The sequence below is a fragment of the Zootoca vivipara genome, chromosome 7 (genome assembly GCF_965207765.1).
Source record: "Zootoca vivipara chromosome 7, rZooViv2.hap1.1, whole genome shotgun sequence".
Taxonomy (NCBI): Eukaryota; Metazoa; Chordata; class Lepidosauria; order Squamata; family Lacertidae; genus Zootoca; species Zootoca vivipara.
Genome location: NC_142590.1, coordinates 93,445,069 through 93,515,908, shown reverse-complemented (window position 1 = coordinate 93,515,908; position 70,840 = coordinate 93,445,069). Strand labels below are relative to the sequence as shown.

Sequence of the window (70,840 nt, the reverse complement as noted above, 5' to 3'; positions counted from 1 at the left end):
CTGCTTCCAGAGACTAAAGATTTGTGGGCAAGGGAGCGCCAGGAGAGGGGGGGGATTGGGGAGCTGAAGAAGCAGGGGGGGTTCAAGGCCAGGTGGCCAGAATGATATTAAAGACAAGGTTGCTCATAATGTAGGGTGGTGTCTGGTGGTGTCACAGATTTCATAGAATTGTAGAACTGGAAGGGACACCAAGAGGAAGGGGGCAGCTGAGATTCTCAGGCTGTCAGATGGAAGCATAGAGCTGGCTGGGAACTGATCCGCTGCTCTCGAGAAACACTTACAGTTTTCCTTGGAGCAAGGGGCTGGGCGAGAGGCTGCCCTCTTCTTGCTGAGGATTTCCCCAAAATGAGTGTTTTGATGGGCACCTCATTCCAGAGCTGAGCAAAGTTAGGAATTCCTTCCTGAGGTTTAATGGTCATAAGTGGGTTGTTGTTTTTATTTTGGTTATATGTTTTTTGGGTTTTATATTTTGATTTTGTTCGACGAACCACCCTGAGACCTCCAGGTATAGGGCGGTACAGTGGTACATTGGTTTAAGAACAGTCCTGTTTACGAACGATTTGGTTTACGAACTCCACAAAACTGGAAGTAGTGTCCCGGTTTGTGGAATTTACCTTGGTCTAAGAACAGAACCCGAACGGTGGAAGGGCACCGGCAGTGGGAGGCCTCATTAGGGAAAGCGCGCCTCAGTTTAAGAACGGTTTCGGTTTAAGAACGGACTTCCAGAATGGATTAAGTTCGTAAACTGAGGCACCACTGTATATAAATTCAATAAATAATAAGTGTGTGCTGAGACAGAAAGAACCTCATTGTTCTTCGCTGGTTTCCACCTGCTGCACCATCCCATTCTCTCTGGATTCCTGCTGTGTGTCTCACTTTGTCCCCTTCATGTAGCAGGTGTGACTCTCAGCAGCGACATCATTGCTGGCTTCTGCGGGGAGACGGAAGACGACCACAGGCAGACACTGTCCCTCCTTCGTGAGGTCCGCTACAACACGGCCTTCATCTTTGCTTACAGCATGAGGGAGGTGAGAACGGTAGCCCCTTACTGAACTGACAAAGCAAGCACATTCTGCCTCCATGTCTCAGGGAGGGGGGGATCCTGGAAGGGACCCCCAAGGGCCATTTAGTCCAACCCCCTGCAGTGCAGGAAGCTCTGGAAGTTGGCCAGCCAACCTCTGCTTAACAACCTCCAAGGGAATCCCTTCCACTGTCGAATGGCTCTTGCCGTCAGAAAGTTCTTCCTGATGTTGAGTTGGAATCTCCTTTCATGTCATTTGAAGCCATTGGTTCCAATGACATGAAAGGGTTCCGCACTCCACAGCAGGAGAAAGCAACTTGTTCCCTCTTCCATGTGACAGTCCTTCAGATGGCTGTCATATCACCTCTCAGTCCTCTTTCCTCCAGGCTAAAGATAACCAGCTCCTTCAGCCGTTGCTCATAAGGCGTGGTTTCCAGACCCTTGATCATTTCGTTCCCCCTCCTCTGCACACCTTCCAGCTTGTCCATGTCCTCCTTGAATTGTGGCGCCCAGAACTGGACATGGGACTCCAGGTGGGGTCTGACCAAGGCTGAAGCCCATGACTTCCCTTGATCTGGACACAACTTCTATTGGCCCCTTCCAACTCTACAATTCTAGTGATTCCCATTGCAGAGTTTGAAGAGCCACAGAATTTTGAACGCGGGGTGTGCACGGCTGCAGAATGCGGGTGACCCCCTTTTAACAAGGCACAGGGCTTCTGCCTCCGAGTCACTGGCACTTTGTTTCTCCAGAAAACCCGGGCGTTTCACCGTCTGCAGGACGACGTGCCCCCTGAAGTGAAGCAGAGGCGGCTGAAGGAGCTCATGACCGTCTTTCGCGAGGAGGCGTCCAGGGCAAACGCAGCCGCCGTGGGACGAGTGCAAGTGGTCTTGGTAGAGAGTGTGAGTGCCACTTCGATAAATGCCACAGGAGTCAAGAGGGCGGAGGCAGAGAGCGGTCTTAGGCCTCCCATGTCTGCCTCTTCTGCACGTGTGTGTGTGTCAGGGGGTCTGCTTTGAGCATCAAAAGAGGGGAGCAGAGAGGAGAGGAGCTGACCTTGCTGGGCATTCTGTACTAGCTACAGTACATAGCTGCCAAGTTTTCACTTTTCTCGCGAGGAAGCCTATTCAGCATAAGGGGAAATCCCTTTAAAAAAGGGATAACTTGGCAGCTATGTACTACAGTATCCGGGACTGTCTTCAAGGGCAGCCCTTTGCAGAATGCATTACAGTAATCAAGCTGGGAACATGAGAACCTGGGAAGACCCCGCTGGATCAGGCCAGTGGCCCATCTAGTCAAGCATGCTCTTCTCACAGCGGCTGATCAGATGCCCCCATGGGAAATCCGCAGGCAGGATTCAAGCACTCTCCCCTCCAGTTGCGGAGACAGAGGCGGAGCCAACCCCTCTTGGTTAGTGGGCTTTGATAGTTTTCCCTATGAATTTGTCCTTTCTTCTTTTAAGGTGGCCCACTGCCTCCTGCGATAGGGAGTTCCATGGTTTAACTCTGTGCTGCGTGAAGGACTTTATTTTATCTGCCCTGAATCTCCCAACGTTCAGCTTAATTGGATGTCCAAGAGTTCCAGTGTTAGGAGAGAGGAAGAAAAACTTCCCCCACTTTCTCCATTCCGTGCATGATTTTATAAACTTCTGCATGTCACCTCTTCCTTGAGTCTCTTTTCTAAACGAAAAAGCCCCCAAAGCTGCATCATTCCTTCATTTGGGGGGGGGGGGTCGTTCATCTCCCTGATCATTTTAGTGGCCTTGTCCGGAACTTTGAAATTTGTAAGGCTGTTGCCCAAGCTTTTTTCCTCCAGGCTTAGGAGTGCCTGTCAAATCCTGAATAATTTGGATTGCTCGTATTCAGCAGTTTGGCAAACTGCCCTTCTTGGAAAGATATCTCATAAACTAAAAGTATCTGAATGGCAGAACTCAAATGCTCTTTTTGATTGATATATGGCACAATTTTATTCCATATACAAACATTGAGGCCAAAGGTCACTCATTGACGGCTCGTTTAAGACTCTATAGAAGCTTTATTCTCAATCATGATGGAATTCACAGGTGGAGAACACTTATTTTTACAAAGCTTTATTATTTGTCAAGGGAATCTTTATAAACAAGATTTAAGGGGCTGGTATTTTGTGAGCATTCACTCATCCCTGCAGGGCCTACACCAGGCATCCCCAAACTGCGGCCCTCCAGATGTTTTGGCCTACAACTCCCATGATCCCTAGCTAACAGGAACAGTGGTCGGGGAAGATGGGAATTGTAGTCCAAAACATCTGGAGGGCTGAAGTTTGGGGATGCCTGATTTATCCAATTGGAACTGTGCTGTATCTTTGTACTTTTTTACTCCTAGGCTGTGATGCTTCATGCTTTACATTTTCAATCTTTTGCCCCTCTTTGTTATGTTTGCATTATTTTGTTGTTGCTGCTGTTGTTAATTAACCAACAAAATAAATAAATCTAACAGCCACCCTCCTTGCTTCCCCAGACGAGTAAACGCTCAGCCTTGGACCTGTGTGGCAGGAACGATGGCAACATCAAAGTGATCTTCCCAGACGTGGAGGTGGACGATGGCACCGGCTTGGGATCCCAAGTCCGAGTCCAGCCGGGCGATTATGTCCTGGTGAAGGTGATTGACCCGTCCCTTGCTTTTTCCTAGGGTGGAAACAAATGGCCTAAGGAGAGAGTAGCAGCTGAAGGCGCACCAAGGCCAAATGAGTGCCGCATCCTGTCCTCTGCAAGTGACCAGCCAGATGCCCTAATGGGGGGAGGGCAGCAGCCCCTCTCCTCACTTGGGGTCCCAGAAACTGGTATTTCAGGGCATGCTGTGTCCGACAGTACAAGGAGAACATAGCCATCAGGGCGAGTGGCCACCTATAGCCATTTCCCCCTCCATGAATTGTCTAATCCTCTTTAAGAGTGGCTGGGGAAAAACAGCCAGATGGGCGGGGTATAATAATAATAATAATAATAATAATAATAATTATTATTATTAAAGCTATTCAGGTAGGTGGCTGTGGGGTTCCATAGCTTAACTATACATTAGAAAAATCCTACTGTCTGAGGTCCAGCACTGAGGGCCTTCTGGTGGTTCCCTCGTTGCGAGAAGCCAAGTTGCAGGGAACCAGGTAGAGGGCCTTCTCGGTAGTGGCGCCCGCCCTGTGGAACGTCCTCCCATCAGATGTCAAAGAGAAAAACAGCTACCAGATTTTTAGAAGGCATCTGAAGGCATTTTAGAAGGCAGCCCTGTTTAGGGAGGCTTTTAATGTTTAATAGATTACTGTATTTTATTTTTCTGTTGAAAGCTGCCCAGAGTAGCTGGGGAAACCCAGCCAGATGGGCGGGGTATAAATATTATTATTATTATTATTATTATTATTATTATTATTATTATTATTATTTCACAAAATGTCTACACCGCATGATTGGATTATTATTATTTTTTTAAAAAAAGTCCTTCAAGCAGTATACAAAAAAGACAATTCTGAATGATAATTTTATTGTTTTAACAGCAATAATTTAAGACTTTTCGCAAAGGGGAAATAATGAGAGGCTAAAAAGGAATGAAATCTCGCACCCACTTTCTAAACGTCTGCATCGGCATGTCTAAACAAAGATGACTTATAGTGGGGGCCAGAGAGAGTAGAATGAAAGCGCCTTGTCTGGTATCAATAGGCAGGGAGTTCCAAAGTTCCACAGATCGAAGTGGCTGAGGGGTTGCATCTGGAGGTCAGGCGATCTTGCAGGTGAACTCACCGGTTCCTTGTTATGGGGGCATCTCCTAACATGCATTCACACCTTCCTTCCTTTCCAGATCTCCTCTTCCAGCTCCCAGACGCTGCGGGGCATCCCTCTCTGCCGAACCACACTGAAAGGATCCACAGGGTTTGGAGGAGCAGACTGAAGGGGTGGGTGGAAGGGAGGAGGCGTTTTTGGGACGGGTGCTGAGAGGGTTGCTCAGTTAAATTACCTGTCAGTCAGCCTTCCTCACCCATCTAAGGCCTTTGTCTTCCAAAGAGACTTGTCTGGCCGGGGGGGGGGGGATCAGCATCTTTGGGTGGACACGAGGAATATTGGCAGAAAATTATGTCACTAATGACTTGGACATGTCTGGTTTGGTCCAGCCATACAGTTTGGCCTGTAATTTTAAAAACCTATGTAAATGTATGTCTTCTTAGAATAAAAGCTGTTCACCTGAGTATTGAATGTTGGTTGCTTATTGCAGAACGAGGAATGTTTTATAATGTTAACTCAATAAAAAAATTCCTTCAGTAGCACCTTAAAGACCAACTAAGTTTTTATTTTGGTATGAGCTTTCGTGTGCATGCACACTTCATCAGATACACACGAAAGCTCATACCAAAATAAAAACTTAGTTGGTCTTTAAGGTGCTACTGAAGGAATTTTTTTATTTTGTTTCGACTCAGACCAACACTGCAATGTTAACTCACATTTTGATATATTTTCTATTGGGCTAATACAGGGGCTAATTTTGGGCTAATATTGGCCTCGTTCCAGTATACCTGAAGGAGCATCTCTACCCCCATCGTTCTGCCCCGACACTGAGGCCCAGTGCCGAGGGCCTTCTGGCGGTTCCCTCGTTGCCAGAAGCCAAGTTGCAGGGAACCAGGCAGAGGGCCTTCTCGGTAGTGGCGCCCGCCCGCCCTGTGGAACGCCCTCCCATCAGATGTCAAAGAGAAAAACAGCTACCAGATTTCTAGAAGGCAGCCCTGTTTAGGGAGGCTTTTAATGTTTAATAGATTACTGTATTTTATTTTTCTGTTGGAAGCTGCCCAGAGTAGCTGGGGAAACCCAGCCAGATGGGCGGGGTATAAATAATAAATTATTATTATTATTACAGGGGACACACACAGCCTGTCAGGTTAGAACTTGGGACGTGTGTCCTGTGCCACATTTTGACATTTGTGGTTGCAGCACCTAAGGGTAGATCTTACCCTCTTAAGCGAGCTCCACTGTTTTTTGATCAGAATAGAAATTTCTTTTATATATGCAATTATATATGCAGAGGGCCTTCTTGGTGGTGGCGCCCGCCCTATGGAACGCCCTCCCATCAGATGTCAAAGAAGAAAACAGCTACCAGATTTTTAGAAGACATCTGAAGGCAGCCCTGTTTAGGGAGGCTTTTAATGTTTAAAAGATTATTTTATTTCATTTTTCTGTTGGAAGCCGCCCAGCCAGATGGGCGGGGTATAAATAATATATTATTATTATTATTATTATTATTATTATTATTATTATTATTATTATATACACATTTTAATTGCATTGGGAAAGGAGATGTGGCATCTCTTTCCTCTGCCCATAGATAGATAGTACCGGTACCTCCAGGTGAGAAGGAGCCCTTGGCCAAGGGGGTCCCTCTGGCACAGGCAGCCCCACTGGGATTTGTAGGGAGTTCCTGAGAGGTGCCCCCCATTTCGGTGTCCCCATGTTGCAAGCCAAAAATGGTTTATCTTCTGAGTTTACGCCAATAAAACTCAGAGACAAGAGGAGTTAGGAGTCCATTGTTGTTTATTGCAAAGCAATGGGGTACAGTCGAATCTTTTCGCAAAACTGCAACCCCAACCAAGGGTCAGGGCGGTGGTATTTATAACATTTCAAACAAAGGATTTCAATTTTCACCAATGATGTACATCACCACCTCACTTCATGTTTAATACACATGTGCAATAAACATTGCTAACTAAGCTTTGATTTTCACCATTGTGTTAGTGTGCAAGTTGGGAACCTGTGTTACGCGTAGCCATTTGCACCATGCATTAACTTATGTTCTAGTTTATGAGCTGTATCTTTGTGATTTGCATATTATTAGCTGTCCTTCTGTTGCAGTGAGGGACAGCATCTTGCCAAATCAGCCGTTTCTCAAAGCAGCAGGTTACCATAACTTCTGTATTAGAAGCATATTCAAGGATTTATAGGGGTTCACATCATCACATTCATTAAGGCCCTTTGAGCCACTACCACACCCACAGCCAGCAGGTGGAAGGGCCCAGGTGGCCGTGAGATATTGGGCCATACTAACTGATGGGTGGCTTTTAAAGGAACAGGAAGCAAGCAACTTTCCTCAAAAAAACAGCATTTGTAGATGCATTCGGCAAAGGAAGGAGCAACCTAGCCAACAAAAGCGGCCAGCCTTTCCCTTCCTGCTGCTGCCAATGTCTGGGTGGCCCCTTCTGGGCTGCAGTGCCTGATGCCTTGAAGAAAGGGGCTCTCACTCACCTCTGAAGCTGGAAAGGCTTCTGCAAATCCTGCCTGTCCAGGAAGCCTTGCTTTCCTCCTCCCGCTGGCTGTGCAAGCCGGCTCTGCCCAGAAACCCCCAGAGAAGGCCCTCCCGGGTTCAAATGGCCTTGCCCCAGATGCTGAGCTCTAGGCAAAGGGAGGCCAGGCAGCCGCTCACTCCTGTTGCTGACTCTCCAGGGGCTTGGTGCCATCGCACAGCAACTGGGCACCTCCCTCTGGGCACCTTGGAGAAAAACTCTGCGGGGAATTTAAGAGAGCAGTGGCATCGGGTGAGTTGCCAAGGCCCGGGGCAAGGCAAGCATTGCAGCCCAGTATTGAACCCCTTATGCCTCAGGCACATGCGTTGTATTTTAAGAAAAGGCTGGTGTTGGATCAGGCCCATCTAGTCCAGCATCCTGTTCTTATAGTGGGGGGTGGGGCACATACATAAGGACTCTACCTGTTGCATGCCTTCCTGTTGCGAAGCTTTTAAAGGCACAGAGAGCCCTTTGACGGAAGAAAAAGCCCAAGAAGTCATTGAAGGGCCGAGCCAGAGGGACACCACCATAGGCAGGGCTGCTCTGCTTAATAGGCCTGAGGGGCAGGGAGGGAAATGGATGGAGTACGCATACCCTCCAACATTTGTCAGATCACAATAAGGACCTTCTAATTTACATCAGTGCCACCCCCACCCCCCACGCACCCCCTATATATGCTCTCCAATGATGGAATAAAGGGGAAAGAGACAGGCTGGCTGAACTGCTCTAGTGGGACTTACTTTAAAGCAAGCAAATATGGTTCCAACTCTGAGCTCCACCAATCTCAAATAAAAGGGTGTTCAAGTCTGAAATCTCATACACATGGTGTCCCACTCAAGTCAGTGAGGGATTTGCCACCAAGGGATCTGCCACCATCATAAATGGTTAAATGTGGGAATTTAAAGGCTGGTTCTTACCTGCTGAATTTTTGCCTGCGTTAAAGGGAAACTATCTGCAGGGGGGGGGGGAGGTGCCAGTCTATATATGATATATGCAAAGGTAAACTTTATATCATATACACAACACACACATGATGATGACACATGTAAACACATGCAGTGCCCTCACGCTCAAAGCCTTGCAGTGTTTTAAAAGTCTAACAGAAATATTTATTTGCAACATCAAAAGGGGTAAATGAAAAGCTTAACACACTTATTCACAAGACCAGCCCAATGGAATTCATGTAACTTTTAAAGACCCCCAAAACTCCAGCCTAGTAGAGGCAGCAGCATGCACCTTTACTTCCAAGTAGACATGTTTGGGATTTTTCTGGGGAGGGAGGGAAGGAGGGGTGTAAAATGAACCATGGAAAGAAAAGGAAAGTCTCTGACTTTGATTGATATCTTAAGGATGCAAAATAAGTATTTTAAATTATAAAGCAGAATATTTAATATATACATGTGCAAAGCCTAGCAGAAGCTGCATGCACCTTTTCCTGGGAGTAAATCCAACTGACCTCAATGGACTAGTTACAGGTAGGTAGCCGTGTTGGTCTGAGTCGAAGCAAAATAAAAAAAATCCTTCAGTAGCACCTTAAAGACCAACTAAGTTTATATTTTGGTATGAGCTTTCGTGTGCATGCACACTTCTTCAGATACCTCAATGGAGTTTACGTCCAAGTAGACATGCTTGAGATTGGGCACAAATGGTGCGGGGTGGAAAAGAAAGGCTTGCAAAATGAACTTTTACTGCTGGAAGCCACAGAGGATTGCACTCTAGGAAGCAGCTCCCTACTAAAAAAAAGCGCGCGGGGTGTGTGTGTGGAGCTCTTAAGCATGCATTTTGCACGTGCATGTATTGAACTTAAGTTAGAAAGTACTGCGAGGTGCCCTGGACTCTGCAACTGAGCAGACCACAAATAATTTTGCGAGTCGCTCTGTTGCCCTAGCTGCAAGCATTTCTGCTTCGAACTGTTTTACGGCCCATCCAGGACCTTGAAGAGAAGGGAGCGCCCTTGGATCATTTCAAATCAATCCCCGTTCCTCCACCTTCTTCCTGCTTTTGCTAGCCTGCTTTGAATTCTGGCCAATCCAGCCACGCCAAGGGGGCGGGGCTTGGGAGCGGACCTGGAGGGAGCGGGCTTCCCTCTGGTCCGCCCCTTTGCCAGAAAAGGCCACGTGCCGCGCTTCTCGGGACTGCAGAGCGGCTTGAAGAGCGGCAGGAAAGGTTCTATGCGGTGCTTCGCTCCACGGCGTCCAAGGTAATTTTTGCCTTCAGTCTTGGGTTATGCGGGGCCTGTGTGAGCGGGAGAGAGAGAGTGAGTGAGTTCAGGTGGAATTCAGTTCCTTCTATTTTAAGGGGAAACTCCTGAAAAGCTACACTTTATTTACAAGATGCATTTTATGGGCCAGTTTTATTAGCAACGACAACAAATGCCATTCTAATGCATAATGAAATATGAAAATTGTCATACAATTATTTATGAATGTACCTCCTGGCTGCTCGTCTTAATAAATTTACTGAGCAAGCAATGGAAATAGGATTTATACGTCGTTGTGTAGGGTGAGGAGGGATATTTAATGTTAGGAAGTGGAATGGGCTTGAGTGCAAAATAGCTGCCTTTCCTTTAAGTATATCTTCTTGAAGGGAATTCTGGACTGTATGATTAAAGAAAAAGAGTAAATTAGTTGTTAAAAGGTGGAATTTCCATGTGCAGGCATTGCCTATCTGAGGTTGAGTTCTGACTTAGATTTATTTCTCCTAAATGGTCGTTAAAAGGCTACTGTACTGATCTCTGTTTCCACCAGATCAGCCCAGACTCACCTGGTGACCTGCTTTGGAGCAGAGGGAACAAGTTTTAAACGTCTTTGGTAGCTTTGATTTTAAGTAAGTTCAGTCTAGCCCTCTCAAGGTCTGGGGCGCTCAAGTGTCCGTTTTGAGGCTTTGTTTTTCTCTAAAAGGTTTAAACCTTTGAGGCATCTGTCCACCCACCCTAAGTTCTCAATGGGTGAATTTACTCCTCAGTAAGCTTTCTTTTAAAAGGTTATTTTTCTTCTCGTTTGACCAATCCATCATTTCAAGGTGGTGCAGTTTGTGAACTGATGAGTTGCACTTTTGCAAGGCTTCATTTAGTTGAGGACCAAGTTTAAAGTAGTTGTGACTCCAAAGTCCAGTTTGCATTAAATGCTTTCCTTTCTCTTCTCCATTTTTAACCCTTAAGTTACTCTTGCCATGAATTTGGTAACTCAGCCTTGGAGGTATTTGTGTTTCAGTATATGTTTATGAAAACCTCTTAAGTTGCCTCCGTATAGAATTAATTTAGGGTCAAGTATGTGTTCTAGGCACTTCTTGGAGTAAGTATGTAGTCTGAACAATGAGCAAAGTTGTGAAAGGGGTGAGATGCTGTTCTATCCAGCTTCTGTGAAGCCTGTAGCAAAGCTAATCCTTTTGGGGTGTGCATGCTTGTTTGTTGGGTGCGTGTGGGTCCATGTATGTATGTCTGTGATGGCCCAGACTTTGGTTGATTTGTTGAAATGCAAAGCAAGAATAAGCAGTGAGACCATTTATCCATAAAGGCAATAATCAATGTACTGCACTATAAAAGAAATGACAGTATTGTAGATGATAAAAATTAACATTAAAATTAAGTCATTGTTTGGATGGGGGCTTTTAATCCATTTCTGCAGTCACACAATCGACCAGTAGCTGAACTGGGTTCCAACCCCCCTCCAAAAAAAAAAAGGCAGAAGGCAGAGTTCCCCAAAACAAAGGAGTAAGGCATAAGGCAGAATCCCAAAATTTTGTACTCATCCACTCCCAGAGGGTGGGTGGGTGGGTGGGTTTACCTGGCTACAAGCTGGTGGGGGGGAGGGTCAGAAAAGAGCTGATTCACTTCGGCCAGGATCACTTTTTTTCCTTGCCAGGCCAGGTTCTTCTCTGGACTTCCTCAGGTTAGTTCCTCGGTGGGGTTTGGGGCTGTGGTGTGCCCTGCTGTGCCTCTTGCAGGTGGCTACTCTTCCGCGGCTTCGGGGGTAGGATGGGGGCCCTCTCCCCATTTAAAATATCTTCAGCAAACATAAGGTATATTTCTTGAATGGTTCCCCCTTAGCTTTGAAGTTTATTATAGTTGGCATTACAGATGGATGATGGCTGGATACCCATGTCATAGCTAACTCCTCTTCCTCAGCACTTAAGTTTTGACCTGGTACTGGATATTGACAATATTTGCCAAAAAAGTGAGCTGGAGACAGTTCTTGTCCCATTCGTTTTTTTTAATGCTTGTAATTTAATTCTGTCCATGTGTAGTTCTGATTGATTGATTGATTGTTACGGTTCTTGACCAGCACAGTGTAGTTCTGTTTTTAAGTGTTCACTCATTTCCTTCCAAAGTTCAACAGCATCAGCAATAAAACAGTTATTTTTCTGTATTTTGTTTAAAGCTTCAGAGATGGGTTTCAGGATGCTCAGCATATGTTCAACGTTTCTCTTAAGCCCAATGTTGAGGATTTTGGCCGTGACAGAGCCATCTATTTTATCTCGATTTTGTTCACAAACTGCCATCAGAATAGGCCAGTTCTTGATATACTGCTCAAAACAGTCAACCACAGAGTTCCATTTAACATCTTGTGGGCAGGCCGGTGCTAGGGTTTTTTGCGCCCTAGGCGAGATCACCTTCTGGCGCCCCCCCTCCAATCATATTTCAAACACAGATGTATTATAGGAAGAATGAAAAGCACAGAATTTGAAATCGTTAATTTATTTTTAAAAAATTGTGAAAATAAGTCATAAAACAATTTCTGATTTATTTTCTCAAACAGAACACAGTTTTAGCACAGAAATCACTTTGAAAAATGTTAAATGTGATGCTGAAATTTAAGTCTCTTTAATGTTTCAATTTCAGGCAAATCAAAATCTTATTTTACACGTGCCTTTTCCTTTGCAAATTTTGTTAACAGTTCCTTCAGGTCAAGTGCTGATGCTTCAGCATGTTCGATTGATATATAGTTGCCAAACCAACTAGTCTCTTTTGGAGCATAGTTGCGCGTATGTGCGTTTTTATAAGTTTGAGTTTTGAAATACTGCGTTCACCACTTCCCACTGCCACTGGAAGTGTGAGAAAGATCCTAAGAGAAACAAAAACATTAGGCACACTATTCTGGATTTTGTGTTGTAGTATGAAGAGAAGTACTTTTTGTGGTGGCATAGGCTCTGGAAGCCTTTGAGCAACTGCTAGAAGTTCACAGCACAGATCTTCAGCATCAATATCTTTGTTTTCATTGTGTGTCAATGACTGCTCCAAAGTCTTGCAGGCCTTTTGTACATCTTTTTGTTGATGCTGTATATATCATACAGGAAGCCAAATACGGAATTGTAGATGTTGGAATCTCTCTTCAACAGATTGAATGGCCACATCTAAAATAGCATAATAGAAATCCACTTTGAATTTTTGCTTAGGATCTTGTGGTGCCTCATCTGGGGCCTCATACCCAAACTGTTTTTTTCTTTCTCCTTTGTCTAAATTGTTCTGTCTCGAAGTTTGGTGATATTTCTAACTCCTTTGCAATCACACTAGCATCTTTCAAAACTTGTTCAAAATCATCATCACACCTACAGTCCACAAGATAATTCTTGGTTACTTGTAATTGTCTTGTAGCTGAACTTAAATCAGTTTCCTTATTTTGTAGTAGTTTGCTCGTCACATTTATTTCAAAAAGCATCTTGTGCCATACAACAAGGGATACCACAAACTTGAACTTACTAATGCCTTCAGCAAGACCCTTCACTTTAGCAAGAGATTCACTTGTTTTCTTATGTGGGTGTGGTTCATTATAGATCTCCATTAAAGCATCATATATACTACCAAGATGATATCTCAGTGGTTTGAAAGCATCAATCCAACTCTCCCATCTTGTTGACTCAAAGGCTTAACAGTAATGGTAGGTACATGGCGAGTTAGTATTTGCCAATGCTGAGTTGACGCAGAGAAATAATTATAGATCTGTTGAACCAACATGAAGAAGCCTGTTGCTTCCCGGCAACTCTTGGCAGCAGCATTGACAACCAAATTGAGAGCGTGCACACTGCAAGGCACAAAAAAGGCACGTGGATTTCTATCAAGAACTCTCTTTTGTACTCCGTTTTCTTTACCTCTCATGTTACTCCCATTATCATAACCTTGACCACACAGATTCTCATGTGGTAATCCCATTTGCTCAAGCAGCCAAAGAAGAGTTTCTGCCATAAAGGCACCCGTAGTCTTCTTTAGAGGAACAAATCACAAGAAATGTTCTTTTATTGTAACCTGAGGCTCAGGTGTTTAAGTATTATTATTATTAATCACTGCAGAATAATAAGATCCGCCTTGATGCTTGGAAGCATAATCTAGCGCTAGAGCCTCATTGACCGTGATACGAATGAGGTTAGAGACTTTCTGAGTAGGATCATAACTAAGAGGTAAGTAATATTTTCTATCGGCCGATTGCCTGATTATTTCCCGTTCATAAGTGACTGTGTCCATTAAGACAATAGCCCCTCCTCCTTTGTCCGCAGGTTTAATTGTGATCGAACGGTCATTCGCCAAGTTATGAATTAGCTCTTGTTGTTCTCTAGTTATATTATGTCTAGTGGGGATATGACGTTTTTCCAATCCAAGTCTTTTATAATTTCATGATGAAAAGCTTCTATCCTAAAATCCTGATTATGGGGGATGAAGGTTGATTTGGTTTTAAAAGGAGTACTAGTGTCCAAGGTATCAGTATTGGACTGAAATAATAATTTTAGTTGCTTGGAAGCGGCTAATTTTAACCAGGCACCCTTGCCACACTGATCTGTTTTTGAACTCCGAATATGCACTAACAGTCCGGAGCTAGATAGTTGAATGTCGTTTAAAAGAAGGCCACGGTAACCATTGTCATAAGTTATTTTTCCACTACTATCTCCCCGACCCTGAGGGCACCGAAGAAGGGAGATGGCGTAGGCTGCGGAGAACAATCGCGCTTCATATTTAGACCAACAAATAGACCTCAATTTTTTGCGAACTAAGCAGAGGATGTCATAAGTCATCAGCCTTCGCTCTTCGACTTTTGTGGACTGGAGCCTGCCCCAACCCTCAATTGCCCTGTGGACGATGAAATCCGCACAAGGGTCCAGAGAGAATATAGAATTACTGAAAAATGTGATTGCAGCTGAATGAATTTGTAAAGTTTTAGCTGCCCGCCCCAAATTATATTGATGTTCCAAATATTGTAATATGTGGTCGGTAGTAGGCGGGATGTTGTGGGTGAGGGCTAGAATTTTGCACCGATAATCCATAAGATTACACCAGACTTTATTGTAAGACCGGAGGGTAGAGGGGGCCATGGAGGCCAATACTCCCTTAATCACGTTGCGTTTCCTCTTTTGGGGGGGGGATAAAAAAATCTTTATTGAACTTCATTCTTTAGAATATTACAAAATATATAATACATATTAACAGAAAAAAGATACACATACACGAAAATGGGAACATACAAAAAAAGAGAACATTGTAAAAGAAAGAAAAACGAAAACAATTTTCAAGCAAAGCATACCAAAAGAAAAAGAAAAAAATACAAAAAGAAAAATGAAATAGTTAAAAAAGAAAAATTATATAAAAAGCTTCCGACTATTACCATATCGATTTCTATATAAATATTTTCTTTTTGCCCACATTCTTATTTTCTTTTAATCAATCAACCCCACTCGGGTATACTTCTTTCATCATCTATCACCAGATCAGATTTTATACCTTCTTTCCTCAGGTAATCCTCTACTAATTTCCACTTTTTGTTTAGGGGTGTTCCTAATAGCGGCTGTCATTTTATCTAAATTCATAAATTCTATTAATTTAATTAACCAATCATACACTGTTGGAACCTCCTCCTCCTTCCATTTTTTTCCTATGAGTAATCGTGCTGCAGCTCCTGCATATAGTAGAATATTTCTTCTGTCCTTGGGTACATTTTCAGGAATCATGCTTAATAAGAACAATTCCGGCTTTTTCTCAAACGTACATTTCAGTATACCTTTCAATTTCTCATAAATATTGCTCCAAAATTATTGGATTTTTTTTACATTGCCACCAACAGTGTAAGTAAGTTCCAATCTTATCACGGCATTTCCAGCATTTGTTTGACCCAGTTTTATAAATTTTACTTATCTTTTCTGGCATTAAATGCCATCTATAGGCCATCTTCATATTTTCTTTAATTATTGTTCATGCAGTAAATCTCATACTTTCGACCCATAGCCTGTCCCATTGTATACTATAAATTGTCCTCCCAATATCCTGTGCCCATTTTATCATAACTGATTTTACTGATTCATCTTTTAACTGCCATTCTAATAAATACTTCTATAATTTCGCTAGTATTTTTTCATTTTCAATTAATATTTTTTGTAATTTTGATTTTCCCACCGGAAATCCCAATTCTTTATGTTTTTGCGAATATACTTTGAATTTGGTTGTATTGGAACCAACTTGCACAGTGGTTTTTGATCTTGTTATATGGTTTTAAAATGTAATGTTCTTTTTCTTTTATTACCACTTCCTGATATGTTACCCATTTTCCTTTTATAGATCCACCACACACTGTCATCATTTCAAATGGCGATGCCCACGAAGGTGTTAAGTGTTCTAAGATGTTTCTGAACAGATTCCCATGTCTTAAATAATGATTTTTTTTACAATATGGTCTGAAAATTTCTTATATCTCTTTCTATCTTGTAAAAGATATGAATGCCAACCATTTATATTCCGGAAGCCTTCCATGTCCCAACAATTCTTTATCCTCTAGCGTAATCCATTCTCTGATCCAACAGAGGTTCGTAGCTGCATAATATAATTTGAGGTCGGGTACCCTCCAGCCTCCCCTTTTGTTACTATCCGTCAATAATTTATACTGAATTCTGGCTTTTTTCTTAACCCATATGAATTTACTTAATTCTTTCCTCCACATTTCAAATGTATCATTTTCCCCTATAATTGGCAGCATTTGAAACATAAAAACTTTGGCAAGATTAGCATTTTAATCGCTGCTATCCTCCCCATCATTGACAAATTTAATGATTCCCATCTTTCTAAATCCTTTTTAATTTGGTTCCACAATTTCGCATAATTATTTTCAAATAGCTTTACATTATCCGCTGATACAACTACTCCTAGATATTTTATATTCTTAACTATTTCCCATCCTGCTTCCTTTTCCAGATCTTCTGACTCCTTTTTCTTTAATTTTTTTAACAATCATTTTAGTTTCTTCATTAATTTTAAAGCCTGCAACCTCCCCATATCTTTTTAATTTAGTTTTCAAATTGATTATAGAAGCCGCATCAGCAGTTTGGTCACCCTCAAAGGGCCGGTTGTATCTGTAGGACTATGTGTTCACTCTTTATTATCATAAATTATTGTCACTGCATTCAATTATTACTGTTTTTTTGTAATAATGTAAGTAATAACTAGCTCTGAAAGCAGAAACATAGTCAGAATAATGGCAAGTAGATATTCAAATGTACAATTATTGTACAATTTATTGAAAAATGATTTTTGGTAACAGACAGTGATATTTTTTTTAACATACAAATATTGCCAAACACTGTTTATTACACATATGGCAAACACAAGGCATTAACTTTTTTTAACTTTTCTGACTAGATGGCTGACATTGTTTTCCTGAGGTCAGACCATCGATGTCTGGCGTTAGGTCTTGTGCTGTAGCAATCCTCAAGGTTATACACAACCGTAACTGGCTATAATAAAATGTATGAACTAATACAGAATGAATTAAGAAATTTTGTTATTATGTACGTAGGAACAACCTCTGTCAAAGGCGAGGGCACAACCCCAAACTTAAAGTGTTAATAAAGGTCACAGTCCAAACGAATAAGATAATCAAGGAGTACCCAAAGAGAAGAGGTGCAGCAGGTGTAGACCAGGTACTCGTAGATCCAGTTGGGAAAAGGGCGTGGTGAGCCCAGGTCCATGAGATGGCAGCAGATGTATTCAATGGTGCCAGGCTCAGCAAAAAAGCACTGTCCTTAGGAAAAACAAGGTTCCCGGGTATATATCCCCTGTTTCGCCCAAGATGGGCTTCTTCAGTTGGTGGCTTGCACAAGTAGATTAATACAAATGAAATGCCAAATGATAAATGCCGTTAGGTCTTGTGCTGTAGCAATCCGCAAAACAGCATGGAGGTTATCATCAGTGATGCGTGATCTGAGCTTGGTCTTGTTCAAATTCATGACTGAAAAACATCTGTTCACATAGATAGGTGCTCCCAAACATGGACAGAACATGTGCAGCTTGAAGTCGAAGCTGCGGCATCAAAGCAGGGGGGAGGAGACGGTAAAAGTCGTCGACTGTCGCATCTTGGACCTTCGCTTTCAGGCTGCTGTTGCACTGAAGTTCTATTAATTCCATTTGAAGGTGATGTGGTGCACTGTCAACATTCAACGTTGAAGGGATTGGCAAAGCTGGTAAAGGTTAAGTTCTAGTATAGTTGATTTTGAGGCTAGTGGATTGTTTAATACCGCAAATCAAACCAGTTTTCGGACGTCCCTTTGTTAAGGTTTTGGTGGCAGGTAGATTGTAAATGGTGAAATTCGGGATTTCTAATGGTTTAAGAGACCAAGTTTCCTGCAGGAGGATTATATCATAAGAATCAAGAAAATGTATAAAATCAGGGTCAGCTAACTTACACAAAAGTCCAGCTATATTCCAGGACATAATTGAACAAGTTTGATAAGATCTTTGAATTGGGGATACTGATGAGCAGTCCGGTGTTATGGGGTCTGTTTTATTAGTTGGTGATTTGGCTTTATTGATTTCTGCCTCCAGGCGCCCATTTTCTCTGTTCGTCATTCATTCTTCCTCTTGTATGCTCTCCAGAGATCCGGATTTGTCCATTGTTGTTGAGTCGTTTAGTCGTGTCCGACTCTTTGTGACCCCATGGACCATAGCACGCCAGGCACTCCTGTCTTCCACTGCCTCCCGCACTTTGGTCAAACTCATGTTCGTAGCTTAGAGAACACTGTAGAACCATCTCGTCCTCTTGTCGTCCCCTTCTCCTAGTGCCCTCCATCTTTCCCAACATCAAGGTCTTTTCCAAGGATTCTTCTCTTCTCATGAGGTGGCCAAAGTCTTGGAGCCTCAGCTTCAGGATCTGTCCTTCCAGTGAGCACTCAGGGCTGATTTCCTTAAGAATGGATAAGTTTGATCTTCTTGCAGTCCATGGGACTCTCAAGAGTATCCTCCAGCACCATAATTCAAAAGCATCAATTCTTCGGCGATCAGCCTTCTTGATGGTCCAGCTCTCACTTCCATACATCACTACTGGGAAAACCATAGCTTTAACTATACGGACCTTTGTAGGCAAGGTGATGTCTCTGCTTTTTAAGATGCTGTCTAGGTTTGTCATTGCTTTTCTCCCAAGAAGCAGGCGTCTTTTAATTTTGTGGCTGCTTTCAGCATCTGCAGTCATCATGGAGCCCAAGAAAGTAAAATCTACCACTGCCTCCATTTCTTCCCCTTCTATTTGCCAGGAGTTGATGGGACCAGTGGCCATGATCTTGGTTTTTTTGATGTTGAGCTTCAGACCATATTTTGCGCTCTCCTCTTTCACCCTCATTAAAAGGTTCTTTAATTCCTCCTCACTTTCTGCCATCAAGGTTGTGTCATCTGCATATCTGAGGTTGTTGATATTTCTTCCGGCAATCTTAATTCCGGCTTGGGATTCATCTAGTCCAGCCTTTCGCATGATGAATTCTGCATATAAGTTAAATAAGCAGGGAGACAATATACAACCTTGTCGTGCTCCTTTCCCAATTTTGAACCAATCAGTTGTTCCATATCCAGTTCTAACTGTAGCTTCTTGTCCCACATAGAGGGACAAGATAATTTGATAATTTGGTAGGCGTCAAATACCATCTGTATTGCATTTTAAGGAAATTTTCCTTCAGGTTATAATTTGTCACTAATCTTAGATTAGTCCATAGATTTTCCAATTTTTCAATTGTTATTACCTTTCCGAAATCTTGCGCCCATCTAATCATTGTTTCTTTCGTTAATTCGTCTTTTGTTTCCCACTCCCAAATCAATTGATATAGATTTTTTATATATTTTCCTTTCCTAATATGATTTTCCCAAATTTCGACATTTCATTTTCAAACCCCAATTTACTATCTAATTGGAATCTTTGCCTTATCTGGTAATATTGCAGCCATACTGTACAATGGTTTTTTATTTTCTCATAATCTTTTATCATTTCCCCCCTATAATCGGCAGCATTTGAAACATAAACAAAAACTTTTGTAAGATTGGCATTTTAATCGCTGCTATCCTCCCCATCATTGACAAATTTAATGATTCCCATCTTTCTAAATCCTTTTTAATTTGGTTCCACAATTTCGTATAATTATTTTCAAATAGCTTTACATTATCCGCTGATACAACTACTCCTAGGTATTTTATATCCTTAACTATTTCCCATCCTGTTTCCTTTTCCAGATCTTCTGACTCCTTTTTCTTTAAATTTTTAACAATCATTTTAGTTTTTTCTTCATTTTAAAGCCTGCAACCTCCCCATATCTTTTTAATTTAGTTTTCAAATTGATTATAGAATTTTTTGGATCCTCTAGAATAATTATTATATCATCTGCAAAAGCTCTGATCTTCAATACACTATTCTTAACCATCAATCCTTTAATTCCTTTCTCTTTTATATCTTTTATTAAACATTCAATTAATAGGATAAACAAAAGGGGTGATAGCGGGCATCCCTGACATGTACGTTTCTTAGTTTGGAATTCTTCCGATATCTCTCCATTTATAATTTGGCTGATTGCTCCCTGTAGATCATATCTATCCCCCTTAAGAAATTCCCTTCCATGCCAATTTCCCCTAATACTCTCTTCATACATTTCCAAGCCAAATTATCGAACACTTTTTCAACATCCAGGAATATAAAGGACACCTTTTGACTGGGATTCCAATCAAAATACTCAATTGCATTTATATAATATCGTAGATTATTAGCCATTTTCCGTTTCGGTAGGAAACCCTGTTGTTCTTTACCAACCATTTTATTAAGGACTTTTAAAAATCTTTTCGCCAGGATTATCGCAAAGATCTTATAGTCTGTATTTAATAGGGAGATTGGACTGAAATTACCAACCTGATCCTTATTTGAATCTCCTTTGGGTAATAATACTATATAGGCTTGTTGCCATGTTTTGGGCAATACCCCTTTCTCTATAATTTCATTCAATTATTTTTGGTAGATTCCTTCTAATTCATTCTTAAATATTTTATAATGTTGATTTGACAACCCATCATTTCCTGGGGGTTTACCTTGTTTTAATTTTGCAATTGACTGCAAAATTTCCTTTTCCAATATTGGATTATTCAATATTTTCTTTTCTTTTATTTTCTTTAACCTATGATTTTCAAAATATTTTCTTAATTTTCTTTTGCTTATTTCTTCCTCTTTATACGGTCTCCTATAATATTTGAGAAAATATTTGAGAAAACTCTAGAAAAGTAAGATCCATAGTAATGACCTTGCCCTGCCAACTCTTTCGCCATCGCTGAGCGCACCAGCGCCCCCTGAAGTAAATGCCGAACCGAAGGGACCCCGCCGCATCGGATTGGACTTGACAGTCTGCGTATAACTTTTAAGTTGTCCTGCCACAGTGAAATACCATTGTAATGTTCTAATAATCTGAGTCACATTTCCAAATCTGCTTTGACAGACTTTGGAAGGCGGACCCTGTGGTGTGGTGACTTGAGGCCAGCAGACAACCTTGCCAGCCGAGAACAAAATGGGCGGCCAGGGGAAACTACCCTACAAGCAAAATTAAGATGGCCCAGGAGAGATTGTATCTGCCTAAGGGTGACCTTTTTAAGTGGAAGGACCTCCCATATGATGTCTCTAAGGGCGCAGATCTTATCCTGGGGTAGCCGGGAAGACTGTGAGATGGTGTCCAGTTCGATGCCAAGAAAAGTGAGAGTGTGAACTGGGCCCTCTGTTTTGTCAGCAGCCAGGGGGGACGTCTAATTCTCGAGCTATCGACGCAAATGCATCTAAAAGAAAAGCACATTTTGAGGTATTAGGTTTTCCAACGAGTAAAAAGTCATTGAGATAATGAGTCACCCCTGTCAGACCAGTCCTAAAACGCAGGGCCCAGTCCAAGAAGGTGCCGAAAGTCTCAAATGCAGCACAGGCAACCAAACAACCCATAGGCATGGCCTTGTCAAAGTAGAAATTTCCCTGGAATTTAAAACCTAACAAATGAAAATCGTCAGGATGAACTGGTAACAGCCGAAAGGCAGATTCAATGTCACACTTTGCCAGGAGGGCACATGGCCCAAATCTCCTAATGAGCTTTACTGCTTGATCAAAGGAGACGTATTTAACTGAGCGCAGTTCAGGGGATATCACATCATTAACTGAGCCCCCTTTTGGATAGGAGAGGTTGTGAATTAACCAATATTCCCCCGGGGCCCTTTTGGGGACAATGTCCAATTGTGAAATATGAAGGTTTTTGAAGTGGGGGGGCCGAGAAGGGGCCTGCCACCCTGCCCGCTGCAACCTCTTTCTCTATCCTGATGGCAACCCCGGGCATTTCCCTGACCAATTTTTGATTTGGGGAATCCTTTGCTGTGAGGGAACCTACTACTGGAATCCTAAAACCCTGTGAAAAACCTAACCAGAGGTAATGAGAAGCTTCCTTATTAGGGTAAATAACGAGGAGGAGACACAAAGGGGAAAGTTTTAATAGGTGAGAACGCCAGCCCCAGGTTTCTGTCATTTACGGTTCCCTGCTGGTGTATTGGCGGGGCCGGGGGAACCTCTAGGTCCTTGTTTGTCGTGTCCCCGACCCCCCTGAAAGGGCTGCTTTCCTTTGTAGCATGAGGATGCTGGGTGGGCGTCTGCACACCTTTCATATTCATGTGAGTATCTGCACACCGATCTTTGACAAACCCCCTTGTTATATTCCCAACACAGTAGTTTACGCTTTACCTCCTGAGTGGAAGTTTCCTGCGGTTTCTTCTCCACGTAAGGGCCAACCACAACGTTCCAGATACCATTTTCTAATTGATCTCAGCGCGCTTGAGGGATACGAGAAGCCTTTCTGTGGAACTTCTCATCATAGCTAATAGCTGCTGTTTCACCAGATAAAGAGATGCTGTCCTGATGTTAGTCAAGTAGGCCACAAATGCAGTGCACGTTTGGGATACGCAGCAACTATAGTTCCCATAAATGCTTGATAACCATGAAGCCAATTCTCGAACGTCCTAGGAACCCTCGGGGACCTGCCCCTACGTTTCCTGTAAGAGGGCTTTTTCTCACCAATACTCAACTCCTCTGTAGGTGGGACCAAATCATACATGTCCGCAAATTCCCCGTTTAAGACTTTTGCCCTTAATTTAGGGGAAAGGTGATCACCTGGGACTGTATCTGATGTTGTGCTGTTCCTTCATCCATCAAATCCTACTCCAATAGGAGATTATATGTTTTAGATAATAATTTCCTTTTATTTTGGATCACTTCATTTTCAAATTTGGAATTTTCTTTTGCAAAGCCTTTTTTATCTGCATTAAATATACTAATCAACTGCATATATTGCCAATTATCTATTCCAAAAAAATTAAATTCTTCAAATGTCGTTAATTTATAATCGCCTTGACATTCTTCTACCAATTGTCTGTATGTGGGCCAGTTTGTCCTAGTATTCAACTTCTTAATAGTATCAGCTTCTATTGGTGAGATCCACCATGGCGTATAAAATTATGCATACATTTTATGTTTGTTCCATACCTTATATAATGTGCCTCTTAATATATGATTAGAAAATTCTTCATTTATTTTGGCTTTTTCATAATTTAGATATGCGTGCCAACCAAAGCTGCAATTGAAACGTTCAAGGTCTAAAAATTTTGTTTTCTCCAATTTTACCCAATCCCTTACCCAGGTCAAGCACTCCGCCTCATAATATAACTTCAAATTCAACTGGTAGGGCTCAAGCAGTTAGGTGCTGGTTTAGCTTCGCAGGCAAAAGGCACAAAGCAGAAGAGAAAAGCCATAACAAAAGAGCAAAGACGACGCGCAATGGCTAAGAGCCAAAGCTAAGAGCAATTAACATCTCAATTCCCCAAACCTTTATGCAGGAAGCATCTAATACTTTATGCAGGAAGCATCTTGACAGATTGTCAAATGCTTTTTCCGCATCCACCAATATAAATCCTGTCCTTTTGCTTGGCTTACGATCCAGATATTCTATTAAATCAATGACAATTCACATATTGGTTTTTATATATCTTTCTGGCAGAAATCCTGACTGGTCGTCATGTATTATATCTTTCATTACTGTTTTTAATCTGTTTGCCAGGATTCTCACGAATATCTTATAATCATTATTTAACAGGGAGATGGGCCTATAATTATTGACCTTAACAGATTAGACAACTTTGCCAATTGTTTCCCCCTACTCCATTGCACGGATTTTTACCATGGCTAGTGGCAAAGAAATGCCATTTTGCTATCCTTGCCACCACCTCTTCCTTGCAGACTAGGGGATGGATTTTAGGTGTGCGGCAGCAACAAGAGACCCGTAGTCTTTGAAACCTAGGGAAAAACGAGAAGTAACTACAATCCATTTTTGGACCGTCCTTCACACTATTTCGGTGTTTCCCAACCATTTTCTGATTGTGGCCCCCTTCCGACCTTGTTTCCTTCCTGTGCCGCTGCCCCCCATATCATGGGCATAGCATAGCCAAAAGGGGGCAGCTGCCCCCCGATTATAAGTCACTTTCTCTCCGTGGCACAACTGCATCAATGTATACTGTCTCAGGGTATAGGCTGTATGCTGTTGGGTAAATCCATGGTAACTCACGTTACATTTGACTTACGATTGTGACAATTAAGTAATATCTAAACATAGTAATTGAGAAGCAATCTTGAATAAAATAATTGTGTATATAATACATACCTGGTTATTATAGAATCTTATTACTTTTTTATATTAATTTCAAAATATGAAAAATAAAAATTATTTTTGTGTGGTAACTCACATTACATGAATTGGACAGCTTAATTTTATGCACCCACTGTTTTTTCTTTTTCCTCCTCCATGATGAATTTAGAAAAAAACTTTTTAGGTAAGAGTATTACAGAAACCTTGCCTTTCAGAGCATAGTGGTCTGGCATTTCTAATTTCAACGGTTATTAATTGAATAACTTTTCTCATGGTAACTCACGTTACATAACATGGTAACTCATGTTACTTTTCAAATCATAATTTTGGGCATTGGAATTCTATGAAGGTAAATATTTTCTTGTCATTTAGGAAATTTTGACAAATATTTAAACATGAATATTAGAGACAGTTTAGAATTAACTTGAATTAACCATAGTAGGTGGGGAAATTACGCCAATGACTTCACAGGTCTGCTTAGTTACTCATCACTATTTGTAGAAAGTATGGAGCAAATAGGTTTGTGTTCCAGAATCTTAATATGGTGCATCTTTGATATGGCCTTCACTGGCTGTGCAGTTTTGAAAATATTCATTGTATTCAGCGTAGCGTTTCTTTTAATGATTTGGCCTGGTGTCATCTCCACTACTTTCACTTTGGAGACTTTAGTTGCTGTGGTGACAAACTGAGTGGCATTGGAAACTATTTGCTTTCTTGCTCTCACTGCATTCCAAACTTGACGCTTAATGGTCCCTCCTATGCCATCAACTGGGCCTTTGCCATGCGATGTAGCAAAGTAGTTCCACCTTATTTTCTTGTGGTGCTTTTTTTCAAGAGCAGCAATTGCAGCCACAACATATTTGTTCTTAAATTGTGAGCTCGGTCCATCAGACCATACATTAATTATGTCAACTTCTTTGGGAATCTGCTGCAAAATGAAATCTATGTAACACACCACTGTCTCCTTTGAATGATCTAGGTTGTCAGAAGCAAGAACCAATGGGTGGTGCTTCCCACTATACCACATTGAGCAAGTAAACAAGCTTACTTGGTTTTGTTTCCAGTGGGCACTTTGAATTTCATCCTGTGCCACACAGCTGTAATTTCCCGAAAAGTCAACCTGTATAAGTGCAGTCTTCTGATCAAAGTCTTTTCGTCCTACTGCTTCTCTCTGTTTTTGGTAGGCTTTGGCTTGTTCCCTTTTTATATAACAGTGCTGCATAAAAGTTTCCGTCATACTTCTGATGTGACAAGCAAGGTCTCTCGCACTCCCCTCAACCACCATCTTGCATAACCTATCATATTCATTCCCCCCCCCCCAAATATTCCAAGTTGCTGAAATGCATTCCGGAATATTTTCAAAAGCTTCATGAAGTTTCTGTTTGCCACCTTTGCATTTGTCACATTTCCCCAGCCAACAGCTTTCTTTTGGTTCCTTACAGATCAAGGAGTTGGGAAATTCAGAACTGTATGCTGGAAAATTTCCTGGCATACAACTGTGCAAAGAATTTATTGCCATCATATAGTTTTCATGATACTTACACAGGCACACATTATGTGGAAGTTTATTGGAAAAAGAAAAATATACCAAAACAATTCAAAACCGTCACAGTGAGCACTGTAACGTGAGTTACCATAATTGCGGTAACTCATGTTACACATTTTGATAGTGTTTGTAGGGCACAAAGTGTAACATAAAATTAAAATGCTTACATGATTACATTGCATCTACTGCCTAGAAGGAAAATGCAGAAAAGTTTAATTCTGAAGCTCCAATTCAGAAAGATATTCTAAAAATAACTTGTTTTGGTAACTCACTTTACAGCTTAATCATCAATAATTAACATCAATCAATACCAATTAAGAATGTAATTGGAGCAATATAGACCATTTGCAATTGAAAGATGACATTTTAAGCTTTCAATAGACATATTACGATCATTGTTTTCATGGTTTGAATAGATTTTATCTTACCTTTAATGTATGTTTAAATTCAGAAACAAAATCATTTGCAACATGTGCTACATTCAGGTGGCAGCCATTTTGGAATGAAGCATTCTGGGAATAATTTGTTTTGTTGCCAAAACACTTTGATATGTGTACACAAACATAACATGTAAAAAAATTATTTAAAAAACTTATTACCAAAAAAAAATCCCCCCCCCCACATTTTCATGGACTGACCCTTTGGATTTTAATTACAAAGTTACCAATAGCAAGATGGTGAGCATATAACTTATTGGCACTGGTCCTTTTGTTGAATGAATGCTTATTTCCTGTTTGGGAACATCTAGGATTTGATTAGCTGAGGCCGCCTGTGATGTCTTATGTCCATTTATCCTTTGGCGTAGGGTTTGGCCAATATAGAGAGCTGAAGGGCACTGTTGGCATTTGATGGCATACACAATGTTAGAAGATGAGCAATTGAATAGTCCTGAGATGGTATGTTGGATGTTGTTGGGGCCAGTAATGGTGTTGTCCGGGTGTACGTGGCAGCAAAGTTGGCATCTGGGTTTATTGCAGGCTCTGGTACCAGTGTCCATGCTAGTCTGGTGGTTGTATTATTGTAGGTGAGGAGTTGTTTAAGTTCGTTAATCATGGTTGTTTTTAGTTATTTATTTTCTTTATTAAAAATACTGTATATCCCTGAGCCCATCAAACATTCCCTGCAAAGTATGTTTTGTATATCTGTACTACGAATGGGCATATTGTGCATGGATAAAAATACTATACAGAAGGGCCAAACTTTCCTTATGTCAGGCACCATGGTAAGGGAGGGGGGAGAGAAGTTGCAATTGATCTTTTTCTTTTTCTGCGGGGAGGGGAGCAGTTTAAGTCTTGCTGGGTGCAATGGGATGGGGGATTTTTGGTTTAAATTTTTCTAAATCTACCTCGAATCGTGCCTGGATCCAAGGGCAGAGCTAGCGTCACGCCCCGCCAAGTGTTCCATTCCACCCACACGCACAGGCTCCTATTGAGGACCCTGCATCCGCTTTGCAATTCGCGGCTCGTAACCTTCCCACACACCCCTGCCCTCACCTCTCCCGCATCATCGCGGACCATCCGTGGGCCAAATTTAGAAGGCGATTGGGCCGGATCCAGCCCACTGGCCTTAGTTTGCCTACCCATGTGTTAGCTGCTTTTCTGGAGATTCAAGAATGGCCTGCCTAATGAAGGATGCATTGCATATGTAAAGGGGGGGCTGACTTCTGCATTCTTGGTTCTGCGCAAGATCCGCTGAAGAGAGTTCCTTCGCCTGCGAGACCCACAACTATCAGATCAGCGGTACCCTGACTTCCTTGTTTCTCATCCATTCTTAACTATTGTATTAGATTTGTGTCTTGATACATCTGATAGCTTCGCGAGTTCCAAGTTCTCGGTCAGCTGGCATAACCATTCTTCTTTGGTGGGTATATGATTTTCTTTCCCATATTTAGCCACCAAGACCCTTGCTGCCGTTGTCACATAAAGGAATAATCTTCAGGGATATTAATTGTCATGATTCCCAAAAGGAATGCTTCTGTTTTTTTGCAGAATGTAATTTTCAGTAACTTATTTCCTCGTAAGTCATGTCCCAGAATTTTTATCTCTGGGCACAACCACCACATGTGATAAAATGTTCCTATTTTGTTTTTACACCTCCAACAATTATTGTGAGATTTATTTATTTTAGCCAACTTAACAGGGGTTAGATACCACCTGTATTTCATTTTCATGAATTTTTCCCTTATTAAGTAGAAGGCCGTAAATTTTAAGTGTTTTCTCCAGAGCTCTTTCCATTTGTCCAATTCAATTGTACAACCTAGGTCTTGATCCCATTTTCTCATAACCTCTTTAATTTCCTCGTTCCCCAACTTCCAGTTTATCAGCAGGGGGTCAGAAAAGAGCTGGTTCACTTCGGCCAGGGTCACTTTTTTTCCTTGCCAGGCCAGGTTCTTCTCTGGACTTCCTCAGGTTAAGTTCCTCGGCGGGGTTTGGGTCTGCGGTGTGCCCTGCTGTGCCTCTTGCAGGTGGCTACTCTTCCGCGGCTTCGGGGGTAGGATGGGGGCCCTCTCCCCAGCAGCGGAGGCCGCAGCGGTGCCCTGCAGCCAGTGGGGTGAGCTCTGGGCTGCCGGCGAGGCCTTTGTGTCTTGGAGCAAAGTTCGGAAGTCGGAGCATCTACTTCCAGTTTTGCGAAGGTCGTTACTTGAAGCGTACGTGTAAAAAGCGGTATGCAAGTCGAGGTTCCAGCGTACAATAAATTTTAAAAAGGCCTAGACTTCCGAATGTTCTAAAAAAAGGCTAAATTGCCCTTGTTATATTTTACAGTGTGTCATATTATTACACGATTTTCATAAAGCTTTTTGATAAAGAAATTAAAAAGAAAAGAAAAAGAAAAATTAAATAGAAACATTTAATTTACCTATATTATTTGTACATTGCAAGACTCATTCAAGATCTTCCAGGAGGTTTTTTGCTATCACAGTAATTCTTCAGATAATCCTTGAATATAATCCATTCTTTATTACTTTTTGCATCAAATATCCTCTTACCCTCCATGTCACTTTTGCCATTTGTGGGTGTATCTGTATGTGGGCGGACCCGACTGGAGACTGATAGAGGAGCTGTGTCTCGGTTCTTAAGACCATCGCAAATATGTGTTTTCCGATGGTCTTAGGCGTCCCCTGTGAAAGGGATGTTCAACCCCCAAAGGGGTCATGACCCGGAGGTTGAGAACCGCTGGCCTAGATGAAACACCAGGGGTCCCCAAACCTTTTCAGCCGGGGGCCGGTCCACCGTCCCTCAGACCCTGTGCTGGGCCAGACTATATTTGGGGTGTGTGTAATGGACTTCAGCAGTGAGGAAGCAATGCTGCTAAAACAGTCTTTACTAAACTGCAATCATAGTTTATTAGTTTATTAAAGAGTTACACACACAGGAACGACATCCACCTTGCAGCCCTAACTGTCACATAAATCTCCCTTTCACAGTAAAGGAAAAGGAAAAATCAGAAATACAATAACAATACAATAAACAATAATAAACAGTAATAAACAATAAATAATAAACACACATATTCATGACATATATCTTTGAGGCATATACACACACCTACCATATAAGTTTACATTTGCATATTGCATATTGGATGTTCTCCCAGTTTCTGCTCCGTTATTCCCTCTGGGGAGGGAGGGAAATACACCTCTATAGTTGATTTATACAGGGATTATATTAATCCTTTCGTTGCTATATTTTCTTCTATTGTTTTTTTGTATGACATTAATTGTCTTGTGGCTTCAGTTTTAATCTTAGAGTTTATTAGAAATTACCATAGTTGATGTCCTAATAGCCACCGTATTTGATTTCCCAATTAAGTTTGTAGCTCATTAATAGTAAGCAGCCTTGCGTTTTTTTGCAAAAAATATTTCAGGTAGTACAATTGTTTCCCCCCCCCCTTCTGTTGTGTAGTGGGTCTTCAGTGATTTCAGCTCAGTGCAAATAAGAAGCAGGAGGCAAGGATCTGGTACAACATCTCCTTACTTCACAGAACAAGCAAGAGCCAGAACACAGGGAATGGGGAAAACTGGGACTTATATAGTAACAGAGAACTAGCAGGGAAAAGATACATTTTGGCGGGAACCAATGGCAAGGATTCCCTCCAACGTAAACCAATCCAGCAGCGGATCCAAATCCTGCACTCTGAACCAGCAAATGATATACGTTCCCGCTGGAACTTATGCATTCAAATAAACACTGCAATACAATACAATAAACTCTATATTACAATACATACTTGGCTGTGCTATTACTTTAATACACAACACCCCCCCCACACACACACACTTAGTGAGAACTACACACAAAGTCTTTCAGGGACTGTGGCTTCCTGCGACTTCTACTAGATCGTCTCACTTCAGGTGTTGCGACACTAGGGGTTTGAGGCTGAGGGGTCTCGGGAGTATCGGCTACAGCTGTCCCTCCTAAAGGCCCCCCCCAACTCATTATCTTCTGCCAGCTCTGTATTCCCAGCGGGGAGCTCACCTTCTGACTGCCCTGGTGGGTCATTAATCAGTGAAGGTGACTTGGGGGCGGCAACTCATCATTTAATGTGGGGGTGTTTGGTCCCTCATCATCACTCCTGCTGGGTATTCTGCGCCTCAGCTGATCCACATGCCTACACCAGACCTGACCCTGTGACAACGTGACATAATATGACACGGGACCACTGGCCCGCGAAATGACCCCTGGGACCCAAGTTGGACCTCTGGCATAATTCCTCACCCAAACGAGATCCTCTGGATTGAAGTATCTCGTTCTGTCTCCTTCGGGTTGTGGTTGCTCCCGTGCCGAACGGGAGGGCATCCTATCTGGATGCACAAAGTCCAGGGCTGTTACCAGCCAGTAGCTCTGCTGGTGACTTTCCCGTGGCTGTGCATGGAGTGGCGTGCTGTAAGAACAGCATACGAGCTATTCGGGCTGCCCAGTCACCTTCCAGTAGACGGGAAATAGCACCCTTTGCAGTTTGCACCATTCGTTCTGCTTGACCGTTAGACGATGGATGAAAAGGGGCAGAGGTCACTCCTTGTATGAAATTGTCAGCGAGGAAAGCTCTGAACTCGCTTGACACGAATGCTGCCCCATTGTCTGACACCAACGTTCCTGGCAGACCATGCGTGGCAAACAGCTGCCTTAATACCTTGATAACGGCTGCTGATGTGGGACTGGGGACTAATGCTACTTCCAACCATTTTGAGTATGCATTGACCACAACCAAAAACGTTTTCCCTTGGTAGGGCCCCGCAAAGTCTATGTGAAGACGGTTCCATGGTGCTCTGGACTGTTCCCACCAATGAATTGGGTGCCCTGGGAACCTCAGGTCGAACCTCTTGGCATGCCTTGCACGTGCGTACCCACATTTCTATCTCCTTATCCATCCCTGGCCACCACACATAACAGCGGGCCAGGGATTTCATTCTGACCATCCCTGGGTGCCCCATATGCAAGGTTTCTAGAATGCGGTTCTTAAGTGGGTTAGGGATGACTACCCTGTCCCCCCCAGAGTACGCACCACTTATGAAGGGATAGCTCATGCTGCCGCATTAAAAATGGGCGGAACCTCTCGGCCCCCACTGGGCCACCCCCTCCCTACCCAGGCAAGGACACAGGAGAGTGTGGGGTCGTTTCGAGTCCTGGCCGCAACTTCTTCCGCAGTCACAGGAGCGCTTGGCAATGTCTCTAACATCATGACCTGTTCGGCTGGTGCCGGGTCACAATCACTAGCCCCCTGGAGTGGAAGCCGGCTGAGGGCGTCTGCGTGACAAAGCAATTTCCCTTTCACATGGCATATCTCATATTGGAACCCGTTTAAAAAAATTGACCACCTGAGCATTCTAGGGGACAGGATTTGAGGGGTTTGTTTGTGGGGGTTGAACAGGCCCAGCAATGGCTTGTGGTCCGTTTCAATTAAGAACGATCGTCCATACACATAGTCGTAGAATTTCTTTACACCTACTACCACAGCCAAAGCCTCTCGGTCTATCTGCGCGTAGTTCCTCTCGGTGGACGTAAGAGTCCTTGAGTAGAACGAAATGGGTCTGTCTGACCCATCCACCTCTCTGTGGCTGAGCACAGCTCCCAGTCCATATTGAGATGCGTCGCAAGCGAGTACAAGGGGTTTTGTTTCATCATAATGGGCCAAAACGCTCTCAGCAGACAACATTCCCCTAATGGTTTCGAAAGCCTTTTGTTGCGGCTTTCTCCAATGCCAGACACACTTCTTTTGCAGAAGCCTGTGCAAAGGCTCTGCCACTGCCGCTTTGTGCGGTAAAAACGCGTGGTAAAAATTCACCAGACCCAATAAAGATTGGAGTTCAGTTTTGTTGTTGGGCCTGGGGGCATTGGCGATGGCCTTAACCTTGCTTTCCATGGGGTGCACTCCCACAGCATCAATGGTGTAACCGAGGAACTCCACCGCAGGAACTCCAAAGCTACATTTTTCCTTTTTTAGATGGAGCCCATCTCCTTGGAACTTTTTGAGTACCAGTCTGATGTGGCTTTCCAGCTCGTGGGGGTCCCTCCCCGATATTAAAACATCATCAAAATACGCAAGGGTGCTAGGCACCCCCCTTAATAACCTCTTCATAATGCCCTGAAATATTCCTGGGGCCACGCTTACTCCAAATTGCAATCGGTTCACCTTCAATGCCCCTTTGTGGGTTACAATAGTTTGAGCTTCTGCTGTTTGTGGCGTTACAGGTAGCTGCTGGTATGCCTGAGCGAGATCGATCTTTGCAAATACCTTGCCCCCAGCCAATTTCGCCAGCAGTTGAGACACCACTGGAATGGGGTAGGAATTTCCCTGAATTGCCTTATTTATTGTGCATTTATAATCTGCGCAGATGCACACTTCCCCATTTGCTTTTAGTGGGGTCACTATTGGGGTTTCCCATCTTGCAGAGTCAACTGGTGCCAACACCCCTTGCTGGAGGAGCTTGTCGAGTTCTGCCTCTATTTTGGGCTGCAAAGCGAATGGCACGCGTCTTGGCTTGAGGCGAACTGGAGCCACCCCTTGGTCCAACTTGAAGTCAATGGGAGGCCCTTTATAGCACCCCAGACTGCCATCAAATAATGATGCGAACTCCCCATAAAGTTTATCAAATGATCCTGGGGCTATTGTTATTGCATTCAGTCTGGATGTGCCCAGCCCTAAAGCAGGAAACCAGTCTGTTCCCAAGAGGCTGGTGCGCTTCCCTTTGGCGATCACCAGCTTAAGTACGGCCCTTTTGTCTTTAAAGTTAACTTTGACGGAACACATTCCAAGGATGTGTATTCGGCCGGCAGAGTAAGATTGTAATGTTGCGGGGAAAGGCTCCAATGGAGGAAACTTACCCCCTGAGAAAAACGACCTCGCTGTCTCATCCGAGACGATCGTAAACCCCGAACCAGAATCTACCTCCATCTGGCAAGGATGGCCCTCGATGCTGACCCGGATTGATGCTTTCCCCTGAGCAGGGAACTGGACGGTCTTGCCCTCTATCTCGGTGAGGTAGTTGCAGTCGTCCAACACGTGCGTTGATGCACTTGCCTGTCGCCGGAATGGTCGTGGGGATTCCGATGTTCCTCCGGTAGCCGACCTGCATACCCGAGCGATGTGGCCCATTTTATTGCATGCTCGGCACGTGGCGTTCCGGAATCGGCAGTTCCGGCGTTCATGCGCCCCACCGCAACTAGGGCATTCTAGCTTTTACCCTTTTTTACCAGATGAACCAAGCCTCAGGGATCCAACTCCACGGGATGGACTCTGGGACGGGCTGGACTCCTGACTGCTCAAAGCATGAGCTGCCTCTGCTGCTGGCCTGGCACTTTGTTGTGGGGTTTTTTGTTTCTCCCCCTCTGTGGTCTCAGTGGCTATAGCCTCGCGCACAGCCGTTGCTAGATCCACCTCTTACCTTGCGGCGATCCGACGTTGGGCTTTACTGCTGCTCAGACCTCCAATGAACTGGTCAAGCAGCGCTTCCTCGAGGGCCACAAAATTACAGTGCCTCGCCAGGACCTTCAGCTCTGCAAGGAATATGGAGACTGATTCACCATCCTTCTGCCTCCTTTTATGGAACTCGATGTGGCGTGTTGTCGTGGTTGCTGCTGGGGCAAGGTGCCTCGTGAGCTGGTCAATGATCTGCTTCAGCGTTGCTGCTTCTAGCGTGAGAGGAGCCACCAAGCCTCGGGCCAACTCAAAAACCTCAGCCCCACAGCAACTCAGGAAGACTGCCTTTTTCCTGTCGTCGTTGGTGATTCCTTGCGCTGTAGCAGCGAAACCAAAACGTTGGAGATATGAATCCCAGGCTTCTGCAGTTCCCGAATTAAATGGCTCAATGATTTTACTTCCTGCCATGGTGTACTCAGGAGCGTCTATGACTTCTTCCTCCTCTTCTGATTCCGGATGCCGACCTCTGACATCCATTCACGGCAAGCCGGATCCCACCTTCGTCGCCAGCATGTTGTGTAGTGGGTCTTCAGTGATTTCAGCTCAGTGCAAATAAGAAGCAGGAGGCGAGGATCTGGTACAACATCTCTTTACTTCAAAGAACAAGTAAGAGCCAGAACGCAGGGAATGGGGAAAACTGGGACTTATATAGTAACAGAGAACTAGCAGGGAAAAGATACATTTTGGCGGGAACCAATGGCAAGGATTGCCTCCAGCGTAAACCAATCCAGCAGCGGATCCAAATCCTGCACTCTGAACCAGCAAATGATATACGTTCCCGCTGGAACTTATGCATTCAAATAAACTCTGCAATACAATACAATAAACTCTATACTGTATATTATATTACAATACATACTTGGCTGTGCTATTATTTTAATACACAACAATATGCATATTGCATATTGGATGTTCTCCCAGTTTCCTCTCTGTTATTCCCTCTGGGGAGGGAAATACACCTCTATAGTTGATTTATACAGGGATGATATTAATCCTTTAGTTGCTATATTTTCTTCTATTATTTTTTGTATGATGTTAATTGTCTTGTGGCTTCAGTTTTAATCTTAGAGTTTATTAGAAATTACCATAGATGATGTCCTAATAGCCACCGTATTTGAGGATTTCCCAATTAAGTTTGTAGCTCATTAATAGTAAGCAGCCTTGCGTTTTTTGCAAAAAAATCTTTCAGGTAGTACAATTGTTTTTCTTTCCACCCTTCTATGTTACAGGTTTTTAGTTTATTTCTAGATGGGGTGAAACAGTATTGACATTATGGGTGATGTGCTGGGGACAAAGAGCTTTGTCTATTTTGTCCAAATTTTAAAAGTCATGTAAGTAAATGGGTTTTTGAAATCAGTGTAGGAAATTTAGTTTACTTTTAAAAGAAGTATTACTTTTATAGGGATACAGTTTATTTCCACGTCCTCCAACTTACTGCATTGAATTCCCCCAATAGTTTTATCCTATTGCTAAGCTGACATGCATTATAATAGCTGTTTAGGGGGGCCCATGTTGTGATGGTGCAATTGTCGAGACGAGAGGAAGGGGGTGAGCCACTGTAAGAGTGAACTACCCTCCCTCCCAACACACACCTGAAGAAGTGCAGAATGTCTGCAGTCTCAAGGAGTGGGGCAGCCCCCCCCTTTATGGCCATGGGGCACCCGGAGTGAAACTGAAACTTGTAGACATGCCTCAAAAGCTGGATTTTGGAAGATTCGGGAAAGGTTTTAAAAATAAGCCCTCCTTCAAGCAGTGCAGTTAACCTATGGAACTCATTCCTGCAGGAGGCAGGGAGACCCACCCGCTTGGACGGCTTTGAAAGAGGAACGGACAGTTGAATGCAGGAGGAGGGGGCCATTGTTGGCTACAAGCTATGATGGCTGTGCTCTGTTTTTGGGTACCAGTTGCTAGAAACCTCAGGAGGGGAGATGGCTCTTGCGCTCGGGTCCTGCTTGTGTGTTTCTCAAAGGTATCTTGTTGACCACCGGGAGAACGGGATGGTGGACTGGGTGGTCCATTGGCCACTGGATTCTGACCCCAGACCTGCTCCCATCCAGGGCTGTGGTGGACGGGCTTGCCTCAACGGTGTTTGGAGCACTTTCTGAAAAAGCTGGTCAGGCCGTGTAGATGGCGGCTCTTTGGGGCCCTATTTGCTAGCATCCCCCCCCCCCCCATTGAAGGACGTGAGGCAGCAACTTCTCAGCTGCACTGCAAGTTGCTAGTTTCCATGTCTGCTAGTCCAAACAGCCATTCAGCTCAGCCCTCTCAAGGCCACTCGACTGCTTCATTAAACATTCCCCCTCCCTCCACTTAATGACATACTGCAATGAATATGCTAGTTTTAATTATATTTTGATTTGATTTTTTAAAAAGAAAACACTTTTTAGTTCTGTTTGGTGTGCTGCTGATTAGCAACCTTCCGTGGAAGCATAATCAGGCAGGACAGAGGAATGAGGAAGAGTCTGTGTGGGTCTGTCCTCTGCAAAGCAATTTTTTTTAAAAAAAATTATATATATTATTACTTGTATCTATAAAGTGAAGCTTTTCATCAGTTTTGCATCGAAATCACAGCTTGTCCTGCAAATTTATTCCAAGTGCAGTCCTCAGATTTTAAGTCCAGGCAAAAGTTTTTCTAACAAATTCATTGTGCCTTAGGTCACGGTGCAGTTCAGCATAGCATCCCCGTGGACATTGCCAGACTTGAAACGAATTGAGAACCGTTTCATGCAAAATGCTTCCCCTTAGAAACATCTCTGTGCATTGGGTCCTTTGTGAAATTGAAAATAACGCCCCCCCCTCCCTGACACATTGCCAGAAGGAAATGAACTTCTAATCGTTTAAGGCACGCTGGCGAGCTTTGCTAATGTGCGTGGCTTCAAAGGATTTGGTTTTTAAGGGCAGATGGGGGACAAGTGCAGATAAGCTGAAGGACCACTTGCCCACAATTGTGGAGATGAGAGGAAGGGGGTGCACCAATGTAATAGTGAGACCCCCCCAAGATGCACAAAATGGCAATCAGAGGGACAACTGCCAGTCCCAAAAATGCAGCCATGTGGTTTCTTTTCCAGGGGCCATTCTCCAGATGAGTCTCTCTCTACCCCACCCACACATGCCCTGCCTAATTCCAGGGGGTGATCCCCCTCCTGTTGTGTTACCTGAAGGCAAAAATCATTGACAAAATGGGTCACCTGCGCGCTCTGCCTCCGGCTGCCGCACAGCTCCGACTCCTCTTTCTGCTCTTCAGCTGCCTTGTAGTCCCAGGGATCGGGGCAGCTGGCCTTTTATGGCCATGGGGTTGGACTAGAGTGAAGACCGCTGCACTCAGGCAGGTCTGCTCCCAAGACCCGTCCGCCTGGCCTGGCCGGAATGGCCAGAATTCAAACCAAGGCTGCCGCGGACACCCAACATTCTGCTCAGTCGCCATGGAGAATTCCCACCCAACTGCTGGCCACCTCTGCAGCGTTGCCCCCAGGGATCCGGCCCCGTTGCAATGGGCCACAACGGCCACCCACGACAGGACTGGGTAAGTGGCCATGACGAGGCCTTAAAGACTGTCAATGGGATTGTAATTATGTGAACAGCTTGAGTGACAGCATGGAGCTGAGTCAGGAAAATTGCAGTTTCCTTTTTAGTTTATTTTTTAAAGCTCTTTCACATTTCCATTTTTGTATTGTGGGGTGTGTGGGTCAGGCCAAAGGGCCCAGCATGGTCCGCCACATCCCCACACAGCGGGTTGGGCTAGATGACCCTTGGGGAGCCCTTCCAATTCCACAATTCAGTGCTTTTTTCTGACCTGTGATTCCTGCCTTGGAGGGGCTGGACTAGATGAGCCTCAGGACCCCTTCCCATTCTATCATTCTTTTCATCTTTCCTGGGTCTTCCAGTCTCTGCATTTTATTTTAATTTTTTTTAAAAAAAGAACAGTATAATTGAACAACATAAAAGAAAGCATTAACAATGAAAATTCCATATATACATATCTAATTTATAGGTATTATCCAAATGCATGTATGCTTATTTTCAACCTGCTGTGTTTTGCATAAATACGTTCCCAATATACTTGCCTGTGCAAAGTCTGTGTCTGTAAGCAATACTTAATGTATAAGCTCTCTCTCTCTCTCTCTCTCTCTATATATATATATATATATAGCAAGGACAATTGGATGACAGCAAGACTCTAACATGAAGGGGTTGCTGTTTGTCACAGGCTTGGCTGATAATTAGCATTGTAGCTATTTGGGAGTAGGAGTGTTACCTAATGGTGGCCTAGGATTTCCCTGCTGGTCCTCCTCAAGGTCAGGGTTGAAATACTCCCATCTTCAAGATGCCAGTGTGAAGTACCAGCACCATGCAGCCTACACAGTGTTAAGAAAAAGTTTATTTGAATTACTTGGCAATATTCAGATTGGTTTCTGGCAAACACCAATCCTGTGCAAGGTGGTCTCTGCATTCTCCTAAAAACGAAAAGGAAAATTTGCTAAATTTGTGTGCAGACGGGGGTGCTGAAAAATTGCAACACCACAGACCTGTGAGTCTTGTCTCCCAATGAATGAGACTGAAATATTAATCTTTGTCCTTATTTTGCTATAGTTCATCTTAACATAGACGTGAAGCCTGAGACTGGATACTTCTTTCCTTTACTTTGATAGGGTTTCAGCTTCATACTAGAAGATGGTAACATTTCTTAGCGAGATTTTTCCACTCCATCATGCTAACCACTACACAACTTTCTCAGGCAGCTAGAAGGGGGGCTCTTTCTCTGTGGGGACACTCCTCTCTGGCCCTCGTCCAGCCCGGACACAGAGATTTAGCTCCAAGGGCCTTCTTTTTCCATTCACTTTTTATTGATGTTCCAAATTTTTAACAAATGGATGCCAAATCAAAACAAATTCACTTGTTCCCCCCCAAAACACTGGCTTCCCATCTATCCTTCTTTGATGTGTCCATAACTTCCTGTTGTGGCTTATCTTACAAATTTATATCTTATTTCTCATCCGTTTCTTTAAAAACATCCCTTATCCATCAGCTGTCATTTTTTCAACTCCTGCTTGCAGAAAAAAGTGAGTTTACCCATATAGGGACATCAGAGGACAAGATGGTTGGACAGTGTTCTCGAAGCTACGAACATGAGTTTGACCAAACTGCGGGAGGCAGTGCAAGACAGGAGTGTCTGGCGTGCTATGGTCCATGGGGTCACGAAGAGTCGGACACGACTAAACAACAACCCATATTTTTACCACTCCGCATTAGACAGTTATTGGTGGTTGTTGTTTAGTCATGTCCGACTCTTCATGACCCCATGGACCAGAGCACACCAGTTATTGATTATTATAAGTTAAATCTTTCATCTTTCCAGCTTGCCTGAGAAAAGCCCTGATTAAATGTCTCTTTTTCTCTCCCTGTCTCCCTTCTTAGTATTCTCTTTCAGTTTATATGGGTGGTGCAATTCCAGCAAGAAGCAGCAGAGGTAAGAAATGGATTTCAAGGAGTCGGATGCAGATCTGTGGGCGCTCTGGTTGAGCCAGAGGCAGGGAGGAGGAATCAGATGGGGAAGGAGTGTCCTGAAAGTGCCTCCCTCCCTCTCCCTCTCATCCTGCACACAGTGAGCGAAGCAGTTGGTTCAGCGCTTGCAGGCGGGTTCAAGATGTGCTCCTTGCATCCAGGCTGAGGTTCTGCTCCAGACCAGACACACATGCGCAGAGAGAGAGTTTGTGTGTGTGTGTTACAGAACAGGGCTAGGCAACCTAAGGCCCGGGGGCCGGATACAGCCCAATTGCCTTCTCAATCTGGCCTGCGGACGGCCTGGGAATCAGTGTGTTTTTACATGAATAGAATGTGTGCTTTTATTTAGAATGCATCTCTGGGTTATTTGTGGGGCATAGGAAATTCTTCATTTTTTCCTTCCAAAATATAGTCCGGCCCACCACATGGTCTGGGGGAAAAGGCTGAAAAAGGTTGCTGACCCCTGTTACAGAAGAACAGATGTAACCCGAGGTACCACTGTAATTGAAATCAAGAACAGAATCCTAAAACCAGGTCAAGGGAAACTGATCACAGTATTCAGTTTCTGTTGCATTTAATGTATAAAGCAAATCCTCTCCTAAGCAAGAGTGGAGTCCCTGCTTTTTCAGATCTAAGCCCTGATATCTTGTGTTCTGCTTCCCATCAGGAACAAGGATGCCTCCATCAATGCAACGGTAGAGGGCACCTGTCTCTCCACCGCTTCAGACCAGGATGCTCCTCGGGGGAAGATGGTCAGTATCTTCAGTTGCAAGATCCACACTTCTCATCCCAAAGTGGACGTTAAAGGGGGGCTTCAGGATGTAAGGGGGTCCCTTTTCTTTTGCGATGTGTCTTGGGAACACTGTACATTGTTTTGCCTTGCAAGGATGCTATTAGCCATGGTCCTTCTTGCAAGACCTCCTACCACAAATAAAGACCCAGCATAAAAAATAGTTTCATAAAAAAATATACATCTAAGCTGCCTGATTTTTTGGGGGGGGGGGCTCGGAGTGATACTGTCACTGAAAATCTTTACAGCAAGCATTTGAAATGTCCCAAAGGGTAAACAATAGGTTGGCACAAATTAAATCTTACACCAACTTTGTAAACATTGAAGATCACCATTATCAGGGCAGACTCCCTGTTCTATTCTTCATGTTGCTGCTGCTGTTTGTTTGCTTGCTTGCTTGCTTGCTTGACATTCAATTTATATACCACCCTTTATCAAAAGATCCCAGGACAGTGTACAACATTTAAAATGTATTACATCAGTGATAAAAACATAATAAAACAGCCTAATAATAAAATAACATAATAGCAGTCCTCTTCCCCCACACTTTCACAGGCCATAGATTCTTTAATAGCGACAGGCCTGAGTAAAGACAAATGTTTTTGTCTGGTGCCTAAATAATAATAGCAATAATAATAGCAACACCAACAATGATAATGATGATAATAATAATAATAAAAATAATAATAATACTTTATTATTTATATGCCGCCAATCCGACTGGGTTTCCCCAGCCACTCTGGGCAGCTTCCAACAAATCAAGACACAATACAACATCAAACATTAAATACTTCCCTAAACAGGGCTGCCTTCCGATGTCTTCTGAAAGTCAGATAGTTGTTTATTTCCTTGACATCTGGTGGGAGCCCATGATGCTTTCCTTCTCTCTACAGAGCCCTGCACAACAGCCTCCTAGCTATCGGTGAGCCATTCATCCCGTGTGCCGTGGGTGGAAAGGTAGGACCCTTCTAACTCTATGGTTCTATAAGTAAGGACAACCTTGTACACAGAACTTGGCCCTGCCTGGATGCTCTGGCTTGTGAATTGTACCCCCATGACGGGAGACTTGGTCTAGGTACCTCCCATCAGGAGATGGTAACCCGGTTTTCAGCTTTAAAACAGGCTCACCAAAAAGCTTTGAGGCAGGTGAAGTGCAGAGCGCCCTCTGGTCCTGCCCCTGACTTCCACCCACGTGAGATGCAAAGGGGCTCTTGGAGGGGAGCTTTTTATGCAGCTGGGACCTCCTACACTAGCAGGTGCCCAGCACACTTTCTGCTGCATGGGGTCAGAAGGAGCAACCTCACGCCCCACAAACACACATTCAGTGAGCGCAGTTTGCAGGTGAGAACAAAGCCCAGGGCTGCCTTAGGGCCAAATGAGACAATAGGTGTTTGGTTTTCTTGTGCAAATTGGCAGCATACTTCAGGGAGCATGTAGCTCCTGTTTGGCCACGCAGTGCCTTTAACCCTTTTCTTCCCTGTGTATCTGCGCATTAAAGAGTTTGGCAGAAACTGGAGGAGTTCTTCACCCAGCAGCAAGGGCCAGGACACCGACCAAGTCGATTTCCCAGGGTTAAAGCGTTGGCCAGCACAAAACCGCAGTCAGCATATCCTGGTGTGGGGAAAGGTCAGTGAATCCCATATTATTTTCTCTGGAAGAACATATTCCCTCATGTCTGGGCTCTGAGATCTTCAGGGGAGACCCTTCTCTTGGTCCTGCCACTCTCACAAGCTGGGGACGTGGGAGAGGGCCTTCTCAGTGGAAGCTTGGGGCTCCCAGACAATTCTGGCACTCCCTCCCTAGAGAAGAATATACTGGCTTGCTCCTTGCTCCCCTTCTGCCCACAGGTGACAGGGCAGCATTCCAGGGTTAGTCTGACCAAGGCAGAATAGAGGGGGGGCTATAGGACTTCCCTGGATCTGGACACACGACTTCTGTTTATGCAGCCTAGAATAGGATTGGCCCTTTTTGCTGCTGCATCACACTGTTGACTCTTGTTCAGCTTGTGGTCCACCAAGACCCCTAGATCCTTTCCACATGTACCGCTAGCAAGCCAGGTGCCCCCTATCCTATACAGAAGTTGGGGCAGCTGGTACAAGTTGCACTGCATGAGAACATGATACAAATCCCATGGACAGGACAGAGAGAAGTGTATTGGGGATGTTGCCCGAGAGAGTACAATAAACAAGGAGACCTAATCCTGGATCTTTTTGACTGTCTCTCCCTCTCCCTCTCCCTCTCTCTCTCTTGTTTGCAGATCAAAGCTGGAAGTGGAAGGGGAAAGTGTGAACTTCAGCGCCAGTGGAAAACTCTACACTATGTGTTGAAAAATCTGTGTAATGAGGCAATGTACATTTGCTTTGGGCTTTTATCTCTCGTATTGCTCTATTTGTGGAAGTCGTGGTGAAGTAATAATAATAATAATTTATTATTTGTGCCCCGCCCATCTGGCTGAGTCTCCCCAGCCACTCTGGGCGGCTTCCAATTGAATATCAAAACAATACAGCAATAGCACAATTACAAAAGTCACAAACAATACATAAACCACATCAAAAAATACACAACCTAATGGAAAAACAATTTCGACATGAATCAAATTCTAAAACTAAAACTAAGAATACATCCTTAATACAGTTTAAAATAACATAGGTAAAAAATAACAGGAATTTAAACAAAAAACAAAACAAAATGGAGACCTCTCTGCCCAGCAGCAGCGGCGGGAACAGTCCTTTATAAAGCCCATCAGGCCCCGCCCTGGGCCAGGTGGTGAGTGGCAGGACTGGGGCCTTCAGGCGCTGAGACAGTGTGGTGTAGTGGTCACAGCACCGACCTAGCACCTCTGGGAGAGAGCAGTTTTCAGATCCCCCCACCTGGCCATGAAGGTAACTGGGTGTGACCTTTGGGCCATTCATTCTACAATGCTCAGGTGAACCTACCTCGCAGGGTTGTTGTGAGCACAGGGGAGAACCATATATGCCACCTTGAGCTCCTTGGAGGAAGGTGGGATATAAAGAATAGCAAGTAGTATATCTTTTGGGGGCGCACTGAAGATACGGTAAATCCAGCAAGCTTCCATGGTGGGACCCTAAGAAGCTGCCCCCCTGCATGTGCAGATTTTGCTCCTGCTTTGGGGAAGATTTCCCTAGTCATGGAAAGTTGTTCAAAAACAGTGGTTCCCAAACATTTGGGGGGACCCACCCCCTTGGTTCCAAAACCCCACCCCCTGGGGCCACTAAATTACCCTTTAAAATGCATTGCTCACAATAGTGGTTTGCACAGCTGAGGAAGGACGACAGTAACTCGATAAAATTCAATAAAAACAGTAAAAATTACTTGTGCATCTATTCAAAATCAAGTGAAAACTTGTTTAAGAAAGCTGGTAAACTGGATCCAATGAAACCAGCTTTTCAAAGTCTTATAGTCTCCCCCCCTGCTCTTAGCTCCTCACCAGGTAATCCCATCAAGGCCCCCACTTTGGGAACCATTGTTAATGCTGCGCTTTAATGTTGCAGACCTTTCAGTGAAGGGCAGGTAAATGAAGAGGAACAAGAAGAAATTTGAGGTCCATCCTGGGAGTCCATCGCAACCCACACCCACCTTGAATTGGCTCTGGTTCTGCCAGCAGTCGGCTGTCCTGGCTGTGCAACCCACTTGCCCCAAGGTTCTGCCTTCTTGAAGGGTGTTTGTCCGTATTATCCCAGCAAGGAACAAATCCATTTTCTAGTCACAGGTAGTTGGTCACTAATGCGAAGGCTTTGAAAGGGGCTCTGCAGCAGTTTAGGAAAGTCATTTGAGTAATGGGACCCCCCCTGCTGTTGCCAAGGATGCTCTGCTCTGGCAAATCTGCATGGCAGTTTCGCATAAAGAGGATGCCTAAATCATGAGCAGGACAATCCCATCGCTTCTGGGGAGAAGGGACTCCTCCCTGTCGGCTACTCTTCCTAATCTGGGCATCCTGACCCCATTAACCATCCCCATTCTCATTCTTTACTTTCTATATAACCACCAATTTAATAATTTACCCAAGTAAACTTGAGGGTACATTGGATAACTCATTACTGCCGCGCTTCAAACAACAGAAGCAAGCAGAAAGATGAAACCACCATCGCCTGCCTCAGGTGTCGCCCAGCCACCCAAAATTCACTCTCTTCTTTTATATCACTTTTTAAAAATTAAATTATTTCAAGTATATAATAACAACATATGTATATGTAATATGTTTCTAGTCTCATTTGCTTTGATTTGCAAGGCCCTTGTCCAGGCAGGCAAAGGCAGGTTCATGCTATTGTGAAAATGGATATAAAGGAAATTTCCATCTCTTCTGATGAGATTGTTGGAAGATTCAGGGTGGATAGAAGGAAAGGCCTTCATGAACCACATAGGTAAACAGGGGAACTCCCTTCCACAGCAGGCAGCGGTGGCTACCAAGTTTGCACAGCTTTAAAAGAGAGAGGATTGGGCAGATTCATGGGAGAGGAGAGGGCTGTGGATGCCCAGGGATTGGGGGGCAGTTAAACGACTCCCCAAAAGTCCCATGTCCTCACCACAGCCTCTAACTAAGGCCAGGAAATGACCATTGACACAAGCACCATAGAAGACAACAGCAAAGAGGCTCACAAAAGCAGTCTATAAAATTGTAGCAATAAGCAAATACCATATATTGGACTATTTCCTGTGCCTATCCAATATAGAAAACTGTAGAAACATCAAATAATTGCCAAAATTCAACACTTTGACGGATATCCTTGGTTCCAAAGGCTAATGACTCCTTGGAAAGAGGGGAATCCAGGGCTCCCCCTGACTCCATAATCCCTTAAGGATAGGGTCCCATACTCCGTCCCCCTCCACAAGGTATGAACTTAGCCACACAATAGGAGGCAGGAGGCAGTTAAGGGCAGCACTTACCCCGGGCAGAAGCCCATCGGGATGGTGGGTCGAATCCTGATACTTTCAAAGGAGAAGCACAGGAAAGCCTTGCAGCTTGGGGTATTTGTGAATGCTTTTAATCTTGGGAAGCAGGTATTTAAAAGGAGTCAGGAGTAAGGAAGATGGGCTCATTGTTCTACATGCCAAACACTCCTGCTTTGTGACATACTTGTGATGTATCAGTGATGCTGTTGAAAGATGTATTATGGGAGATGGGGAGAGGTCTTAAAAGTTTGCGCAACCCGATGCTCAGGGTTTCTATTCTTGGTGTGTTTGAACCTTGTTGCAACAAATACAGATCAGGTCTACTGACGGCTCTTTTGGTTCTTTAACTTGGCTGGAGACTCCTTTTGCTGACCGGAGGGGCTCACGGGGAGGGGCACCCCAATGAGCTGGGCAGCAGAGTAAATCCGCACCCCAGGATCTTTTCCCTTCTCAGCTACTAGCCAGGGCGGCTGTGCTCTGCCTGCACAGCCAGAAGCAGCAATGTTTCTGAATGCCCATTGCTGGGCGGAGGGTTCATAGGTGTGTTTGTGTCTCACATTCAGACATACAACATGCCACAGTTACGCAAAATGAGAATTAAAGCAGCAGAATGTGCTCAGATGAATGTTTCTGAATATATTAACAAAGTTGTGTTAAAGTGTTTATATCATAATCATTACAGATATGAAATGATGTATATTATCACGTATGCTTAAATTGTTGAGCGTTAGTAAAATGTATTTTGCGTCAATAACAATTTTAATGTATAGGGGAAAAGAGGGACATGAGGATATATACTTCATGCCCACCAAACTGTACTGTAAACTATGGATTCTGTTCTGCCGTATGCCTCGTTATTCATATAATTAATAAAACCCCACCAAGCTGCATAAAAATGGTTGTTCCTTTTGGCCTCTTGCTGCTTCTACTTTTTGCGTCTGTTTTTCCAATAACGCTGTTTGCCAAATTGCATTATACCATTGATCCATAGTCAATAATCAAGATGCTGGACTGGAAGGGCCATTGGCCTGATCCAGCAGGCTCCTCCTGGGTTCTCACGAGGGGGCTGTTGGCTGCGGGTTTCCAAGAGCATAAGGAGGAAGGAAGGAAGGAAGGAAGGAAGGAAGGAAGGAAGGAAGGAAGGAAGGAAGGAAGGAAGGAAGGAAGGAAGGAAGGAAGGAAGGAAGGAAGGAAGGAAGGTGGGTCAGGTGGCTGGATTTCTCCACGTATCTAATTTCTGTCTAATTTAGTCATTTCATGTAACTGATGGTATTGTAACCAATCCATAATAGGGCTCCTTGTGGTTTCCCTTGATTTCAGTTTGGTTCCTCCCCCCCCCCCCCCCCGGCAATTCCCTGTCCCCACCGTCTCTTTCTGCCCCTCCCTTTTTTCTCCTCTGCCCCCCACTTGAAATCTGGCACTTGGCCTTCCTGGGTGTATCTGGCAGCCGTCAGGGTCAGGGCAGAGCCACCTCGGTCTGGTTCAGCCAGCAGAGTCTCTTCCCAAGAGAAACTCTGCTTTTCTCCTTTCTTTAGATACAGCAAAGAAAAAGGGTTCTAATAAACTCTTCCAGGTGTTGAGAAAACATAGGCTCTCTTTTCTTCACGAGCAGGATTTATTTAGCGTGGCCCAAGGACCGCCTTGGGGAGAAAATGATGCATGCTGAACAGATCCAGAAGAGGGAGACATATGAGACCAGAGATCCCAGTTAGGAAGGAGGCCCTGTGTCACGTTAACAAACACACCACCTCCTGTTCACAAGTGCTGGTTGTGTGCCTTGTGCTCCCAGTGGAGCAGGCTGCTCTGAGTTCTCATTGCCTCGTCTCAAAAAAGGACATCCAGGGACCTGAAAAACCCATACAAGAAAAGGCTGCCCCCAATCATCAATTGGGGGGGGGGATTGATACTAGCCGTTCCCTCCCTGTGAGTATTTCCACTCTTAGCAGGGCTCCCACAAGGCTAAACCGTTTTGAGCTTTTTAATTTGAGAATATATTCACTGTTTGTTTACTTACTAAATCTGTATACTACCCTTCATCTGAAGATCTCGGGGCGATTCACAGGATAAAAATACGAGATAAAAACACAAAATGCATAATAAAAACAAGAAGCAAACTCAACTCCTCTACCTTCTATTATGTTACAATGTGGGGTCCCCCCGTGAAGCCAACTTGGCAGTAGGTGCTCAATAGATAAAGTACACACACAGACACTCGTGTGCAATACACAATTAGCCTACAGAATTCATTGCCACAGGATGAGGTGATGACAGCTAGCGTATACAGTTGTACCTTGGAAGCCGAACGCCTTGGGAGTCAAACACTTTGGCCCCCGAACGCTGCAAACCGGGAAGTGAGTGTTCCGGATTGTGAATGTTCTTTGGAACACGGACATTCAACACTGCCTTGGTTTCCAAATGTTTTGGAAGTTGAACGGACTTCTGGAACAGATTCCAATTGACTTTCGAGGTATGACTGTACTGTTTTAAAGAGGCTTGGAAGAATGAAGGAGCAGGAGGCAAGGCTGCTGAGCAGGGTCACGGGGAGCTGGCAGCAACACACTACTGGCTAAATGGAACCTCCTGGTTCAAGCGCACTGTACCCCTGAGTAGGGACAGAGCAGGAAAAGGCCTCACTTGCAGTCTAGTCTCCTCTGATACAGAAGAATTTCCTCTTAAGCAGGACACACCTTGGTTCTAAACTTTTTTGTTACTAAAGATCTACTCAGAAATAAGGGATGAGGAAACCGCCGATTATGGACTCTTTAAAGAATGAGGAAGAGTTTGTTTTGGGCTCACGGCTGAGCAGAGCAGGAAAACATTTTGGAGAAATTAAATGGAAACCTAGTGAACCTTATGCCCAGTTATGTTGAGGCCTGGACAGAGCCTGGCTGAGAGAAGGGAAGGGTCAGGTCCTGGAGCAACTGAAGCAACTTATAGTTTTGGAACGGCTTTTTAAACATGTTCCTTCACATTTGGGTTGGTCACTGGACGAGATGAAGGGATTTGAGAGGTTTGTGTTCCCATCCACCTTCCGGAGAAGCAAAGTTTGCGGCCGCTCTGATAAGTTTGAGGCACCCAAAACCAACCCTGCGAGGCAGGACCTTCCCCTATGGAACAGAATGGGAGAGTGATTTGTTTTCCCCTCAGAGGCTTCCTTCTCTGGCTAGAGGAGAGTTAGAACGGATCCCCAGGCAAGAATCCTTTCACTGAGTCAGGATCAGTCGCTGCTGGGAAGAGTCCCTTGGCAGCCCAGCTTGAGAAATGATGTCCCTGGAGGAGAAGGCTGTATCTGCCATTGCCCTCCTCTCGCACCTGAGCCCCAACCCCAGTTATGGCTGCTTAGAATCGCAGGACTTCCGAGCCAGAAGGAGAGAATCTGCGGCCCATTTCTCTCTTGCTCATTTCCCTGCATTTGGGATCGGGGGGGGGGGAGTCCCCAGGAAAATTCATCAATAGCTGTGTATTAATGTCCGTGTATTCAGTCCCCCCCCCATTAATTCTAGTCCTCCCTTCCTTGAAAAAAGGACTTTCTCCACATCTTTTGATTAGATGACTCTTGGGGGTCCCTTTTTATGAAATCCCAAGATCCTTTCAGGTGAGAAGCTGCCCTCTGGCACAGGCAGAGTGCCCCTCCATTTCATGGGCAGCCCCTTCACCCCCCCCACTGGGATTTGTAGGGGGTTCCTGAGAGATGCGCCCCCCCCCAATTTTGGTGTCATACTAATTGATGGGAGCCTTTTAAAGGAGCAGCAAGCAAGCAACTTTCCTCAAAAGAGCAGCATTTGCAGATGCATTCAGTAAAGGATGGAGTGACTTAGCAAACGAAAGCGGCCAGCCTTTCCCTTCCTGCTGCTGCCAATGTCTGGGTGGCAACAGTGTACAGTGGTGCCTCGCTTAACGAATGCCCTGCTTAACGAAATTTCCGCTTAACGAAAGGATTTTTCAAGCGGAGGTTGCCTCGCTAGACGAATTCGTTTTATGAAAAATTCGTCTAGTGAATCGGGGTTTCCCATAGGAATGCATTGAAATTCAATTAATGCGTTCCTATGGGCAAAAAAAAAAATTCAATGCATTCCTATGGGCAAAAATTTTTTTCAATGCATTCCTATGGGATTCGCTAGACAAATTTCTCGTTATAAGAAAAGACCCGTGGAACGAATTAAATTCGTCTAGCGAGGCACCACTGTAATTCTACTAAGGTAAGATGGCTGGTTGGTCCAGCGAGAGACAACACACCTCCACACTGCAGCCAACACACTAACAGAGTTTGGAAAGAAGTGTATCTGAAGAAGTGTGCATGCACACAAGCTCATACCAATAACAAACTTAGTTGGTCTCTATGGTGCTACTGGAAGGAATCTTTTTTTTATAAAGTTTGGAAAGCTCTGCTCTATCCTAGTTTAGGCGCCTCCTTATTTTGACTGACTGTAGAACCCTCACAGAGGAAACTCAGTAAACACTTTAAATTCTGAAACAAGACTTAAGTGTTGAGACGTTTGTGCACTGGACTTTTTTGTTTTGTTTCCCATTCAGTTCAGTGTGAGGAACCCTAGGGAACGAACAACTTTGCAGGGCCTGAGTTCCCCTCTCTAAGCCTCCACCAGTGTAACTTGCCCTACAGTGTGTGCACTGACTTTTGACGTCAAGATCTAAAATGCCCGGGCACCCCAGTTTTGTGTGCATGCATGAACGAGTGCAGAGCAAGCCATAAAGCAGCAGGTTTATGTGCTTGCAAGTTTAGTACTTACCTGGCAGGCATTTGGGTCTGCCTCTCTACCAGAATACTAATTTGGGAAGTAATGGGAAGATACAACCATACAATGCAGAAGAAGCAAAGTGTTATTAATGCAGAGGGCTTCCTTGATGTAAACCTTCATGTAGTAGCAAAGCTGGTGTTTGGGGTGACGGATTATTGTTAATTGCTGCTGTGCCCTTCGTAATCACAGAAGAAGATGATGAAAAAAGGTGAGACAATAGCAGTAGCAGTAGACAATATATTTTGCTGGTGTTGTAAACAAAACCTGCTCCTTTTCCATTATTGGGTTATCCAAGAGCCCATATAGAGTCCTTAAGTAGGTTTTCCCAGTAGTGATGTATGGAAGTGAGAGCTGGACCATAAAGAAGGCTGGTCGCTAAAGAATTGATGCTTTTGAATTATGGTGCTGGAGGAGACTCTTGAGAGTCCCATGGACTGCAAGAAGATCAAACCTATCTATTCTGAAGGAAATCAGCCCTGAGTGCTCACTGGAAGGACAGATCCTGAAGCTGAGGCTCCAAGACTTTGGCCACCTCATGAGAAGAGAAGACTCCCTAGAAAAGACCCTGATGTTGGGAAAGATGGAGGGCACTAGTGTTCTCGAAGCTACGAACATGAGTTTGACCAAACTGCGGGAGGCAGTGGAAGATAGGAGTGCCTGGCGTGCTATGGTCCATGGGGTCACGAAGAGTCGGACACAACTAAACAACAACAAAAGTAGGTTCCCTATTGGTAGGAGAAAATAACAGTCCAACCAGAGAATATTGAGAAGGAAAGCAGCTAGTAAGCCTGGTCTTTATTAAACTGTTACAACAGGGTCCTCACCACATGCAGGAGGGAGTAGGAACCCAGAACAATTGTGTGCAAGCCCTTATATAGACTTTTGAGATTGCCCACCCTGTAACTCAAGACCACCCCTCAAAACATCATACATACATCACAGAAGGAGGCGGTCTACAACAGATACCCTATCTGCCAGGATACCTGACAATGGTCACTGACTGCTTTACCTGGGCAGCCTGGCCATTCTTTCCCATTTGCTTCATCCTTGAAACATTTGAGGTCAATTTGGGAGAGTCAAAATGGTTCCAGGATTGCTCTGTACTATTTCAGACATGTGGTTTACATACCTATGCATGTGTTTGCCTTGTAAGTTTATGAACATTTATATATTTGAGACCTTAAATTCTTATAACACTGGGCAAGCACCTGCTAACTGGTGGTTGGAGTATCGAAGGAATAGTAGATCTGGAGACCTCCATGCTCATTTCATCCATTCAGAGGGATTGATACAATGGGAAATAGGACTTTCTCTCCATTGGGCACTAAACACTTGAAAGCACTTTCAAGGTAGCTCCAGTCAAATCAATGGGTGCTGCTGCACGAAGAACCTTCAGGATCCCGCATGTGGCTCCCACCTTGCAAAGGAGTCCCATTGCCTCTTGCCACAATACAGACCTTTAAGCAATTTAAACCCTAAGAGAGGCCTTTGCTATAGAAATCCTAGGCTTTCCAAATTTGGAGCCAGCACCATTTCCCGCTGCTGGTTGGTGCTACTGAAGGAAATGGCCCCAAAGGAAACGGAAGTGGTGAGAGACGATTCTGGCTTCTTGGTTTTCAAGCAGGACTCTGGAGGACATCTTACTTTGCGATTATAGAAACCAAGAGGTATTCCTATAGTGAAGAAAAAGGGAGAGTTCAAAATGTGCCCACCCAACTCCCGGAGTGTGATGTTTTTTCCCAATGCCAAAGATCTCTCTCCTCCAACTCTGCTTTTTGACCCCTTCTCAGCAGGCTCCCACCCTCTGCCCCCTGACTCCTGGAGCCACAGGACCCTGCTAAGATGCCCTCCTCTTCCCTGCTGCCTCCGCAGCCTTCCCTTGCCCTGCTTCATGCCCTCCCTGAGGTCTTTTCTCTAGGCTAGAGGGTGCTCTTGAATCATGGCCATGCCTCACGCTGGCCTGGGTAAAGGGGGGAGGCGTGTCCAAACCTCTGGATTTCTGCATGGCTGCAAACTAGCGGACTGTATAAAGTTAAGCATCACAACCATGCCTAGACCTTCTGGTTCTGGCCCCATCCATCCATTCCAATGGTATGTGCAACCCCACCCCTCCCCAGAAAGTTAGACACAAGGGTTTGTGTCTTGCTGGCTGAGAAGAGTCCCCTGCCCCTGTCCTACGGGGAAGCACAGTCTCTGTGACTCCACTGGAGTCGATGCCTGTTAAAGCAGACTGTTCTCTTTTAAATGAAGAAAGAGACTCATCTCAGTGAAGCTCAGGGCCGGGCTGCCCATGAGGCAGATGGAAGCAGCTGCCTAGGGCAGCAGGGTCCCACGGGGCAGGGTTGCTGCCAGCAGGGTAGCATGGAGACGACTTCCAGCAAGATCTCACAATATTTAGCAAGATCTCACTGAAAGCTGCCACCACAGCCATACAACTCTGTTAGCGAGGCTTTGCAGGAGGGCATTGGTGGTGGGGGACCTTCCTGTTCCACCTCGGATGGCGAAGCAGGGCGGGCAGTCCTTGGGGAAGGTTTAGCTAGCAAGCATGATAGAACTGCAACTCCTGGCTGCTGCTGCTGCTACTGAAACTGGACCTGGCCCCTTCTCCTATGGAGGTCTCCAGCCTCACTCAGCTGTCCAAGGTGCCTTTGCCTTGCCCCTGCAGAGGCCATTGCTTCAGGAGAATACCACCCCTGCACCCCAAATCTCCCCCTCTCCCTCTTTTCAGCAGCCCCTCTCCCGCTGGCTGTGGACCCCCCTGCACACATGCACAACAACTCATCTCTTGCCGCTTCCTACATAGAGCGCCTACTCTGCTGAACTGCGACAGGGTGCTGCACTCGGAGACTTTGCGGAAAGCCCCCTGTGGCACTCCAGGGCTATTCCCTCCTGCCCCTTAAGACACTCCAGGGCTGCACCAATCAAAGCCTGCACCCTGAACCATGGACTAAATGCCCAAGGCTCACATCATAGGACGTATCTTCCATCTTCATCACTTCGCCAATGTCTGGAACCAGTGGCAAGGGGAGCTCCTGCTGCAAGTAATCTGGAGAGAAGAAACGCAACATGCACCAATTGGGGTCAACAGAAGGCACCCGGTTCTGCCTGGTTCATGTCACTAGGCCAGTTTGAGGGGGGGTAGGGGGGGTAGTACCATGTCATCTCTCCTTGACATTAGGGCTTCTACGCAGCCACAAAGGGGTGCTCCTCCAGAGAGCCTGGTTGAACTAAGCAGGAATTGGCTGAAGGCTTCAGCACAGCCATCAGTTCTACCCAGCAAGCAAGCTTTGTGGTTTGAGGATGAAGGGATGGCTTGGAAGGAAACCTCAAAGGTGAGCAAGGCTGTGACTGTACCCGAGTCAACGTCACCTCAGTACCCCAGAACTCTTACCCAACATTGGAAACGGACTCTCTTGGTTCAGCACCTTCTCCAGCATTTCCACAGCCCCATATGCACCTCTGTGGAGCCGTTCCCTCTAGAAGAAGAGATGCGATCAGCAATGCAAGGAAGCAGCATGGAAAGGGAGACATCTCACGCCCAGGTCCAACATCACCATGATCCATGTGGCTTCAACGGAGGGTCAGTGTGAAGAGCCATCTCAGAGATGGACAATTCTTTTGACACCTCCCTCCTTCCCATTAATCTGTTGTGGTGCCTTGGGAAGAGCTTCACCTCCCCGCCTGCAAAAGCAGCCATACCTGTTTTTATCCCAGGTGCGTTTGCCGCCCTAGGCTCCTTGGGAGGATATAAATTCAACAAATAAACACACAATTTAATAAATATGTAAATATAGTTAGGGAGAGCATTCCTTTGAGCTAGGCCAGGAGCAGCCATGGAATTGGGCCCAGAACATAACTGGCCACTGCATATCCTGACATCGCCCATGGACAAAACCTTAGACTGAACGGAAGCAGCGCCAGCTGGTGGAAAGAGCAGACAAATCAGCCTCTGAAGTCATGAGTTCAAATCCCTGCTTGGCCATGAATTTGCTGAGTGTCTTGGGCGAGACACTTGGAAGCTTTTCAGCACAATCATGGCCCTTGCCATGGGACAAGGGACTGTGAGGAAGGTCAAGCAAAACAGGGCTAAAGAAATGAATCTCTCTATACAACAGAATTTATTAGAATAGGTAGAACTTACGTTATCGCCTTCCATGTCCAGAAATCCACTGAGAGGAAAAAGGAAATGCTTGTTAGAAGTGGCTTAGCACAAGATTCCCGTCAACTGCATTGCATGTGATTCCCCCCCGAACCCGAAGCTTCCCATCAAGGATCATAAATCCATATCTATGAATTAATTAATTGTTTAATTAATTAAATTTGTATAACACCCTTCATCTGAAGATCCCAGGGTGGTTCACAACAGGAAAAAAAACCTGAGCTTAGCCTCTTAGCAACAACTATCTTCCACTGCCCATCTGACCCCACCAGTCTGCACCGTGCCCTGCAAAACGTGACCTATATCCTGGTTGCCCCTGGCACAGAGATGGTCTCCATGGAGAGCAGGACATGGGGCAGAGCTGCTCCTACCACTAGGCATGGTGAGGCGAGTGCCTTGGGTGGCCTATCCTGGGAGGCGCTGGGGCCCCTCGGTTCTTCCTCCCGAGGTCCCTGACCAGAGCCTTCTGTTGCAGAAGAGAGCTGCGTGCTGTGCCTCTTGCTCTCCACTTTTCTAACAACCCTTCAAGACCTTGAATTATTACTTCATTACTATTCCCATCTATGGGTGAAAACCATCACCTCCAACTACTCGTAACCTTTTGCCACTCGACTCGTGTGAGCAAAATGTCCCATTTTAGTTGGGGCTTCTGTCTTTATGTTCAATCTTAACTGATTTTATTTGAGATTTCAGAAGAGGTAATCTTACGGCACACTGCTTAAAAATGACGGTGTTAAGCAGTATATTGTACTGTTTTGACTAACTTGCTTTATTGTTTTGATGGAATTGTTGTAGTGTCTACTTCAGTTACGTGTGCTTTCTGATTGCTTTTATACTTGTAAATCACATAGAAGCCATCCTGGTAATTAATTGGCATATAAATTTATTATTATTATTATTATTATTATTATTATTATTATTATTATTATTATCTACCGGCATTCAACCTTTTGCTTCTATTATCCTGCACATACAAGCAAGAAGTTCTATCAAGTACGTCAAGAGGCAATGACTCTGGATGGGCCGTCAGGGTGTTTGTTACCTGTCTAGAGTTAATGAGAGCTTCAGCTTGTTGTCTGTAATAAAAATATCCGCTGGTAAACAGTAAGCCTGCCATGAAAGAGAGAGAAAAAACAAGAGAAGGTCCATTCAGTGGAGGGAGACGGTGCTGATGGACCAAGAATGTTCTCCTCCAGAAGACTGGAACTCACATCGGTCAGAGTCCAAACGGCGACGTCCATTTCCTTGGTATTGAACACCTCCATTTTTAATGGATGGATCACATAAAAACCACCATAGGCCCCATGGAATTTAGGTGGCCCATGAGCCGTTACATTCACCAGGTAGTCATTCAGCTCCTGCAGAGATGCAGTTTAAATGGAAAAAAATAAACCACTCTTTATTTTATTTTTTAGAATTTTATTTATTTGCTTTTTTAGACTGAAATTTTACAGCCACATATCCAACATACAACAATAAAAACTAGATTCCAAGCAATCTCTTGGACTTCCCTCCTCCCTTTTGTGGGTCCTACTGTTAATCATTTCCTCCTTCATCTTTTATAATAATCCATCTCTTTTGATATTCCAATCCTACTAACAATTTTAGCAGTTTACAATGGTCTTTAAGATAAGTTATTAACCGATGGATGAAATGGCTAAAATGACTGGAAGAATCAGAAATCAGGAAGACCAAAAGTTTAATAAGGAATAGATTAGAATCAGTGGAAGTGAGGGAGATACAAAGAGGTTGTAGATAATATAATGGTGTGAAATAAGTATTGTTAGAAGATAGTTATAATTGAATGAAAAGGAAAAATATAGAGTATAAAATGGTAAGATATAAAGATAGAGAAATAAGGTAATTTTAAGTAAAATTTAGAGTATATATAAGAATTAGAGATTACTAAGGATGATCTGTAAAGGAACGCAGAAGGAGGTGGAATGAGGAAGCCATTAGATTAGAAATAAGGATTATAAACTAGAATTTTTGTTTTTGCATTTTTGCATTTTTTGTGTTTCGTATTTTTGTATGTTTTTGTTGTTTCTTAAAAAATCTTAATAAATATAATTTTTTTAAAAAAGTAATAATAAGGAATGGGGGAAATAGAAATCACTCTTTGCTTTAAGAGCAGCTCTCTGACTAGCGGTTTGTAATGTTCTCACATATCCTAATGCAGAGGTGGCAATTTCCATTTGTTGAATCTGTTTTGTAACAACAGTGAGCAGTTGTCCCCAAGCACCCCAAGATCCTCATTGTCTGTTACAGACTGGTATTATACCTAAACACTTTTGACCTTTAGCTCGAAAATTTATAAATAACCTCCTCTGGTCTACCAGGTTGCTGTTTCTCCAACTTACCTGCCTTTGTGTCCCCTGGTTGCTTCGATTTGTGTGTGGGAGCATCAAGAGGGAGTACTGGGACTAAGTTCACAAGATTGGTTATGCCTGTTTTTGTTTCTTATTATGCATTTCTTGTTTATATGAGAAAGCTTCATTAAAAATCATTTTAAAAGGACAAAGAAATTTCAGAAGGGGAAACCATGTTTAAAAGCTGAGCCGTACTAATGAAATGTACTCACATCATAAGAAACGTCCCCTGGAAGCACAGGCAAAACACTTTCCAACAGGCAATAGCCCTGGGAGATGTACATGGAATGAGAAATCAATGGAGACGGTCAGAGCATAGAAGTGGACTTTCGTTTCCCCCCATTCTTTACTGTGGGCTGTCCTTCCCCTCAACAAAACTAATCTCCATTTGGCTGAGCCACACTTTGGCCTTCTTATCTCGTGAACCAACTTGCTATTTAAACCCCCCTCTGAAAACAAGACAATCCATATTAGATTAGTGTTAGAATTAGAAGAAATTCAAAGCTATTTCAAGCAGTTCTGAGTGAGGAGGAGCTGCAAAGTGTATTTACGTTTTGTACGGGCCCAGAGTTTGCCCTACAGCAGGGATGTCTGCAGTCAACAATTTCTGCACATCCTCCCCCAGAAAGCTCAACAACTTTTGCGCATCCTCTTCCCCAAAAAGCTCAGCAACTCTGGTCAATCCAATGGGTTTATTTCTATTGGGAGTAGATCACTGTCTTTTGGAAGCTGGACATGCATGCCCTACAGGGCCAAGGGCAGTGGAAGGAACCAGATGCAGCGACAACAGACAACACTACAGTGGTACCTCAGTTTACAAACACAATTGGTTCCAGAAATCTGTACTTAACCTGAAGCGTACTTAACCTGAAACGATTTTTCCGTTTGAAAGTAATGGAAAGTGGATTAATCCGTTCCAGATGGTCCATAGAGTACTTAAACTGAAGAGTACTTAACCTGAAGCGAACTTTTCCATTGAAAGTAATGGAAAGTGGATTAATCTGTTCCAGATGGGTCCGCGGAGTACTCAACCTCAAGTGTACTTAACCAGAGGTGTGAGTGTAATTGGTTCCGGAAGTCCATACTTAACTTGAAGCGTACTTAACCTGAAGTGAACTTTCTTATTGAAAGTAATGGAAAGTGGATTAATCCATTCCAGACGGGTCTGTGGAGTACTCAACCTGAAGCGTACTTAACCCGAGGTATGAGTGTAATTGGTTCCGGAAATCCGTACTTAACCTGAAGCGTACTTAACCTGAAGCGAACTTTCCCATTGAAAGTAATGGAAAGTGGATTAATCCATTCCAGACAGGTCCGCAGAGTACTTAAACTGAAAATACTCAAACCGAGGCGTACTTAAACTGAGGTATGAATGTACTCACCATTCTGTGATCTTTGTCCACAATGAAGGGCTCAAAAGGGTATAAGAGCTGGTTAAAGTTCTGCTCCAGCTGGTTTTTTGTCATGGCAACATCAGCAACAGCTCCATCTTGCATCGCAGGAAGAGACTTCAAGAGGTCAGCAATCCTGTCTTCTGCTCTGTCGTCTGCCGCTCCTTCTCCTGCAGAGAGCTGGAAGAAGCAGCAGCAAGAGGAGTTGTGTGTTTCTCATGTGTCTCTTGAACACCAATATTGTCTTCAAACAGCCCTTTCCCTGTTACTTATAGCGCTATAGCCACCGTGCTTACATAAGAACACCAGAAGAGCTTGCTGGATCAGGCCAATGGCCCACCTAGCCCCCTAACCTTCTCACATTGGCCAATGAGATGCCTGTTTTAAGCCTCAAATCAAGAGATGAGCCAACCACACTTTGCCCACTTGTAATCCCCAGAAACTGGTATTCAGGGGCAGTTGATGCACCATGTTTGATTGTGACACTATGAATGTTGGCATTATGGCAGACCTTCACAAAGCTATGAAGAGGAGATGTCTATGAGAGATGGTGGCCTCCAGGGCAGGCATACCTTAAGGGTATGCACTCAGGATTTGCACCAAAAAAAATGTCTATAATTCCACCACCACCCTTTCCACAGAAGTGGATGAAATCCACCAGCATAGGAGGCAGTCCAGAGTTAATTCAGCCTGCCAAATTGTAGACAGGTTCCTCCAGGGGGGTTAGAACAGGGCTTCATTTAAATTTTGATTTCCTTCAAAAGAAACTTTCCTTTCCTGCCAGAATTGGATGTAATTTGTAGGTTCGGCCACCCCGCCAGAGGGGGACAAAGCCTGATGATTTTGAGGTTCCACAAACCTACATTGCCAGGGCCCTTTTGGGTCCCTTCCAACTCTACAATTCTATGAACTTCTTTGAGCAACTTGCTCTGATACCAAGTGACTCCTGGGATGTTGCTCCAAATCTTGACATCTGTGGTCTCGTAAAGAAGATTGCTATCTGGTGCTGAACTGATACAGTGCTCATTCTAATAGCTAACAGAAATCTCACAAATCCCAGTGCATTGAGCCACTTGGTCCTCTCGTTGCTCTCTTTCTGGACAAGCAGGAGCCCCTGTAGGCAAATGCTTGGTACTTACTGTTAGCATAAATGCACCCCGATATTCTAACACTTACGCCCAGCTCGAGGATAAGAACATCGTCTTGTATTTGAGAGCTCTGGAGAAAATACTGGATCCCGGCAGGTGACAAATCAACTGCACAAAAGGCAAAAAATGAGATAAAGGAGAAAGGGCTTTATTGTTGTGGGTTCAGGACTCCTGGATGATGTCTCCCTTGGGCACACATCTCTCCTGGCCTTTAGGAAACCTGGGAGGTCAGTGTTCAAATCCCCACTTGGCTGTAAGCTCATGGGGTGACCTTGGGCCAGTCACCTCCTCTGAACCTATCCTACCTTGCAGGTTGTTGCGGGGATTAAATGAGGAGGAGGAGGAGAATTATAAATGCCACCTTGTGCTCCTTGGATGAAAAGGAGGAATATAAATGCAATGAATAAGAAAATAAAACAATAAAAATAAAAGCACACAGCCTTTTGATACATTTTCCAATGCTGGCTTTTCCAAAATCTGCAATAATGGAATGAAATGTGGATAAATTAGGGTAAAAAAATAATGTTTCATTGTTTTTCTTCAACCAAACAACCACAAGGCAGATTTCCCTGAATTTCCCTTGATTTTTTTTGGGGGGGGGGGGCAGATGCTGCTCCTGAATACAGTGGTACCTCTGTTTGCGACTGCCTCGGGGAGCGACCACTTTGGTTTCCAACCACTGCGGACCCGGAAGTGATTACATCCGGTTCCACGGTGCTCGGATGCCCAGAAGCGATCTACGCAGTGTGTGTGTGTGTGTGCAGAAGCACTCTATCGGCGCTTCACGCACACACAGAAGCATGCCGCGGGAAGCGACCAACTCGGGGAGCGACCAGCTCCCCGGAACCATTGTGAAAAGCACCCCAACATGAATCCCCATGTTTATTTTGTTTTGTTTCAAATTATTTATCACTTTCAATTTTACAGATTGGACATTTAACCAAATGCAAACCACCCATTTGCCACCAACTTCCCTTCCTTTGTTCGTGGTTCGTTTTATTAGCCTTCTAACGCTTCTAATTCTAGCATGTGCCCCATGACGTGAAGGCGAGGAACAACCACTCGCTTCTCCACCTGGGACGCTTCTCTGTTTTGGAAGAAAAAGTGTTGAGGGAGGAAGGAAGAGACTCACCCAGGTCCTGGAGGCTCAGCAGGAAACCATCGGAGTCAGAAAGGGACGACAGCAAGAGGTCACAGGCCTGCAAGAGAAAAGCCCCAGAGCAAGCCATGTTCAAATATATAAAAGGATGTCATATAGAGGAGGGAGAGAGGTTGTTTTCTGCTGCTCCAGAGAAGCGAACACGGAGCAATGGATCCAAACTACAAGAAAGAAGATTCCACCTAAACATTAGGAAGAACTTCCTGACAGTAAGAGCTGTTCGGCAGTGGAATTTGCTCCCAAGAAGTGTGGTGGAGTCTCCTTCTTTGGAGGTCTTTAAGCAGAGGCTTGACAGCCATATGTCAAGAATGCTTTGATGGTGTTTCCTACTTGGCAGGGGGTTGGACTGGATGGCCCTTGTGGATTCTTCCAACTCTATGATTCTTTGATTCTAAGGGGAGCCTGCTGTCATTGGGGTGGCTTGGGTGGTCTTTGCATTTGGCAGTGCAATTAGTGCCTGCTAACGAGTCATGACGTGGCAGTGGCCCAAAGGGCCGCAATAAATGTGATAATGTGTACCCCTGTAAATCATTGAGTGTGCTTCCGGTGGCCTGCTACTTTATGAAACTGATGATTTTGCAAGTCGCCGCCCACCCATTGGGGCCGAAATACAACTAATTTGTGAATCACAAAGATACAGCTCAAAGCTACAACATAAGCTGCTACATGGTGCAAATGGAGGCACCCAACACAGGTCCCCAACATGCACCCTAACACAATGTAACAGAACACGGTGGGAATCAGAACTTAATCAGCAGAAATTGCCAGTGCTTATTGTGCATGTGTATGTGGGACCCAGGTGGCGCTGTGGTTAAACCACAGAGCCTAGGGCTTGCTGATCAGAAGGTCAGCAGTTCGAATCCCTGTGACGGGGTGAGCTCCCGTTGCTTGGTCCCAGCTCCTGCCAACCTAGGAGTTCAAAAGCACATCAAAAGTGCAAGTAGATAAATAGGAACCGCTACAGCGGGAAGGTAAACGGCGTTTCCATGTGCTGCTCTGGTTCGTCAGAAGCGGCTTTGTCATGCTGGCCACATGACCTGGAAGCTATGCGCCGGCTCCCTCGGCCAATAATGCGAGATGAGCGCCGCAACCCCAGAGTCGGTCACGACTGGACCTAATGGTCAGGGGTCCCTTTACCTTTACTTTATTGTGCATGTGTATTAAACATGAAATGAGGTAATGATGCATATGATTGGTGGAAATTGAAATGCTTTGTTTGAAATTTTATAAATACCATTGCCTGGACCACTGGGCGGGATTGCCGTTTTGCAGCACGATTCGACTGCAACCTATTGCTTTGCAATAAACAAGGTTGGACTCCTAACTCCTCATGTTTCTGAGTTTTATTGGCGTAAACTCAGGAGATGCGCTATTTTCTGGCTTACAGCAATGAGACTCCGTCACACCAGAGCTGCCAGATTTCCTCATCTCTGTTTGTGCCCCATGTGTGCCAGTCCATGTGCCACAAGGAGATGTGCCAACAGAGGATCTTCTGAGCCAATACTTCAAGCACAGTCCCACCCCAGAATATTCTAGGTAAGGCCATACGTTTGCGTCCAAGACAGGAACCAGGTTTTTATCCAGGGACTTTTGCACCATCGGTGTGACGTCCTCCTTCAATGCTTTGACAGTTCTGAAGGGAAATAAAGGCAGTGGCAAAAATGAGAAAAGTTGGGAGAAGACAGAGTTCCTCTTTAACCAGGTCTTTGACTGATTAACATCCAGCGCCTTTTCGGAGGGGGTTATTGCTTTTGTTTTTATTGTGATTGTGTATTTCGTGCTTTTATATTGTGATTTTATCTTGCGGGCATAGAGCAGTATATAGATAAAAATAAATGGTAATAGAGCAGTTGTCTGCAAATCAAATTAACAGGACCAGTCAATGCAAGCAGAAGGGCCAAGGGCCACAGACGAAGGAGGGTGGGGATTCAAGAGAAGCGACATGGTCTGAGGGTGAAATGCAAGGAACGAAAGGTGGGGTGGGGAACCAACTGCCTTTTGTGAGTTCTTAGGATGGGCCTCCAGCACCATAATTATGGTGCTGGAGGAGACTCTTGAGAGTCCCATGGACTGCAAGAAGATCAAACCTATCCATTCTGAAGGAAATCAGCCCTGAGTGCTCACTGGAAGGACAGATCCTGAAGCTGAGGCTCCAATACTTTGGCCACCTCATGAGAAGAGAAGACTCCCTGGAAAAGACCCTGATGTTGGGAAAGATGGAGGGCACAAGGAGAAGGGGACGACAGAGGACAAGATGGTTGGACAGTGTTCTCGAAGCTACGAACATGAGTTTGACCAAACTGTGGGAGGCAGTGCAAGACAGGAGTGCTTGGCATGCTATGGTCCATGGGGTCACAAAGAGTCGGACATGACTAAACAACTAAACAACAACAACAGGATGGGCCTGGGGCTACAGCTTAAAAGCATAAGGTGGGTTTTGGACTCTGCAATTTTATAATTCTGTTATTCTGGATATTATTCTCAGTGGGACCAAGTATTAGCAAGTATTTAGGGGTTTCAGCTGTCGGAGTCATCCTGCACCCAGTCATTATAGTTGAACTCAGGGCCGGATTTAGGTTTGACGAAGCCCTAAGCCACTGAAAGTAATGGGGCCCTTTATATGTCCAGCTGTCCTTTGTCAACAACAAATTGTCACTGATTTTAGGGAGCAGGCTAGCAGCTGGGGCCCATTCCTTACATTATAGGAGCCGACTTAACACAAAACACTGTTGCTGTATGTAGGTTTCATTTTAATTGTTTTTTATCTTATATTTTGGAAATGTAGATCCAGGTTTTTTTCCCTTTAATTTTTTTTTGGGGGGGGGGGGCGAGAGAGTGGGGCCCTGAGCTAGAGCTTGTTTAGCTTCTATGTAAATCCAGAACTGGTTGAACTGGTTGAACTGCAATAGCCCTCCATTTCCCATGGGAAAACCAGTAAATTGGGTAGGATTTACTAGCAGGGCCATGCCATCCCCAGGAAAACCTCAGCAGGGTGCAGATTCAAGCCACCTCGAGACATAATGTTTGCAGACTAACCCTTCAGTTAATGCCTGGAGAGGACTCCCGTTCCGTGCCTTTACCTGCCATGTTGTGTCCCAAGTGACCAATTTGTCTGTCTCCCTCCTTTCCCTGCCCCAGAAGCTGGACCATGTTCTCAGGCGGATATTTACTTGTACCAGGTTTTGAGGTGCGATATCCCACCACAGGAGTGGCAGCTCTGGAGGCGGACTCCATCCCTGCTTCCATTCGCAACAGCGGAGAAGTTCTTTGTCACTTGAATCTCAACGTCTTTGCTGAAGGCATCCAGGGAAAAAGGAAAGAAATAATTCATCGCAACTTGGAGACTCGGAGTGATAATAGTTTTAGCCTTGCAGAAGCCCGGTGAGCATAGCCTGAGAGACAAAATGTAGGGATCATAGAACTGAGAAGGAAACCCAAGGGTCCTATGAAGGAAGGACAGCTAAGGAATCCCTGATGGATGGCTGTCCATCACCTTGAACTTCAGGGCCAATTAGGGATTTGAACTTGGCTTTGCCAACACAAGCCCAGCACTCCAAGAGTCTGGGCCAAAAGGCACCCTTTCCTTGAAGCTGGCGATAATTTCCCACCCATTACTTGTTAATAATAACAATAACAATAATAGTAATATTTATACCCAGTCCATCTGGCTGGGTTTCCCCAGCCACTCTGGGCGGCTCCCAAAAGAATTACCATAAAAGTGCAATAAAACATCATGTTTGTCTTGGTTTTCCATTGATTTTAGTCTGTAGCTTTGGAGGTTTCCATCCAAATGGTACAGAATCTCACTTACGGTACTTTTGATATATTAGATTTCTCATTTATTGAACTTAGTTCATAATATAAGATGGAGAAGCCACTGTCTCTAAGGTCTGGGCAAGATAGGCAACCCAGTAAAGCATAGGTGCTTTTATATACATATATGTATATATATTGGGACCCAGGTGGCGCTGTGGGTTAAACCACTGAGCGTAGGGCTTGCTGATCAGAAGGTCGGCGGTTTGAATCCCTGTGACGGGGTGAGCTCCTGTTGCTCGGTCCCAGCTCTTGCCAACCTAGCAGTTCGAAAGCACGTCAAAGTGCAAGTAGATAAATAGGGACCGCTCCGGCGGGAAGGTAAACGGCATTTTCGTGTGCTGCTCTGGTTCGCCAGAAGCGGCTTTGTCATGCTGGCCTCATGACCTGGAAGCTGTACGCTGGCTCCCTCAGCCAATAGAGCGAGATGAGCGCCACAACCCCAGAGTCGGTCACGACTGGACCTAATGGTCCTTTACCTTTATAAACCAAAAGACAACCTTGTATTGATCATTGTGCATAAGACACCAGTTGGGACTTATCCCTGGTGAAGTAGCACAATGTAATATCAGCCTAAATTACAAACATACTGGGCGTGAGAGTGGGGGGTAGCTAGAAATGAATGTCCCTACACTTACATATTAATTTGGGATATTTCTACCTCACTCTTCAGCAAACAGAGGTTCCTAGATTAGCTTGCAGAGATCAATGGCAAGGCATTTAAAGTTGCTCAGACTGTTTGGAGCCCTTTTGAGCTGAGCGGAGGGATAATCCTGCATCCTTAAGGAACAGAATTGTTGGGATCCTCCTTCTCCCAAATTCTACAGACTTACAGAGAGTTTCTATACTCTTGTTCCTCGAGGCTGTTTCCCAAAATGAAGATGCTGACAAGGAACTCACTATTCAAAGTAGATCCCGAATTGCACACTGAGACGGATGTTGAAGGAGTCATTTGAACCCATGGCTATTTCGACAGCTGGGAGATAGGGGGTCTCCACCTTTAGCCTGGAAAGAGAACAAACTCAGATAGGGGCCCAGTCTATGGGGGGGAGCACTAAGTGGGAAATTGCCTGAAATGGCGACTTGCACCTGCCTTATGCCCGGAGGATACGGTGGCCATCAAAAGCACAATCCACTGGGACATTTTCTTGGAGAAGAAACTGAATGGGAGCCACATATAATGTTGTTGTAGGCTTGGGGCTCTGTCTGGATGGTGCCCTCCAATTCTTCCAATTCTTGGGGTCCCAGTGGATCCGGTGAGACTTAGAATCTAATAGAGAACTCTGTTGCTGAACTGGTCAGGCAATTTCCCTTTTAAGACAATGGCCTTGCCTGGGCCTCACGAGCATCGCAAAAGAATGAGCCAAGCTGCAAGAGCTGCTGCCAAGTGATGGGGCTCTCCAGGCTAATGGGTGGGCCTTCCTCACACCTCACCTGGCTGCTAGGTAGGAGAGGGGTAGCCAGAGTTTTGGGCTGTGAGCTGAGCAGGAAGCAGGCTGGAAGCTGGAGACACAGAGACCAGCTTGCTCTGTGCTGGATCCAAAGCTATGACTATTGGAAAAGTCAGATTTATTGGGGTGTCAGTGCTGTGAACCCCTCCTTCCTGTGCTCAGGTTGTATATATGTGTAAATAAGACAAAATAATCCTAAAGACACCACAGCCTCTGCTGACCTTCATCCCAGGTAAGAGCCTGCAAGCCCCAAAGTCTCTCACTGCTTGGAGATTGGGGTGGCAGGTAGCAATATTGTTGGTCTCTTACAGAGTTCCCATTCCAAAGTGGGGACTCAGCTACACAGGTCAATTATAACATTAAAAATGCATTGTAAAAATGTGACACTGGGATGCTTTACAGCACTCCATGGAAATTTACATCGAAAGCTATGTAACCTTTTATCTTAGCGGGTTTTTTTAGATCCATGTAAATCCAATCAGGGTTTAGCTGTCCATATCTGGTGCTCCCCATGAAAGGCTCCGCCCTCGGCTATGCCAACAATTCTCCCTGCCAGTACAGACCCTACCTGGGGGATAGATTTTCTAAGTATCCAAAGAAGAACCTTCCAGCTCTGTGCCGTGGCTCTGGGTTGCGGGCTGAAATCAAATGGGTTAGTTCTTCTCCCAGGTTGGACTCAACCAGGCACTTTGCAAGCTCTGGAAGAAATGCAAGTCCATTAGAATTGTGAGTTTGATTGTGGGCATAGCCATGATGTCTGCTAGAGCGCATGGTGCATGGAGGATGAGCTCATGCAGTGAGAAAGCCAGGATGAACCAGGGTTAAGGGAGGAGTTAGCTTGTGACTTGAAAATTGTGTGTGTGTGCAAGGGCGTTTAGAGCAGTGTTTCTCAACCTTTTTTGGGCCAAGGCACACTTGTTCCATGAAAAAAATCACGAGGCACACCACCATTAAAAAAGTTAAAATTTTTAACTCTGTGCCACCCTATATTGACTATATAATTATGACTGTAAGAAACACTTGCCAATTGCTGTGTTGGTTGCAATCTCCTGTAATAAGGCTTCACAAGCCGCTGATTTCTCTGCCAGCACAATCCTTTGCTCAGCAAGTTTCAGGTTGAGCTCATCCAGCCAGCTTCTGTAAGTTTGTCTAAAACCACCCTCCCGTGGTGGTGGCTGTTGAGAGCTGCGCTCGCCCCGCGTCGTGACCCGGCCGGCTTCCTTTCCGGCGGGTCAGTGTTGTGTATTGGCGGCCGCCAGGCACGTGACAATGCAAATCGCCCTTCTCGTCGCCGCACGTCGCGGCACACCAGCCAGCGTCTCGCGGCACACTAGTGTGCCGCGGAACAGCGGTTGAGAAATGCTGGTTTAGAGGGGTGGCCCAGAATGCTTTCTCACAGTGTATGTAGGACCAAGAGAAATGGGTGGTGAGGGAGCTGCTGCAGTGACTTGCAACACCTGCGCCATGTTTATCTTCCTGTCTGAGGATCTGCAAAACAGCAAGTGCAAGCTGGTTGCCTTGCTGGAAGAGAAGGAACAGCAACTTGGGGCCCTTGGAGCTACTGGGCGAGAGGAGGAGTTTCTGAATAGAGCAGAGTGGACTGTTTTGGAGCCATGACACAGATGGGGTGATCTTAGGAAGGAGGAATATCGTCCACTGCAAGAGCCAAACACCTGGAGGAACGTGACGCCAAGAAGCAGGACTGTCAGGATCCATGCTGTGTCACTGCAACTGCAAAATTGACACCTGTCAGGATGCTGTCAGTGGCTCCCGTCTGGTTGCCCAGGAAAAGACAAGGGGAAGTTTCCTACCATCCTTGTTTATTTCAGTCTTTACAGAGAGAGGCTATAGAACCCAGCCTCTTGGATAATGGCATTGTCCCGAATGAATCTCCACCCCCCGTCACTCCCACTTCCTCATTTGTCATTCTCATCATCTTCTCTACAGGTGCTGCTACATGCCCTCTGTCTTTGAGCTCTTTGCTCTCCTACTTTTAAGGCTCGCCGGGTTCTGGGAGATGGAGGGTCTGGAATGCTTTCTAATGACAACGTGTCAGCCAGGTGTTGTTGCTCTTGTTCTCACATGCTTTCCCAGCTTTCCCCCTCATCTGCCTCTTACCTGCGACTTCCCTCAAACCCCTGTTGTAAATCTATACTGTCTTCCTCTTCCTCCTCCCTGGAAAGGTCAGGATGGGGAGGCGGTCTCCACTGTTCCTCCTCTGCCCAGTCCCTGACAACACCATGCCCTCGCCTCAGATTCCAATTCTGGGCCAGAGGAGCAAGGACAACAGTTGGGGACTTCAGATTACACCAAGGTAGCTGTGAAAGGTGTAGTGGATAGAACAATTCCTGCCCTTCCCCAGAGAAGGAAGAGACATGTGGTGGGTGGTGGTCGAGCCCATGTTTTGCCTGCAGAAGACTCTGGCCTCATTTCCTACCATCTCCCAGAGGCAGCTGTGATTGTGTGGCTTGCCCGAGTTAGGGAGGTGTCAGTGTGGCACTTACTTTCTTCCAGGTATTTCTTTTTGATCCTCAGAAAGACCCCCCGGCCCTCATGCCCCAGACTCAGGCTCAGGAAACCGCAGAAGAAGAGAAATCTCCATGCTCTGATCATCTTCTCCTCTTATTGCAGAAATTTCTAGCATGAAGTTCACAAGAAGGATGCCAGAAACCTAGAGGTGCTGGTTAGAGACGATGGGGAAATATTCAGGAGGGTTCAGTCCAGCGTCAAATATAGGGACTTGCTAATTCAATTCAGAGAGAGAGAGAGAACTAGCAGGGGAGTACTTTCCAGGAAAAACTTGCCAATTATCAATGTTGGATAAGGATGGGGAGGGGGGTAAATTTGATTCTGTTTGCATTTAATTCACACGTTCCAAAACAAAACACGAAGCGAAAGCTCTCCTTTGAAATTCACAATTCTCTGAATTTTGCAATGCAGTTCTCCAGTCCATTAATGTGTCTCAAAATGCACTGGGGTCAAGTCTTCATTCAAATGTACATTCTTGGAGATACAACCCATAAACATGCATTCTATCAAGGAAAATTGCTTTGCAAAAATGTGTGCATTAGGCAAAATCACATTTTAAAAAGTGTCTCGGTATGGACATGTTCATGTTGACTTTAAAAAATCCCGAAAGGAGATGGAAATGTGGAGAAGTGACCATAGCAATGAAAAGTGAGAAACTGACCTTGCCTATTTATCTGTCCCCAGTCATGGACATAAGGTATACCTTCTTGACCCCTGATCCTGGGTACTCCAGGCACCCCTCCCCATGCGCAAGCCCTCCCCTCCCCTCCCCCACTTCCCCCCACCCCACAGGACTTTGCCACCACAGGCAAGAGACCATAGCTGGGCATGCAGCTAAGTTGGTCATCTGCTCCTCACCTCTTGGAGTCAGCTGCAATTCTGCAATGATGAAGCCCTTTTGCTTTTGGGAGTCTCCACCAGACCAGGCTGAGAGAGAGGACTGATCCTGCTCTGCTGCTGCTGCCGGCACCAGAAGTCCCTGGACACAAATGTTCAGGTAACCTTCCCCCCGGGGATACAGCTGTGTACTTGCAAGCAATCTTCTCTCACACCTGAGCCCCGACCTCAGCTATTGCTGGGTTTTGCTACTGGGCGAAAAAGCTTCCAACATATATAAAAACATAGCAAAACATTGCACGTTAAAAGACTTCCCTATACAGGACTGCCTTTAGACGTCTTCTAAAAGTTGTGTAGTTCTTTATCTCCTTGACATCTGAAGGGAGGGTGTTCCACTGAGAAGGCCCTCTGCCTGGTTCCCTGTAACTTCACTTCTCGCAGGGAGAGAACTGCCAAAAGGCCCTCGGAGCTGGACCTCAGTGTCTGGGCTGAACAATGGGGGTGGAGATGCTCGTTCTGGTATACAGGGTTGAGGCCGTTTAGGGCTTTAAAGGTCAACACCAAGTTGGTCAAGGGTACCTTTACCTTCACCTTATTACACTGTGATTCTATTCTGAGATTTTATTATTACTATTATTTTTACAGATGGAACTGGAAAGTGTTTTCAGTAAGAAGCTGATCAAGACCGATTGCTGAAATCAAAGACAGAGTTTGAGAAGTGTTTTTGAGAAGATAATCTCCCTGCTTTATTATCAAAGCACATCTCTCTGTGTTTCTTAAATTTTCCTGTGCTATTTTATGTTGAAGTACGGTATATGGGGGAGGGGAGTACATAAACAGCACATATATACATACAGAGTTGCATGTTGTACGCATGATATTCCACAATGCACTCACAAATTTCCATGGGGAAGATGCAAGGGTTTATGTTGCTTTTGCGATTGCTAAAGTTTGGTCATGTTTGCATAATGCAAGGGACACTCACAAAGGAGGCTGCAAAAATGGTCAGACCAGTTCCTTTGTGAAATCAATCGGCCCTGGTGAATGTGAACATCACACTCATATAATATGCAAATGATCGATTCTAATTGTTCATAGTGTAATAGAATCAGGTCTCTCTCTCTCTCTCTCTCTCTCTCTCTCTCTCTCTCTCTCTCTCTCTCTCTCTCTCTCTCTCTCTCTGTGTGTGTGTGTGTGTGTGTGTGTGTGTGTGTGTGTGGCGGGGTAGAATCACATCCATTTGTGACAAAGAAGTTTGCCAGCCCTGGTTTTCAAAACCCAACAAATGATTATGATTTCCATTTACAGTGGTCCCTCGACTTATGAATGACTCGACGTACGAATGTTTCGAGTTACAAAGAGAGTTCCGTCCGCCATTTTGGATGTGGTTTAGATAGGATTTTTTCGACTTACAATTTTTTAAATTCCCCACCCCCATTGGCTTCTACTTACGATTTTTTTGACTTATGAAGGTCCGTTCGGAACGGATTAAAATCGTAAGTCGAGGGACCACTGTATATCCGCCCCTTCTTCCCAAAGGAGCCTATTTGAAGTTTTGCATTTTAAACTCACTTAAGTCACAGCATAGTCCCAATACCCTGAATAAAATGTGGTTTTCTCCTGCTGCCCTGGTGCAAAACACACTTATTTGGAAAGAAGCACTTGTGGAAGGCTGATCTCAGCCAACACCATTCCCTCTGTGTGGCAACGAATCTCCAAGACCTCGATCAGAGAGGTCTCCCCGGCCCTTTCGCCTGAGAGCCGTTTAGCTGGAAGTGCTGGAGACTGAACCTGTTGGGACCTTCTACATACAAAGCACCTGTCCTCCCACCCAGCTAAGCAAAGGTACCATATCCAAATCCCCTCTTCTGCATCGCCCCACATGTTTTGTGAGTTCCTGACATGGAAATCAGATTCTGGGGCTAAGCCATTATTAGAGAACACCCCACTCCTTCAAAATCTGAGCTAGGGAGTCTTTCCTTTGGCGCAAGAGGAGAGAAGATTTTTGCCCTAGATGTGTGAAAAGAGCAGACTCTGAAACCTTCATGGTGTTGTGAAGAGAAATGTTTTATTATCAATGCAAGATAAGCAAGCAGAACATCTTAGCAATTCACAGAGGGAACCCTGCAGCAAGGCTCTGGGCCAACACCACCGTTTTCAAACAAAAGACATTCAAGGCAAGGTTTTCTTTTGAGCGGGATTTGACTTTAGCCTTACGGGATTTCATTTCCCGTGGTCTCAAGACTCAGGTGCCCTCACTTTTAGCTTTGACATTTGTGCTGCTCCCAAATGGCAGGAGGCAAATGTAGCTCTGGAAATCGCACTG

The 70,840-nt window shown here is 44.6% G+C and overlaps 3 protein-coding genes across 6 annotated transcripts in view; 2 read left to right on the top strand and 1 right to left on the bottom strand.

Annotated features, from left to right (window-relative positions):
* CDK5RAP1 (CDK5RAP1 mitochondrial tRNA methylthiotransferase) overlaps positions 1-5,226 on the top strand; it is a 13,178-nt gene extending 7,952 nt beyond the window's left edge. For 2 of the 4 annotated variants that reach the window (XM_060277408.2, XM_060277407.2), the window contains exons 11-14: positions 898-1,028; positions 1,774-1,923; positions 3,517-3,657; positions 4,843-5,226. In XM_060277408.2, coding sequence (XP_060133391.2) covers positions 898-1,028; positions 1,774-1,923; positions 3,517-3,657; positions 4,843-4,932 — 512 coding nt within the window. In that variant the 3' untranslated portion in view covers positions 4,933-5,226. Of the gene's footprint in view, positions 1-894; positions 1,029-1,773; positions 1,924-3,516; positions 3,658-4,842 lie in introns of all 4 variants that reach the window. The other 2 variants (XM_088674814.1, XM_088674813.1) reach the window with 1 other exon arrangement.
* An 18,978-nt stretch (positions 5,227-24,204) lies between these two features.
* Positions 24,205-45,797, top strand: LOC148685193 (uncharacterized). Its single transcript, XM_088674812.1, has 6 exons — positions 24,205-37,221; positions 39,114-39,165; positions 39,868-39,952; positions 40,884-40,947; positions 41,489-41,616; positions 42,248-45,797. Exons 1-4 carry the CDS (start codon positions 37,065-37,067, stop codon positions 40,914-40,916), a joined length of 327 nt encoding a protein of 108 aa, XP_088530938.1. The 5' UTR covers positions 24,205-37,064; the 3' UTR covers positions 40,917-40,947; positions 41,489-41,616; positions 42,248-45,797.
* Positions 45,798-51,298: 5,501 nt separating this feature from the next.
* LOC148685192 (uncharacterized) lies at positions 51,299-67,761 on the bottom strand. Its single transcript, XM_088673570.1, has 15 exons — positions 67,653-67,761; positions 65,717-65,846; positions 64,598-64,702; positions 63,055-63,195; positions 61,433-61,517; positions 59,858-59,924; positions 58,754-58,833; positions 57,569-57,757; positions 56,399-56,455; positions 55,029-55,175; positions 54,860-54,927; positions 53,800-53,827; positions 53,050-53,134; positions 52,625-52,704; positions 51,299-51,331 (listed from the first exon to the last, which is right to left on the bottom strand). The coding sequence occupies exons 1-15, from the start codon at positions 67,759-67,761 to the stop codon at positions 51,299-51,301; spliced, it is 1,404 nt and encodes a 467-aa protein (XP_088529696.1).
* Between the last annotated feature and the right edge of the window lie 3,079 nt (positions 67,762-70,840).

What these genes read in the sequence shown, in the direction of transcription:
- LOC148685193 (XM_088674812.1), top strand. Translation starts at nt 37,065, where the DNA reads ATGGCCAGAATTCAAACCAAGGCTGCCGCGGACACCCAACATTCTGCT. An exon ending in GCCACCCACGACAGGACTGG is followed by an intron (nt 37,222 to 39,113) that starts GTAAGTGGCCAT and finishes CTCCCTTCTTAG; the next exon opens with TATTCTCTTTCAGTTTATAT. An exon ending in ATGCTCCTCGGGGGAAGATG is followed by an intron (nt 39,953 to 40,883) that starts GTCAGTATCTTC and finishes TTCTCTCTACAG; the next exon opens with AGCCCTGCACAACAGCCTCC.
- LOC148685192 (XM_088673570.1), bottom strand. Translation starts at nt 67,761, where the DNA reads ATGATCAGAGCATGGAGATTTCTCTTCTTCTGCGGTTTCCTGAGCCTG. An exon ending in CACCTCAAAACCTGGTACAA is followed by an intron (nt 61,518 to 63,054) that starts GTAAATATCCGC and finishes ATTTCCCTTCAG; the next exon opens with AACTGTCAAAGCATTGAAGG. An exon ending in CTCTCATTAACTCTAGACAG is followed by an intron (nt 53,828 to 54,859) that starts GTAACAAACACC and finishes TTTTCCTCTCAG; the next exon opens with TGGATTTCTGGACATGGAAG.